The 69,423-nt window shown below is 37.1% G+C and overlaps 8 protein-coding genes and 2 long non-coding RNA genes across 12 annotated transcripts in view; 8 read left to right on the forward strand and 2 right to left on the reverse strand.

Annotated features, from left to right (window-relative positions):
• Nucleotides 1-7,499: 7,499 nt before the first annotated feature.
• Nucleotides 7,500-17,332, forward strand: LOC103449492 (probable UDP-N-acetylglucosamine--peptide N-acetylglucosaminyltransferase SPINDLY). Its single transcript, XM_008388816.4, has 18 exons — nucleotides 7,500-8,058; nucleotides 8,518-8,972; nucleotides 9,132-9,293; nucleotides 9,387-9,562; nucleotides 9,682-9,757; nucleotides 10,772-10,900; nucleotides 11,001-11,120; nucleotides 11,220-11,288; nucleotides 11,374-11,455; nucleotides 11,856-11,950; nucleotides 12,557-12,621; nucleotides 12,979-13,177; nucleotides 13,658-13,852; nucleotides 14,264-14,358; nucleotides 14,482-14,617; nucleotides 14,781-14,998; nucleotides 15,494-15,621; nucleotides 16,531-17,332. Exons 2-18 carry the CDS (start codon nucleotides 8,562-8,564, stop codon nucleotides 16,923-16,925), a joined length of 2,751 nt encoding a protein of 916 aa, XP_008387038.2. The 5' UTR covers nucleotides 7,500-8,058; nucleotides 8,518-8,561; the 3' UTR covers nucleotides 16,926-17,332.
• Nucleotides 17,333-17,805: 473 nt separating this feature from the next.
• On the reverse strand, nucleotides 17,806-20,890 carry LOC103449493 (peptidyl-prolyl cis-trans isomerase CYP18-2). Of its 2 annotated transcripts, none has more exons than XM_008388817.4 (6): nucleotides 20,489-20,890; nucleotides 20,263-20,358; nucleotides 20,113-20,174; nucleotides 19,892-20,025; nucleotides 19,148-19,232; nucleotides 17,806-18,197 (listed from the first exon to the last, which is right to left on the reverse strand). In XM_008388817.4, the coding sequence occupies exons 1-6, from the start codon at nucleotides 20,558-20,560 to the stop codon at nucleotides 18,152-18,154; spliced, it is 495 nt and encodes a 164-aa protein (XP_008387039.1). In that variant the 5' UTR covers nucleotides 20,561-20,890; the 3' UTR covers nucleotides 17,806-18,151. The 2 variants fall into 2 exon arrangements, with proteins under 2 accessions (XP_008387039.1, XP_028946187.2); XM_029090354.2 differs by lacking the exon at nucleotides 17,806-18,197 and adding an exon at nucleotides 18,904-19,081 and having other exon boundaries at nucleotides 20,489-20,658.
• A 5,170-nt stretch (nucleotides 20,891-26,060) lies between these two features.
• On the forward strand, nucleotides 26,061-28,095 carry LOC114819260 (uncharacterized). The gene is made up of 3 exons (XR_011574315.1): nucleotides 26,061-26,192; nucleotides 26,421-26,517; nucleotides 27,960-28,095. It is a non-coding gene; the product is annotated as an uncharacterized lncRNA (long non-coding RNA).
• Nucleotides 28,096-28,700: 605 nt separating this feature from the next.
• LOC103423217 (uncharacterized) lies at nucleotides 28,701-29,487 on the forward strand. Its single transcript, XR_003767214.2, has 4 exons — nucleotides 28,701-28,828; nucleotides 28,912-29,004; nucleotides 29,118-29,226; nucleotides 29,343-29,487. It is a non-coding gene; the product is annotated as an uncharacterized lncRNA (long non-coding RNA).
• A 1,066-nt stretch (nucleotides 29,488-30,553) lies between these two features.
• Nucleotides 30,554-31,842, forward strand: LOC103423202 (casparian strip membrane protein 1-like). The gene is made up of 3 exons (XM_008361276.4): nucleotides 30,554-30,889; nucleotides 31,209-31,332; nucleotides 31,442-31,842. Exons 1-3 carry the CDS (start codon nucleotides 30,621-30,623, stop codon nucleotides 31,658-31,660), a joined length of 612 nt encoding a protein of 203 aa, XP_008359498.2. The 5' UTR covers nucleotides 30,554-30,620; the 3' UTR covers nucleotides 31,661-31,842.
• Nucleotides 31,843-33,739: 1,897 nt separating this feature from the next.
• On the forward strand, nucleotides 33,740-35,152 carry LOC139190116 (uncharacterized). The gene is made up of 3 exons (XM_070809890.1): nucleotides 33,740-33,961; nucleotides 34,136-34,406; nucleotides 34,584-35,152. The coding sequence occupies exons 1-3, from the start codon at nucleotides 33,740-33,742 to the stop codon at nucleotides 35,150-35,152; spliced, it is 1,062 nt and encodes a 353-aa protein (XP_070665991.1).
• A 4,471-nt stretch (nucleotides 35,153-39,623) lies between these two features.
• Nucleotides 39,624-40,953, forward strand: LOC103449494 (casparian strip membrane protein 2-like). The gene is made up of 3 exons (XM_008388818.4): nucleotides 39,624-40,005; nucleotides 40,267-40,390; nucleotides 40,543-40,953. Exons 1-3 carry the CDS (start codon nucleotides 39,731-39,733, stop codon nucleotides 40,759-40,761), a joined length of 618 nt encoding a protein of 205 aa, XP_008387040.2. The 5' UTR covers nucleotides 39,624-39,730; the 3' UTR covers nucleotides 40,762-40,953.
• A 1,832-nt stretch (nucleotides 40,954-42,785) lies between these two features.
• Nucleotides 42,786-47,774, forward strand: LOC103449495 (mRNA-decapping enzyme-like protein). Its single transcript, XM_008388819.4, has 8 exons — nucleotides 42,786-43,129; nucleotides 43,263-43,303; nucleotides 43,389-43,438; nucleotides 44,232-44,376; nucleotides 44,843-44,899; nucleotides 45,291-45,411; nucleotides 46,443-46,925; nucleotides 47,297-47,774. Exons 1-8 carry the CDS (start codon nucleotides 42,971-42,973, stop codon nucleotides 47,351-47,353), a joined length of 1,113 nt encoding a protein of 370 aa, XP_008387041.3. The 5' UTR covers nucleotides 42,786-42,970; the 3' UTR covers nucleotides 47,354-47,774.
• Nucleotides 47,775-56,190: 8,416 nt separating this feature from the next.
• Nucleotides 56,191-57,694, reverse strand: LOC103449496 (probable F-box protein At2g36090). Its single transcript, XM_008388820.4, has one exon. It carries the CDS (start codon nucleotides 57,351-57,353, stop codon nucleotides 56,292-56,294), a length of 1,062 nt encoding a protein of 353 aa, XP_008387042.2. The 5' UTR covers nucleotides 57,354-57,694; the 3' UTR covers nucleotides 56,191-56,291.
• Nucleotides 57,695-65,500: 7,806 nt separating this feature from the next.
• The window catches only part of LOC103449498 (uncharacterized), a 9,483-nt gene continuing 5,560 nt past the window's right edge, over nucleotides 65,501-69,423 (forward strand). The window contains exons 1-5 of one of the 2 annotated variants that reach the window (XM_029090355.2): nucleotides 65,501-65,781; nucleotides 66,883-67,378; nucleotides 67,896-67,987; nucleotides 68,590-68,754; nucleotides 68,849-69,242. In XM_029090355.2, coding sequence (XP_028946188.1) covers nucleotides 65,741-65,781; nucleotides 66,883-67,378; nucleotides 67,896-67,987; nucleotides 68,590-68,754; nucleotides 68,849-69,242 — 1,188 coding nt within the window. In that variant the 5' untranslated portion in view covers nucleotides 65,501-65,740. The remainder of the gene's footprint in view (nucleotides 65,782-66,882; nucleotides 67,379-67,895; nucleotides 67,988-68,589; nucleotides 68,755-68,848; nucleotides 69,243-69,423) is intronic. The other variant, XM_029090356.2, reaches the window with a different exon arrangement.

Genomic DNA, 69,423 nt, shown 5'->3' on the forward strand with positions numbered 1-69,423 from the left:
AAAGTTTTTCTCTATTTTCTAGTCAATTTGAATATTTTTCATACATTCTTATTATTAGAATTTTTTATTTGCAAAGGTTCTTTGATAAAACCTATAAGAAAAATATAATGGCTAGAAATTTAGAAAATTCCATAAGTGAAAATTCTAATACTCAAGAAATGGGATCGCGGAGATCCATGAGGCAAAATGCGGTTGTAAGCAGAGTGGCACCACCACTACAACGTTCCATCATGGCCCAAGCCATGCCATCCAAGCTTGCATGGGCTCAAGCCCAAGCCTCGCATTCGCATGCACCGCGCATTGAGCAGCCTGCTTCCGCCACCCAGCATGTTCCTTTGACCCAGCTTGCTCCCATAGCCCAGCTAGCTCCTGCGGCCCTGCCTATTCCCGCGGCCCAACCTGCCCCCGTCGAGCAGCTTACTCCCGTGGCCCAACCTGCTCTCGTGATCCAGCTTACTCATGCGGCCCAGCCTATTCCTACGACCCAGCCTGCCCCCGTGGCCTCCTAAGCAGCCCAAGTCGGTCCAAGACTATCTCAACCATCCGGACCTACCATCAAGCTGGGGGCATTTTCACCACATTTCTTCGCGGATTTGACATTTCCCAACTCAAATCTTGCGCTCAGAGCCTACCACACTTCCACTGCTTAATGAGGTACATTCATTCCAAGCTCTTCCAATCTAAATGGCGAACAACACTTGTCTCGACAAGTTATAGAGTTGACGAGCGTCCTTGTACAACAGACAACCTTAATGAATCAACTCTTGCAACGCACCGAGATCCAGCGTGCCTCGGACGAGGTGTCTCGAAGCAGGACAAGGGCAGAAGAACCTCTCTACTAGTGTCCCGACAAGCAGCTCATCAACCAGCCACGATCCGAGCGTTCTGGCAGTTTACGCTCCCGCTTGGATCCTTAGGATAGCGTATACTCTTGTCTCAGAGTGCGAATGAGCGTGCATTCCCAATCAAGCCCATAGACGAGCATACGATCACGGTTGAAGTCACACTCCGATTATCAATATGGACAACCTTCTAGGCAAAATGTTCATTCACAACTAGGCTCATAAGAAGTATTTTTCACCTCACATTGGAATAGACAGCACGGTAGATGGAGAGAAGCAATCACTTAATCCGACTCAAGTTCAACCGACAGCCTGCGAGCAGCCTATTTGCCTGTTAGGAACATGCCACATGCATTGCAGCTGTGACATAGACGAGTCGATCATAGGGAAGAGTGGCCCAAACCTATAAGTCACGACCAGGGGTAGCCGAAAATTCCACTGCCCTAGCAGAGGTAAATTCAAGAAAAAGTTGAGAGGCTCATAACTGAACGATTATGCAATTTACAATGTAACCAGCTTGCTGATGATACGCTTTGACGATACATGACCAACATAAGCGTGTCACCATTCATGAATGAGATCGAGCAAACATATCCACTTCGCGGGTTCACTATGCCTCACTTCACTCCGTACAAGGGAGACGAAGATCCGGATCGACATCTCAAGCACTACTGCAGTACTATGGTCCTTTACAGGAACAACGACGCGCTTATGTACAAAATTTTTGCCACAACTCTACAAGGCGAAGCGCAAGATTGGTTTCACACTCTACCGCCATAATCGATCCGGAGTTTCAACGAACTTTCCTTTGTTTTCATTAAGGAGTATTCATCTAACCGCTTAATCAAAAGGACATTCGACCACCTATTCAGCATCGCAAAAGACCTTTGGGAGACAATTCGCGACTATGTTAAGAGGTTCAAAGCGGAGAAGGCCAAGATTGTTGGCTGCAACGAGGACATAGCAATGGCAGCATTCAGAAATAGGCTTCCCACCGAATATCCTTTATTCGGAAAACTGATCATGGGAGAATAACTGACCCTAGCTGCTTCGTATGCTTTGGCAGAAAAGCATGCATTATGGGACGAGGCCAAGCAGTCTAATACAAACGAGTCGGAAAAGAAGCACATGGAACGTGTCCCGACCAAAGAAGACTCAGCGCCTGAAGTGTTCACCAAGTTTGCAGTTCCAATTGGTCAAATTCTCCGCAAGCTCAAGAACGAACCTTGGTTCGAACTGCCGCCACCCATGAAAGGCGATCTTACCAGACTGGATCATACAAAGTATTGCGCATTCCATCAAGGACCAGGCCACATTACCAACGGCTGCCTGAAGTGAAAGCAGTGCCTTAATAAGTTGACAAATGAGGGCCGATGCGATAAGTATCTTCACAGGTTAACGAAACGGCCTACATAAGCAGGGGAAGTCTTTGTCACCCCATGAACCCTGTTTGGGCTTTTCCAAATAAGTTCGAAGTCTCAAGCAGCTCGACGAATAAGGCCTCGCAGGCCAAAGATTATCCAGTTTGTTATGCAGTTTCTACCTTCCAACACAATTGATTTATTTCTTTATTCTCAATGAATATTCAAGAAGTTACTCATAAGCTTGGCTCAACTGCTGTCCACAACAACTACTCAAAACCCTTTTTGGGTCTGCTATCCAATGCGAGAGGATAAACTAATTGTTCTCTAGTGCGAGAGGGTAAACCAATTCCCCGACACCTATATGGGTTTGCTCTCCAGTGCGAGAGGATAAACTAATTGCTCTCTAGCACGAGAGTGTAAACTAATTGCTCTCCAGGGCGAGAAGGTAAACTAATTGCTCTCCAGTGTAAGATGGTAAACTAATTCCTCGACACCCATCTAGGTAAGCTCTCCAGTGTGAGAAGGCCACATAGCTTAAAAGATCGAATGCTTGAAGATCAACTAGGCAGCAAATGGTCATGGGCAGCAGCCACTTTTGCACTTAACAGTTCACTCATCCGACACTTTATCTTCAGCAGCTTCAATCGTGACAGCTTTATCCTTGACTGCTCCATCTATGGCAGCTGAGAAATCAAACTCAAATAGTTTCCTCATTTTTGGCAAGCAGCCCAGACATGGCAGCCTAAACTGTTGCCCATGCCACACCACTTCCTCGTCCAATGCCGAGCTAATCCTTGGCTTCAATTAAGCCGAGCAGCACAAGCAATGGCCCCTGCCACATCACCTCCTTGGCCCATAACAAGCCGACTCCTGGCCCCTGCCAGCTGACATGCCGCACCCTGACGGCTGCCCTGTGGTAGCACCTCCCAAGAAGAAAACAAGGAGAATTAAGTTTTCCTTACATTGGTGCGGCGCGGAGAAGACGAAGAAAGCAATGAAAAATGGTCATTTGCACAAGCAAGTGTAGAAGATTGCTAGGGGAGGGGGAACAAATATCCTCTAAGCTTTCTCTCTTGTAGGGTAGAATAAATCGCTCTCGAAAGTTGATTTAACAACCCACTTAAGGTGGACTTAAATAGGCTTTGAGAGAAATTTATTTCCCTTTCCTAGAATGATCTAATTTCATATTAAAGAGGGAATTTACATCAAAATAGGAAGCAATCCTAAGTTTCCTACAGCAAGAAGATCTCTACACCTGCTGCCCTTTCATACGAGCAGCCCAGCAAGTGTGGGGGCATTTATGGAGCCAAAAAATAATCAAGATGCGACATGTGGATTTTTAGGTGAAGAGGACAAAATTACCCTGGAGACACACCGGGTTTCCTACACGCGAGTAGTGGAGAATCATCCATCAACCGAGTCAAAAGTGCCCAAAATAGGTAACAAGTTCAAATTTATCTCATCCATCCTTACTTCATATCCTCTACAAGGAAATCATTCCATAACCTTCAAAACTTTCCATATAAATTAAATTAATTAGGCTAATTAATGGATTAATCCATTAATCACCAAATTAATCATCATTACACCCCAATGCTCTATAAATAGGACTCCATTTTCTTTGAAATACTAAGTTCCATACTCTTGCAAAACTCCAAAAAACTCTCCAAATATTTTTCTCTCTAAATTCTAACTTTGGCATCGGAGGTTCTTCTGCCAAAGCCCCCCCAATTCATCGTGGGCGCGTGAGGCTCTTGGTCTTGACCGAAGGTGTTAATTGTTTTGTAGGTGCAATTTTGTCCAAGATCAAGGAGGAAGAAAATTTGCATTCACAACACTTGCATCACTGGCTGGGAGTTGCCCACTATTTTGAGAAATGATAAAAAACAATCCTAACACAACTCTTATTATTTAATCTCTCATCTTCCCGTTGAATGGCATCCTTTTCTTCTCTCTCTTCTTTTTGGGGTGTGTCTCTATTATATCATTTTCCTACTCCTCAAATCAAATGGTTCCATACAACATGCCCAATGATGTGAAAACACAATGGTGAGGAGAACCTGGTGGGTCCCGAGAAGGACATTCATGCATGTTTTCTTTTCCTCAGCACCCAACTTTCAACATTAAGATTGATTGAATTTGCTTGCTGATGACCACTGTTTGATATTGAGACACACATTGACATTGCACGACCCTACAACATATTGGCAATCATCCACCTTGATCTGATTTTCAATGTTTTATATTCCGAAGCGTTTGTAAAATATCGAATAACGATCTAACAATTCAATCATTTTGACGAAGTTTTAAATGTGAAATCAAACACATACACAACGAATTAGGCACATGCTTACATTAAATGACAAAATTTTGAAGAGTTGTACTAGTGATAGCCGCCAACACACGTTTAACATTTCTAAACCCGTAGTGGTCACAATCCATCGAGATGACAATATCGATATATTAGGCTTGAGTCTAGTCGAAAGGTATGTAATTTGTAGATAACATCATCACATGATTTCCATTTTACCAAAGGTCACTTCCTCCGCTATCAATTCTATCACCGCAAAGGATATTGATCAGGAGAAACATAGCGACTGAACAGTATAGTTTCATGTGAAACATTTAGAAGATTTGTTTCTTTCATTTTGTTTACCAATAATACCATTCAACGTTGGGAAATTTGGAAAAATAACCAAATTTTAGATCTCATATAGAATTATAACCACTATTTTAATTTTAGGGTTCTTTAGATATAAACTCATGCAACACTTATTTTCTTAACAAAAACCCATCTCGTTTTAAACATTCAAATAAAACCCAAATTTGAAATAAATTGCCATGTAAACAAATAAATACCTATTATTTTCAAAATATATACAATTGTGCCACAACACCCTAATTATGTTGATGAATTTAATTACCACCATAATTATAGCAAATAAGTGCTTTATTATTACAAAATTATCTACTTTATACTTGTCTTACCATCATCTGTTCCGTTTCTTTTATTTGTTTGACAATCATTGTAGGTAAATTATTTTGCATGTATACGTTAGGCACATTTTGTTGTTATTATATCTGTGTGAAATAAATTACCTATATTTTTAAGTAGAATAAGGGTAATTAATTAACTTTGAATCAATTGGCTAAAAACATTATTTTATTTTGTAGGTAAATAATTTTGCATGTATTATTACATATACTAGGCACATTTGTTGTTATTATGTGTTGTTTGCAATCAATCAACATTCATTTATTTTGTAGGTAAATTATTTTGCATGTATTATTACATAAGTTAGGCACATTTTGATATTATTATATATATGTGTATGCAAATAGCTTAAATAACTTTTGAATCAAATAGTATTTATTTATTTATTACGTAGGTAAATTATTTTGCATGTATTATTTTACCTGGAACTTATATTGTTATTTTATATATGTAATATATTGGTAATTTTGAATAAAATAACATTTTTATATTTGTAAAAAAATGCTAATTTACTTGTTACAATTATTTGAAAAGGAAAAAAATGCTCATTTTTACATAAATATGAACACAACTATATAAGGAAACAAAACTTTAATGTCATGTAATTTTTGTTATTAATATGCATTGAAATCATGACACTCAAAATTTTCTTTTCCAAATCTGCATAAACATTTCAAAACGTTTAATTGAATGAAATAATATAAAATAAATGTAGATAATAAGTAATAAACCCAAAGTCAATAATATTAGGGGTAATTTAGACATTCAAAAATACCAATTTTGCCAAGTGATACTTAATTATGGATATTGCTTAGTTGGAGCCTAGTCATTGGGTTTTTATCAGAAAATTTTACAATTGGGGGTTTTAGTTAATGATAATTATAACCAAAACTTGATGTAAAAGTATTAATATACCCTTAATACTAGGGTTTCTCATAACAACCACAACACAACCTTTAAACTACCTTAAAATGTTGAGGATTACTGCAGATTGAGGCCACTGAATTAACTTTCTCTTTAATTAGCAAGACAACCTATGAGAATGTTCTTCAGAAGGTACTAATTCCATAGCTAATTATTATTTTTGTAATTAGATACTTCGATTTAGTGTTTCACTGACTAAATTGCATACATTCCAATATATTTTTCCAGTGGATGAAGAAAAAATACGAAATTGCATATGCAAAGTGAATAGTGAAAACAAAAAAGTGATGAAGATTAATTTCTCATTTTAGGATAGTTTAAAGGTTTGTTTTGGTTGTTGTGAGAAACTCTAATAATAAGGGTATATTAGTACTTTTACATCAAGTTTTGGTTATAATTATCATAAAATTAATATGGTGGCTATAATTCTATATGGGATCTAAAATTTGGTTATTTTTCCAAATTTCCCTTCAACGTTTACTCGTACATGACATTATGAATCAAGTTACTAGTATGCACGCATACCACGCTTCTGTTAAAATGATTTAATGTCTCGTACACAAACATGATATGCATACGTTACTGTTTCATTTCATCTGATTTCGTTTATTTAAAGATAAATATATGTTTAACAATCTACGTCACTTACCGTTTCTTTCAAGCACACATAACGCTTGTCTTCTTTATTCACTTAGATTTCTTTCTTTCTTTCTTTCTTTATGATAATATTTGGTGGAGTAAGGGTGCGTTTGGTACGCAGACGGAACGGGACGGAACGGGACGGGATGGGACGGAACGAAGGTGTAATTTTTGAAAAAGACATGGGGTATATTTGTCTTAAAATGGTAAAACATTGTGTTCCACAGACGTGGAACAAACCCGTTCCAGGGGGGGAGGTGGAACGCAAAAACACCCAAAATCTGTCCCGTGGAACAACCCGTTCCACCCATTTTTGGCGCACCAAACGTGGGACGGAACGCCTCGTCCCGTTCCGTCCCGTCCCGTCCCACGTACCAAACGCTCCCTAAAGGGGAAAATACCAATTGGCAATTATACCCCTACACCCGGAGCACATTGCCCACAATGGACTAGAGTAGTCAAGCACTCAAGCTCACCCAATCTTACCTTAATAAGATTTTGAAGAATTTTTTGATTTTTTTTTTCAAACAAAACCATTATGATCCTGATTTGTGCATTACGTTACTAATCACGTTGCTAATACATGCGAGTGTCGATTGTTTGATACATTGTTTAAATGAATTTTACTTATTTTTAAAACAGATATATCTCGTAACGTAACTTTTTTTTGTTTTATTTATTCGCTCATGTTTCCTTTTTCTTTATAAATACTTTATCAGAATTAATGTGTCAAACACCAAATATCCCGTGTAGAGCCAGATCACATTGGCCACAATGGTAGAAAGGCAAAGATGTCATTCCGTCTAGGGGCTTTTTGGGGCTCGCCGACAATGACACTGCCCGTAATTCACACGCCGAGTCGCCTTGCGTTTTGCGCGGTACAAAGACTCACTTTTAGCGCAGTGGCATAAATGCAAATACCGATCACAAACAGGGTTAACGACAAAGACACTCACAAACGTCGTGATTAACGGGACACACTCTCTCTCCCCCCTCTCCCTCCGCCTCCTCCTGGGTTTTCTGAGACACAGTCAATTCGACCTCTGTGTCTGAAGAGAGCCCGAGAGGCCGGCGCAGGGTTTCTCTACTGTTTACCGTAAAACAGTAAAACCCCACTCTCTTTCTCTCTCTCGTCTCTCTCGTCTCTCTCTCTCTCTAGCTACAAGTGGCCATTTACCAAGGAGCTCTGAGTTGGCTCCGGCGGACGCCATAGCCGTGGCCTAATCTCAGCCGTTGATCCCTCGCCATTTCCCGCTCTATTTCGGCACAGCAGGGAGCACCTCCGGCTCCAACTGTACGCTTCAAATTTCCCAGTTTTCCATTTGTTTATTTTTCCCTCTCGTTTTACTTCTTCCTTAATGCCGTCTTTTCAGTTTAATATCGTGTTTATGTTCTAAAAGACCATGTCTTTTTATCGGTACGTGATCCCGGTGTATTGGGGTTTGGTTGCTTACTCAATGATCGGTTGGTTTCAGTGGAGTGGCTGACTGTGATCGCCCTAATTCAATTAGGGTTTGGAATTGTGGTTAATGGGGGTGTTTAGAATAGGTAATTAGGTTTTGCAGGGACTTGTTTTGATAGTAATGCTGCTACATGGCTACCTAACTTAGTTTGAGAGTCGATTTCTCGAGCCTTTGTCCAAGTCAGGATTGTACTGAATTTTCAATGTCTTGGGTTTTTGATTGGCTTATGTGAAATTTTGAATTTCAAGTTCGCTGTTAGAACCGAATGTTTATGTCGAATTTGTATGTAGGTTGGTTTTGTTCCAAAAAAAAGGGAGCTTTTATCGATACGCAAATGGCATGGACGGAGAAAGATGTTGGTAATGTGAGAAATGGAGAGCCGGCCGGAGAGAATGGATTCTTGGATGGTTCGCAGCCTTCTCCTAGTACCAGTGGTTCTATAGTTGTTGGAGTTCCGGCAGGGAAGGTGTTTGAAGTGAAAGATGCTCTTTCTTATGCCAACATTCTTCGTTCGAGGAACAAGTTTTCTGATGCTCTAAGTCTTTACGAGACTCTGTTGGAGAAAGATCCCGGAAACGTGGAGGCTCATATTGGAAAAGGAATATGCTTGCAGATGAAGAATATGGGAAGGCTTGCTTTTGACAGTTTCGCAGAAGCCATCAGGTTGGACCCACAGAATGCGTGCGCTCACACACATTGTGGAATTTTGTACAAAGACGAGGGTCGTCTAAGGGAAGCTGCCGAGGCATGATCCTGTTACTTAACTTTCTATTTTTATGGAAAAGAAAAGAAACAGTATTTCTCTTGATCTGTTTTCTACTACTTTTTTGTGCTTTGATGATTGATTATTTATGATTGAAGTTATGAAATTTTACCAGTTACTATTCAATTTTTCTTGGAACAGTCTTATCAAAAAGCTCTAAAAGCAGATCAATCCTACAAACCTGCTGCGGAATGCCTAGCCATTGTATTAACCGATCTTGGAACAAGCTTAAAGCTTGCCGGAAATACTCAAGAGGGACTGCAGAAGTATTATGAAGCTTTGAAGACAGATCCGCACTATGCTGTAATTTAATATTCTCCTTCCCCCTTTTAACCTTTATTTTTCTTGTTTACTGTTCTTACAAATTTGTATTCTTACCTCACTCTGGAAATGCAGCCTGCATATTATAACCTTGGTGTTGTCTACTCCGAAATGATGCAATTTGACATGGCCCTTACTTGCTATGAGAAGGCTGCATTGGAGAGGCCGATGTATGCTGAAGCATATTGCAACATGGGTGTCATTTACAAGAATCGTGGTGACTTGGAGTCTGCTATTGCTTGCTACGAGAGGTAGTCTACTGTTTGCGTTCCTCTTGTCATTCTAAGTTGGGGCTTGCATATATATAACTGTAAATCTGTTTGATGATCTATGCTGATGCGTTTCTTGGTTGGTTGCTATGCTTTACCAGGTGTCTTGCTGTTTCGCCAAACTTTGAGATTGCAAAGAATAATATGGCAATAGCATTGACAGATTTAGGAACAAAGGTGATATTTCGTTATTTTTTTTCATTTTGGATTCTTCCCTTATTGATATTTTGGTTTGTTGTAATCGACTACATTACTCTTACGTGTTTTCCTATAAAACTTACATTTTGGTTTTGCTACCTAATTTTTACTCTCTGTTCATCATTGTTTTGTCGGGTTTATTGACTAATGATTGGTTTGGTGAAGAAGTGGACGATTTTGTTTATTGTGCTTTGGTCCGAAGAGAATTTGTGTCCTAGAGGCAGTGTCGAATTCATTGCACTTTCCATGTCACTAGGTGCTCCCTGACATTTTTGTGCTAAGATTACACCAAAAGAAATGTGCACTGAAATGAATTTAATCAATCCTCAATGATAAATCCGTTCGGTAAGACAAATTAGGTTTGCCAATCCCAAGATATGCTCACACCATGGACATAGGTTGTAAACTTTTAACTATGCATATTGTTTTCTCGATGAGCACTAATTATCCGTATTTGACATAGATAAAAGAGATATTAAATGGTGAAAATCATTGAAGCATTTTGTACAGAGTGTATAGTCCTAACTTTTTAGTGTTTCTATTTAAAGAGAATACTGTTTAAAATGCAGAAATGCTTTATTTGTTGCTCATAAATTTCATTTATCCATATTTGTGGTTGCTTAAATTTCCACAACTGAAAAGGGTGGCTAGACTCTGGTGATCTCATTATATAATTCCTTAAACATTTTTAATTGACTATTTTTTTACTAAATTAACTTAATCAGTAACATCCATGAAGAAATATTAGTGGTCAAACCTGAGTTGGATTTACTTTGTGTGAGATAAACATGATGTGCTAAGTATTAGCTGCAATGAACCCAAATGTTTTTGTTCTCTAGAATCTTTCGTCATCTGTTCGGTCTATCTATTTTTGTTTTGTGAAGATGATAACACCACTAGCTTATTTTCTTGAAATTTTTATATTTCTATTTTCTCATTATGAATTTCCAATTTTCTACATCTGATTTTGGATTCAGCAACATGTCTATTTAGGTTAAATTGGAAGGAGACATTGATCAAGGCATATCCTATTACAAGAAGGCTTTGTATTATAACTGGCATTATGCTGATGCTATGTACAATCTTGGGGTTGCTTATGGTGAAATGCTTAAATTTGACATGGTAAATGTTTTTCTGTAAGGGGGAACTCTTATTTGGATGTGTTTTCTTTATGGTTTAGTCAGTTCTACATCGTTTGGGTAATCAATTTCTGTTTATGCAGGCAATTGTGTTCTATGAACTTGCTTTCCACTTCAATCCCCATTGTGCAGAAGCATGCAATAATTTGGGAGTAATATACAAAGATCGAGACAACCTTGATAAAGCAGTAGAGTGTTATCAGGCAATTTTTGATACTTGTACAAAAACATTCTTTCTTTTATCCCTTCTAAAATACTGAATGAATGACATTACCATCATCCCATTTGTTATCAATTTGCAGTTGGCTTTGTCAATCAAACCAAACTTCTCACAATCGTTGAACAATCTTGGTGTTGTCTACACTGTTCAGGTTGAATTTTAAACCCTTTAATGTGTCAGACTCTAGAATGTCTATACATCAAACAGTTGCTGACTGCCCTTTTTGCTATTGGCAGGGTAAAATGGATGCTGCTGCAAACATGATTGACAAAGCTATAATTGCAAATCCCACATATGCAGAAGCATACAACAACTTAGGTCGCTCTCTTTTTCTTTCTTACTGTTGTCTTTGGACCTTATGTTTTGAAGTGATTGATGGAATTCAAGTACATCTTAATATAAAATTCGAATAAATACTATATTTATTTATTTTGTTAAAGAGCACGAGATCTTTCAAAAGGTGCAGTCTATTAAAGTAAGAATTCTTATGATAATGCCAAATTCCTATTTTGAGAGAGCCCCATATTGAAATCAATGTTTCCTACTCGCCTAATTTAAGGAAATGGGGAAAGGTCCTGTGACTGCGAGTGATATTTCATAAACAGCATCTAGAACTTCTATACTTGTTCCCTTGTGGTGGATTATGTTTCATTTTGCTATAATTATTTTTTATTTGAATTTTTTTCTATATTAATTTTTCTTTATCATTTAAGTACAGGGGTACTCTACCGAGATGCTGGAAATATTACTCTCGCTATTGGTGCATATGAGGAATGCCTCAAAATAGATCCTGATTCCCGAAACGCAGGCCAGGTATTAATACTCTAGACTCTCATGGGATTTACTCACAAGAGTGCAAAGTTTTTTTTTTTTCATGCTGTTGTAGGTTATACCTGTAACATCTAGCATGTTGATTTTTTTTTTCTTTATAACGACTGTTGGTGCCTTAACTTGATAGCTTGGCTAATATATTTCCTGTAGCTAAGTTGGGTTTGTATTTGTTAGAGCTGCTAGTTGGTGAATTTGAAACCTTAGCTCTTGTTCATCACTTGATATTTGACATATCTTTTATGATTATTAATTTATTAGAACTTGCATGAGTACCACGTGTGGAAAGTTGTTCTTATCTTAAGATTTTCATTGAACATGTTACTTTTTCTTGCCAATTCCTTGAAGGTTATGGTATATTGATTTTCCCCTGAGCTCCTGCACCTTCATTTCTTCTTCCATGGTTTCTTCCAAGAACTTTCTTTTTAGATTGATCATCAATGAAATTCTAAGATATCTTGGTTGTAGTTTGAGGAAGCAGCTAAATGAGTGTTTATTTTTTAATTGTAGCTGCTTCCTGATGTCTCCTACTGAAGAAGGTCTTTGCAAGTATTGGTTTTAATCTCTACATGCCTGACCATTTTTTTGCAGAATCGATTGCTTGCAATGAACTACATAAATGAAGGACTTGATGATAAACTTTTTGTCGCTCACAGGTCTCAACTAATCCCTCTTTAACTTTACATGATTACTTTCCCTCCTCTCTTATTCAGTGAATGTAATAAGCTTCATATAAAAAGAAAAGAAATTGACTATAAATAAAAACATTGGTACATTTTGAAGCTATAGCCTAGTCTCATAGTTATATAGCTATTTAAAAAAAAAAAAAATTAACATTACCTTTATAATAAAGTTACTTTATAAATGTTTTGTCTAGTGTTAGGACAATTGTAGTCTTCTTATTGGTGTTTATATATTCTTTTTTATGTTCTTGCCAATTTCACAGCAGTGTTTAACCTTTAAATCGCGAGTTGTAGATTTGTTGATGCTCAGTTGAATTTATTTACATGCAGGGACTGGGGTAGGCGCTTTATGAGGTTATATCCACAGTACACTTCATGGGACAATCCAAAAGATCCAGAACGACCCCTTGTGATTGGATACGTGTCTCCTGATTATTTTACGCATTCTGTTTCATATTTCATAGAAGCTCCGCTTGCCCACCATGAATACACAAAGTACAAGGTGGTTGTGTATTCTGCAGTAGTGAAGGTATTGATCTTCTTCATTTTATTTTTACATTCATCCATGTTAGTTGTCCATTTTATGTTTAAAGTTGAGCTTCCTGTAGACCGTGTCTTAACTTTTTCATTTGCAGCTTTTGCCAGAATTATACTCTGTGCTTTCAGTTCTCGTTATAACACATTTTCTAAAACCATATGTTTAATGAGAACTTGTCATCATACCATATACTTATTTTTGTTTTCCTCATCTCCTGTCTTCATTTCTTCCCTGTCCGGCTGTCCCCTAACCAAATAGACCTACTATCCTAGGATTTGTCAAAAATTGCTTAGTTAATTCTCAGTTGGTCGTAAGTCACATGTTCTCTTGAAAGTATCATTTAATTTTTTTATATATTTAATTTCATGCTGTTATAAAGTTAATAACTTTTGGTTGTCTATAAGATCAAATACTGTATGAGATATTTTATCCCACACACAATTCGGAATTGACTTTTATATAATGTCACAGGCAGACGCCAAGACTATTAGGTTTCGGGAGAAAGTCTTGAAAAAGGGTGGGATTTGGAGAGATATATATGGGATTGATGAAAAGAAGGTTGCAAGCATTATTAGAGAAGATAAGGTTGATATCCTGGTGGAACTTACTGGCCATACAGCAAACAATAAATTGGGAACAATGGCATGCAGGCCCTCACCTGTTCAGGTATGTTGAAAGGTGTTCTATCCGTTCTCAGGCAGTTGGCTTTAAACGTGTTCTTGTTTTCTGTGTATCTTTCTTTGTTGACTTTTATCTTATAGACTTACAGTATAATATACAACGTATTTTATAATTGTTGCAAATCTAGATTTTTTTTTCCTTTTGGCCTCAGCAAATCTGAAAGTTGAGGAAGTTCAAGATAAATCTTTATCCTAGAACAGGCGGTTGTGGTTTTCCTTTTTATTGGGCAACTTTCAAAGCATTGTGAGATGCTTTATATATTGAAGCCTAATATATTCCTTTTCAGTCCGAAAATGACGCCTCCCGTTAAATTTGTTCCTTTCATTTTCATGTGCCTCACTCAGTTTACGGGATTGTTTTCTTTAAGTAGCTAACCTTCTATTGCTGGATTTACAGGTGACCTGGATTGGCTACCCAAACACAACTGGTTTGCCGGCAATTGATTATAGAATCACAGATTCTCTGGCCGATCCTCCTGATTCAAAGCAGAAGTAAGTCTAGTACCATTTACTCCTATGATAATTACTCTTTTTCTTCTGGATTCAAGGATGAGTATCTGATAGAGAGTAGGTAGTACTGGTACATTTTTAGTAACCGTCTGTTTTTTTGGTCAGGCATGTTGAGGAGTTGGTTCGATTACCCGATTGCTTTCTTTGTTACACACCTTCCCCTGAGGCAGGGCCTGTTATGCCCACTCCTGCTCTTTCCAATGGCTTTGTTACTTTTGGTAGCTTTAATAATCTGGCGAAGGTATTATTTAGGTTTCTTTTTTTCTCTTGGTAATCAAGCATATAGCTGCAGCCATAAGCAATCTTATCACGTATTATATTATAAAACTCTTGTTTCTTACCGGAAAAAGGATTACATTTGTATAATGTTTTTTTCTCACTACTCTTTTCTCCCCTCTTATTAGATCACTCCAAAAGTGCTACAAGTTTGGGCAAGAATTCTTTCTGCAATTCCGAATTCTCGCCTTGTGGTGAAGTGTAAGCCTTTTAGTTGTGATAGTGTGAGAGAGAGATTTCTTTCAACATTGGAGCAGCTGGGGTTGGAACCTCTACGTGTTGATCTTCTGCCTCTAATTTTACTCAACTACGATCATATGCAAGCCTATTCTCTCATGGACATTAGGTAAATTGGAGATATTTTTTCTTACATTTGGAAGGACAATAGTGTTACTAGTGTCAAAGTTTGTTTATATTTCTTGTCTATTTATCTCGCTTGGATGGTCAAGGGGAGCAATTTTCCCATGTGTGGGCTCATTTCCTCTGGATTCTTTAATTATTGTGCAGTCAAACAAAAATGAGCGTATGAAGTAATTTTTACTCAGGCAAACAGGAGACTTGATCTTGACTAGTAAAGATCAATTAATCTAGTTTTTAGAGTCACTCTGAAAATAAGTTAAAGAAGGAACAAAAAACAATTAAGTTGACCTGACAATAATGTGAATAGAGCAACTTGCGATGCTTTGTAGAAATTAGAGAACCATTCCAGAACTTCTGATGTGCATGCAATAAAGTTTTACTGGATTCTGACCTGCTGGCGGCACATTTTAGGAAGGGTTTCACTTGTTACTGTTGGATCTTGTTTGGAGGTTCTAACCGAATTTATCTTCTCTATATGTAGTTTGGATACTTTTCCATATGCTGGAACAACCACAACATGTGAATCCTTATACATGGGAGTCCCGTGTGTTACTATGGCTGGTTCAGTACATGCACACAACGTTGGTGTTAGTATTCTCAGCAAAGTTGGTAAGTGTTTCTTTTCCTCCTTTTTTAATCAATGTCTTTCTGGTGTACCAAGTACCATGCATGGTTGCTCTGAAGAGACCTATTTCTTTATTTGCCTTATTGTTGGTTGCATATTTTGGTTTATATCTCCCATATGGTTAAGAAGAGAGAATATGTGTCACAAGCTCTAGGACACCTGAGATCAATTCTCACTGTGACAGGCACAAACTTCGTAAACATTCTCCAAACTTGACTAGGTAAAGAGACGCACCAGTTTAAAAATAAATTCCTTCAATATTGAACTTTTGATGGATGTGCACATGGGCGGATCCACCTTGGGGCAAGGTGGGTCAGCTGACCCCCACAAGCTCAGAAATCCTCTATGGAAGAGCTGGGCGCTGCCCTTTGAACCTTGAAAGCTGCCCTCCAACTGCGCTTCGAATTGTCTTTATGGGCCTTGGGCAGGGTAGCTGCTATCGTCGTGCCTTTTGTATGCGTTGCTATGGGCATCTGTCAATAGGCTAACTTCGCATTTGTTGGCACTTGTTGGCGTATGTCGGCATGCTCGCTCAAAAGCTATTGACATTAGTCGACAAGCTCTTGGCATTTGTTGGCACTTGTCGGCATCTATCGGCATGCTCGCTCAAAAGCTATTGACATCAGTCAACATGCTCGGAAGTTGTTGGCATCTATTGACAGGCATGCAATATGAGGCAAATGACGTTAGGCCTACTAAAGCTCGATGAAATGCCAATTTGCATGCTATTCAGTTCAAAAAAATTTGCACGCTGTTCGCTATTCTTGCTGACTCCCAATAATATTTCCTGGATGTGCACGTCTTACTGTCATTCTGCATGTGTGTTCTTGTTAATGATTGATCATTGTTTTACCGCTGATAGAACCTAACCGATTAAAGTGAACTAAATACAGGGTTGGGAAATCTGATTGCTAAAAGTGAGGATGAATATGTCCAGTTGGCAGTGCAGCTGGCCTCTGACATCACAGCGCTTTCGAATTTGAGAATGGGTCTCCGGGACCTTATGGCCAGGTCACCTGTCTGTGATGGACCAAAGTTTACCTTTGGGCTGGAGTCTGCATACAGGAGCATGTGGCACAGTTACTGCAAAGGTGATGTGCCATCACAACGGCAAATGGAAATGCTACAAGAGGAAGTAATCGCTGAAGATCCAGCTGCTGGAGTCTCTGATCCAACAAGTATTACAACACCAAGAGAAGGCCCTCCTGGATCTATTAAGACTAATGGATTTGGTCCTCTTCCACAGCCTGTGCTTAACCCCTCTACTTGTGAAGAGAATGGAGTCTGATGGGTACATACCTGAGGCGTTGGTACGGAGTACAAAGCCATATTGCTGTTCTGGGTGATTTGATCTGCCTATAGTGGAATTGAGTCTGGTTGTAACGATGGAAGCACTATGTTTACCTGCCCAGGATCACATTTTTTTGGGAAACAACTGCTGGCAGCACTCGGAGTGGATATTATTATGCGCAAGAAATACGTCTTTCTATGCTTGACCCATGAAAGAAAGAGGTGATGCTATGAGCTTATATCTTAGTTAGCTGTCTGCAATTTTTCCCGACTATATAATTGTGGTTTGTAAATTGTAAGAGAGCCTTTTTTTCTAATTTTGTAGCTTTTGCGTGTATGATTTTTAAACAGCATAGTTGGTATGTCAGATTACCTACTCATTTCCTGGTTTGGTTAACAGTTAAATCCCGCCTTCTCTCTCATAGTTCTACGATTTAATCAACCTGTTTGCAGATGGATTTTGTGTGTAAAGTTTAGCGTGTCTCGACGCTATGATTCGCGGAATGTTTGTTCTTCGTGTAATAAGATTTACCCGCTCTTCCGATACTAGTATAATCTTCTGAAAGGCCTGCACTGCCTGTGTGTGTCACAAATGAAGGATGTTAACGCTTACATTTCTGCTTTCTCCTTCTCCATTCATCCTCTTGTTTATGTTCCTTGATTCTCATTTTATTATTCCGTTCGAAGGCTAGAAAAAAAGGACTGCAAGGCTGAAAAGGGAAGCGAGAAAATCACTTCTCCAAATCAATGCAATTGCCGTAAGGATTGGTAATTACATTTCGAGCATGGGTTGGAAGAAGGTGATTCATTTTCATCAGTGCGGGAATCGAAGACACGAAATTTTGGAACATCTTTCAACATTGAGAAGAGAAAAATGCTAGTTGGTAAAGACGATGTTTATTTGAGCGTTCCCGCCTCGTACAAGTCGGGGGAGAGAATTCTTAAAAGTGTAGAACTATTAATCAAATTGTGTTAGGTGCCAAATATAAAGGTTCAGTCTAGTGAACAATCACTCCCCCTTTTCACCATTAGTATCCCTGTATGACTGAAATACACCCACCAGCCAACATTGTTATCCGTCGATACAAAATATCCAACTTGTTGAAGCTTTATCCAATTAACTTGTTGAAGCTCTATCGCTTTATCGTTAACAGAAGCTTTGCAATTTGATCACTCTGGTGGATCAAGGCACGTCTTCATCAAGCTCTCGAACAAAGAAGATGTCTAATCTTTGACAGATGTTCGTAGTATCTTCACATCATGCACCGGCCTGTATTAAGAACAAAATCATGTCAGATCGAGTTTTGAACAAATCATGCAAACTAAAGTCTTCTAAAGAAGTGTATTACAAAGGCACAATGATTAGAAATAAAACTTACAGGCCGGTGATCATAGGCGATTAATTGCAAAAGTTACAAATCTAAGTATGACAAGGTGCTATAATCACTTACAAAACTAAACCTAAAATCTCTTAATATATTAGATCACATTCGGGAAGACAGTTAAGTTTCTAACTAATCACTTATTTACCACTTCTCCACAACATTTTTCTAAGTGAAAACGACAGACTCTTACAATTGGTACTGTTAAAAATTGACAATATTCAATAATTTATCATCATTTCCAAACTATTTGGAGAATTGAGACAATCAATTAAAACTGTTGGACATATCTTCCTATGATTGCCTATATCCAAAATCACAACCAGATTTACCACTTGCTCCTATGACTGAAAACATAGTATAACAAATTTGAGTCCACATTTATGTATCCGAAAAAGAAAATAGTCAACGGCTTAACTTGCTCAAACATAAGACATCATTGCTTGACATCTCTTTTTCTTCCTTCAGTTCTAAAAGAAGTTTAACTCATACCATAAGAGATTCCTCTCGCAGATTTTATGAGACATTGTAGCTTAGCTTACTATGTCACATGAGCCGGAAACATTTATAAAAAAAATATTGAAATTCACATCAGAAGATAATCTTAGGACGTCATCATGATAATTTGCTCCTCCAAGACCAAAATAGTTACCAAGTTACATTCTGAAGTTTCAAACTCAGAATCTTAATTTTTTCGGTTTGGTGCAGTGAACCACAACAGACTGAGAAACTTAAGAGGATCCGGCAGTGTGACCAACCATTTGCAGGAAAACTGCAAACAGTAGAAGGCCATTTATCTGTGTCAAATATCAAGAAATACAACTGAGAGAAGGCATACCTATCAGTATTATCAGTTTGGACACTGCCAAGTCTTTTGATGAACTCCATTCCTGTGCAGATCCTTCCAAATATTGTGTGCTTTCCTGAATAAAAGCAGAAACGTCAGGCAAATTACTATCAGTGGAAGGCAAATTTTCACTGCATGAAATTGTACTGATGAAAGAGAACCTTCCCTGCTCTCACACTGGTCATTAAGTTTTGTTAAAGATAACTCAACGGGAACAAACAAATAAATCCAAGTAAACAGCATTTAGGCTAAAAGGATGGAATACTGTCATAAAGAGGTCAATTTATAGCTCCAACAGAATCCTAACAGTGATGGTATAGATTATCAAGGTCATCTATAGCTTAAAGGTTCCTGTACACAAAAACAGCCCAATACACATAACTATCTCCAGATTGCGTGTGCATGTCAGATCGTAAAATGCTCATAGAAAAATCACAAAGAAATAATATTATGGCAAGAACTGTTTTCAGTCTCCAGACATTTCCATAGGTCACAGAGCAATGAACTGAAATCTTGTTTCTTATCCCACTTACATGTGCACCTAATGACATTGTATGCAAAGATATGTACCCATGAGAACGCCAAAAACGTTTACTGCTAAGGATCAGTTTTATGCAGATTAAGTAAAATGAAAGGCCAAATACTGCATAGATAGTACATATTAAGAAAAAAGGATTCCAACTAGTTTGATAAATCATAAAACAGTCTAAACATTATGAGTAAAAATTATATTACCGTCCAGTGACGGGCACGGTGCCAATGTGATAAAGAACTGGCTTCCATTTGTATTTGGACCAGCATTCGCCATCGATAAGATGCCAGCTCCAGTATGCTTCAACTCTTGTTTTATCTCATCCTCAAACTTTCCCCTGAAACCCATCATACAAAACAGGTTCTTCACTATGTTTCTCAAATATAATTAAAATTGGGAGGTTTTTAAGGGGAAATTTTTTTACCCATAAATGGATTCTCCACCCCTTCCTGTCCCAGTGGGATCACCACCTTGCACTATGAAATCCTACACCAATTCCAATTCAACCATCACTAAAATCTATAAATATATATAAACAATATTTATATAAAATACAAAGCAGAAAATATGAAACCTTGATGATTCTGTGGAATTTGACATTGTCGTAATACCCCCTGCGAGCGAGCTCGATGAAGTTCCTGCAAGTCCTCGGCGCGTGCTTGTAGTAAAGCTACGATTTTCAACGATTAGAAAACAAAATTAATGTCAAAGATGCAAACTTTATGGATTGAATTATCTGTTTGGTTACTGAGAAAGTGAAAGAAAGTTGAAGGGAAAGTTTGGGAAGAAAGAGAATTTACCTCGACGGTGAAGTTGCCAATGGTGGTTTCTAGAGTGACCTCCGGCGGCCCTCCTTCTTTGCTTGCCCACATCTTTCGTACTCGAAGATTCTCAGGGACTCAGAGCGGAAGGCTTCAACTAGTAAAACGGTTTAAAGACCTAAACCCCATTGGGAAATCAAGCGGATTAGATCCTCTGCCAGATATTTCCTATGCAAAACTTTTGACCGTCACCGTTCAAAAACATCAATGGTTCAGATTCTGCCACATTTCTACATTAAATTGCCCATTTTGCCCTTTTACATACACGGCGTCGTACTTTTCGAATTTGTGGTTTAAGCCTTGGGTTTCTGTTCTTGTTTAATTTTAATCAAAGTTTCAATCTTTTCATGAAAATTTGAAAAAGCTGTTGATATTGGTACTGGGTTTCTGTTTGATAAGTTTGATTGTCCTTTTCGTTGTAGGACTCTATTACTTAGGATTGTTTTGTTTTCAATAAGTTCCTATTATGTAGGAAGACTTGTTCTACGTAGACTATTTCCTCGTGCACGTTACCACTTTCCGTTAGTGTGGATCGTTGGCTGTTTTTTAGGGTTTCGTTAACTATGTAAGGCTATATAATAGCCAACGTTTCTATTCAATAAACAAGTTATTCTCCCAGTTTGCTTGAGTCAGTTGCAGTATTGCTCTTGGTATTTTTGTTCTGGTTCCCAACAAACTGGTATCTGAGCCCCTTACTGGGGCCTGAGAACCGGAAAGCTGCAGCTTTTGAGTGACTTCAAACACAAGAGAGAAAGAGAGGAAAAATGACTTCTGAAGGAAGCTTCGTACAACCTTCCATTCCACGTTTTGATGGTCATTATGACCATTGGAGCATGCTCATGGAAATTTTCCTTCGCAGCAAGGAGTATTGGAGTTTGATTGAAACTGGTTATGAAGAACCAGCAAAGGGGGCGCAACCTATATCAGAAGCACGACAGAAAGAGGTTGATGCAGTGAAACTCAAGGATCTTAAACCAAAAAACTATCTTTTCCAGGCAATCGATAGGAGCATCCTAAAGACGATGTTGGAAAAGGACACCTCCAAGAAGATCTAGGATTCCATGAAGACGAAATATGAAGGGAATGCACGAGTGAAGCGCTCAACTCTTCAAGCCCTACAGAGAGACTTTGAGACACTTGAGATGAAGGTTAGTGAAACAATCACTAACTATTTTGCTAGAGTGATGACAGTAGCAAACAAGATGAGAGTGTATGGGGAGCCTATGACTGACGTCACGATCTGTGAAAAAATCCTGCGATCTCTCACGGACAAATTTAATTATATAGTTTGTTCGATTGAGGAATCTAGGGACTTGGATGCAATTACCGTTGATGAGCTTCAAAGCTCGCTCACTGTACATGAGCAAAAATTTCACAGAAGCAGCGGTGTGGAGCAAGCTCTGAAGGCAACAACTGATGCCAAAACTGAGGGAGGTTTCAGCAATCATAGAGGACGAGGGTGTGGAAGAAGTAACTATAGAGGACGAGGACGTGGAAGAGGAGGCCAAGAGGTGTTCAACAAAGATACGGTGGAATGCTACAAGTGTCATAATCTTGGGCACTTCCAGTATGAATGTCCTAAATGGGATAAGGAGGCTAATTATGCAGAAGTGAATGAAGAAGATATGTTGTTGATGTCATATGTGGAGGTACATGAACGGACTGATGCTTGGTTTCTTGACTCTGGATGTTCCAACCATATGTGTGGCAATCGGGATATCTTCACAAACCTAGATGAAAGCTTTGTTCATTCAGTTAAATTGGGGAACAACAGTAGGATGAATGTGGTTGGCAAGGGCATGCTGTTTTTAAATGGAATCAATCATGTTGTCAATGAGGTGTACTATGTTACAGAGCTCAAAAACAATCTCTTGAGCATAAGACAACTTCAAGAAAAGGGCTTGGCTATATTAATTAAAGAAGGAGCATGCAAAATATATCATCCGACTAAGGGTCTGATTATTCAGACTAAGATGAGTAAGAACAGGATGTTTATACTGCTAGCTCAGACTCCAGTCTCTACAAGTGCTCCACCAGAAAGGTGTCTTCACACAAGCTCGCAGGATCTTTTTTATCTTTGGCATCAAAGATATGGTCACCTAAGCTACAAGGGATTGAGAACGTTGCAACAGAAGAGGATGGTTTGTGGACTTCCTCGGCTTCAAACCTCAAATATCACATGCACAGACTGCATTCAAGGTAAACAACATCGTAATGACATGCCAACAAGAAGTACGTGGAGAGCAAGTCAGCCTTTGGAGCTCATTCATGCAGACATATGTGGGCCCATCTCTCCCATATCAAATAGTGGAAGGAGGTATACTTTATGCTTTATTAATGATTTTAGTCGTAAAACATGGGTGTACTTGTTGACAACAAAGAGTGAGGCACTGCATTGCTTCTAGTTTTTCAAAAGAATGGTGGAAAAGGAGAAAGGGCTAAGTGTCAAGTGTCTACGGACAGATAGAGGGGGTGAATTCACCTCAATTGAATTCACTAATTTTTGCAAAGAAAATGGAATCAAGAGGCAGTTAACCACTGCCTACACGCCGCAACAAAACGGGGTGGCTGAAAGGAAAAATCGAACTGTCATGAATATGGTTCGTTCTATGTTGTCTGATAAGAAGCTCCCAAAAATGTTCTGGCCAGAGGCGGTGAACTGGACTATCTATGTTCTGAATAGATGTCCCATATTATCAGTGAAGGATATCACTCCACAAGAGGCTTGGAGTGGAGTAAAACCCTCAGTCGAGCACTTCCGTGTCTTTGGAAGCCTAGCACATGTCCATGTTCCAGATGTCAAGCAAGGTAAATTAGATGATAAAAGTTTTCCTTGTATTTTATTGGGAGTTAGTGAGGAGTCCAAAGGATATAGATTGTTTGATCCTATAGCCAAGAAAATTGTTGTGAGCATGGATGTTATTTTTTAGGAAGAAAAACAGTGGGATTGGGATGTTAGTTATGAGGGACATATCATGTTAGATTTAGAATGGGGAGAAAATGAAGAAAACATTGAGGGAGAAGAAAGGGTGAGTGAAAATGAAGATGAAAATGGCAGTGGGGCTAGAGAAGAAAGAAATGTGGGTGAGAGCAGTGAAGACACACAGGGTTGTGAAGAGAGAAGTTCTAATGAACTTGGCGAGGATGAAGGGAGGGTTTATGAAGGAAGAGTTAGACGTCCTCCTTCTCACTTAAGTGATTATGTCATTGGAGAAGGGCTAAGTGACGACGAGGTACACATGGTTCAAATCGTGCCAACCGAAGATCCTCTCTATTTTGAAGAAGCAGTGAAAGAAAAGAAATGGAAGCAAGCTATGGACAGTGAGATCAGCGCCATAGAGAAGAATAAAACATGGTCTTTAAGCGAGTTGCCGACTGGAGCAAATAAGATTGGCATCAAATGGGTCTACAAGACCAAGTACAACGAACATGGAAAGATTGACAAGCACAAAGCACGTCTAGTAGCCAAAGGCTACTCACAGAAGCATGGCATAGACTACACAGAGGTCTTCGCACCAGTGGCAAGAATGGACACGGTGAGGATGATTATCGCCTTAGCAGCACAAAAGGGTTGGAGGATTTTCCAGCTAGATGTCAAGTCAGCATTTCTTCATGGAGAGCTGAGTGAAGAGGTCTATATTGAGCAACCAAAGGGTTACGAGAAGGAAGGAAGGGAGCACTTGGTCTACAAACTACACAAAGCATTGTATGGATTAAAACAAGCTCCACGAGCTTGGTTTAGTCGGATCGAGGCGCACTTTATCAAGGAAGGTTTTCAGAAGTGTGACAGTGAGCAAACTTTGTTCACAAAGAAGAATGAAGCAAGAAAGATCATCATTGTAAGTATTTACGTTGATGATTTAATTTTTACTGGTAATGACAAAGACATGATGTGTGAATTCAAAAAGTCCATGTTGAGAGAATTTGATATGACTGATTTGGGAAGCATGAGATTTTTTCTTGGCATTGAAGTACTTCAAAGAACAGATGGTATTTTCATATATAAAAAAAAATATGCCCTGGAGGTCCTAAAGAGATTTGGAATGTTGGAAAGTAATGAAGTAAGCAACTCGATTGTCCCAGGTTTTAAGATCAGTAAGGATGAGAATGGAATTACTGTGGATGAGACATACTTCAAGCAATTGGTGGGAAGCTTAATGTATCTCACTGCCATAAGACCAGACATGATGTTTGTCATCAGTCTCTTAAGTAGATTTATGGCAAGACCAACTGAGCTTTATCTACAAGCTGCAAAGAGAGCTCTTCGATATTTAAAGGGGACGTTGAATTATGGTATTCAGTACAAGAAAGGTGGAGATGATGGACTGTTTGCTTTCACAGATAGTGATTATGCAGGAGATGTGGAGGATAGGAAGAGCACCAGTGGTTATGTGTTCTTGCTAAGTTCGGGTGCTGTGACATGGAGTTCAAAGAAGCAGCCTATTGTTACACTGTCTACTACAGAAGCAGAATTTGTAGCAGCTGCAGTGTGTGCATGTCAAGCAATATGGATGGAGAGGGTGCTGAAGGAGCTTGAGTACAACAATGAGGCGTGTACTCTAATTAGATGTGATAACAGTTCAACCATTAAGCTGTCAAAGAATTTGGTGATGCATGGTCGCAGTAAACATATTGACGTGAGATATCACTTTTTGAGGAATCTCACCAAGGAGGGTTCGATTGCTTTAATTCACTATGGGAGCGAGGATCAGGTGGTAGACATAATGACCAAGCCGTTAAAGGTTGATGTTTTCCAAAGACTTCGAAATATGCTGGGGGTTTGTGAGATTGTTAGTATAAACTAACTCTTTGATGAGAGTAAGTTTAAGGGAGGGATTGATAAGTTTGATTGTCCTTTTCATTGTAGGACTCTATTACTTAGGATTGTTTTGTTTTCAATAAGTTCCTATTATGTAGGAAGACTTGTTCTACGTAGACTGTTTCCTCATGCACGTTACCACTTTCCATTAGTGTGGAACGTGGGCTGTTTTTTAGGGTTTCGTTAACTATGTAAGGCTATATAATAGCCAACGTTTCTATTCAATAAACAAGTTATTCTCCCAGTTTGCTTGAGTCAGTTGCAGTATTGCTCTTGGTATTTTTGTTCTGGTTCCCAACACTGTTCTTGTTTAATTTAAATCTGGTTTTGAGCATATTAATTGAGGATTTTTTGGTTGGTTTTTAATTTAATGGTTGATTAATGATGATTATGCAGCGTGTTAGTCGGCCAAAAAGAGGAATTAACGAGTGGCTTCACCGGCTTCCACTTCCTCTCCATAAAAAGTTGATGCCTTTGCTTCTTTCTGCTGGAAAAATAGGTACTTGATTATTCTCCTTCATGCTGCACCTGCAATGTTAATTCTGCTAATCAATTCTTCCTGTAAATTTCGCAAGAGTTGTTATTAACTTTTATAAGGAATAATTTGTGTCTTGAGGAGTGCAGGATTACATTTTTCGGGTACTGATAGCAGTTCCCAATTTCATTTCTACTGTAATTTCTGTCATGCATGGTGGGGTACTAGTGGATTTCATGTAAGCCCCACATGCATTGATCAGTTGAAGGAAAAATGGTTGAACTGTTGGCTGTTTCTTCTGAAAATGGTGCTAACTCAGGCCTCTCATCTGATATTCCGGAAGCTGATGCAAAGTAGATTGCTGAAACGGCTCGTCGAACATTCGACAAGTATGTGTGTGGCTACTTCTTTTCCGGGTTTTCGTAATTGAATCTAGAAATTTGAACTTTTTGTCAAGTTCTATTAGTTGGATAGGTGGTACGTTGCTTGTGCTTCATCATCCTCACAAGCTCATACAACATGTATGATATTATTTCAAATGTAGGGTAATTTTTAGTTTTGTTCAGTAATTTCTTTATTAGTAAAAGATTTATATGCCTGCTTTATTGTCTGTCCAGAGATGGCCCGTTGCTGGTGGTTGCATCTGGTGGGAATACCATTCCTGTTTCAAGCGCCATAAAACAGTTAGCTCCAGAAAATATGTTTCTTGTACAGGTTAAGGTTCAATCTCCCTTAAGAAAGAGATGCATATGATAATATGACTGGTAAAAAACAAAGTGAGGCACTGCACCAGTTCAACATTTGGTTTTATTTTCCTTCACGGACTAGTGAACCCTTCGCGATGTTCTGGTATCATTATTGCCTAATCACCCTTCTCTTTGTTCCTTCCAAAAGGAAAAATCCTCTTTTACTTTGGATGTCTATGTTTGCAACATGTTATACTTCTGATCAGAACATGAAGATTAGCCTCTTATTTATTTGGATTTAAATTATTCTGGAAATACATGTACTTTGGAGAAATGCAATTAACTTTTTTCTTCAATAAAATGGTACATTAGGGTATTGCATAAATTTTACTAGCCACGCGGTAACCTATCTTCTACTTAATAACATATCTTTTCTTTTTTTATTTTATGTTTTGGGGTATGTCATAGTTTCTTCAAATGTTCACTCTTATGGCAGGTTTACGAATCCGTAATCAGAATGAAAATAAGGAGTCCGGTTCCGATTATGGATCACTCTTCTGTTTACTGAAATTGAGAGGAATCAATAGTGTGTGGGACTTACACGAAAAATGGAATTCAATTCCTGAAAACGGAGGAATTGGACTCCCTCCATGGATGAGGTAATTGAATTCCCGGAGGGTGAGGGAATCAGGAATGCATTTTGCATTCCTAGTATGCCCTCTTATCAATCTGCCATCAAGAGATCGCATACGAGATCTCGTCTTCGTCGTTCTGGATTGTCGTCGTTCAGGAGGCGATGGACCAGAGGCTTTGACACCGCCAACACACACCGTCGTTCAGGAGGCGATGGCTCATCGTTGTGCGACGTCGCTTTGACGATTGCGACCTTGGCGATGTCGATGCTCGTGTGGTCTTGACGGCTGGGAGCCGTTCTGGGTTTTTTCTTCTACGGGATAAGAAGATGGATGTGGCTTTGCCGCTTTGTTTACGGCTTTTAATTAGATTATAATTTAATTTATACACAATTAATTAATAATGGACATTTTAACTCTTTACTTTGACTAAATAAATAAAAGTAACTAATTAAAATGCATTTAAACATAAATATAGAATAAAATATTTGATTTGGGACAAGGGTATTTTAGTAATCATACTGGTTTATATTCCGATTCTGATGAATTAGTAAACAGCTTTATAGAATTCTATTTCGATTCCAGACAGTTTTAGTAAACAACTTCAACAAGAATCTGATTCTGATTCCACTTTATTTCAATTCCTCCTCAATCCAATTCCTCTCAATTTGATTACGGATTAGTAAATGCGCCATTAATGTTAATGACAATTTTTTTCTTCTATTTAAATTTTTGTTTAGCTCACTTTGTAACATGGTTCTAATGAAATGACGCATGCAATACTACAGTCCAAGGTTGCATCTGATTCTATTTGTCTCTCTTTGATGACTTGTTCCAGATTCAACATCCAAGGTCGCATGTGGATAGGTTTGATTTGGTGATAGCTCCTCGCCATGATTATTACCCATTGACCCCCCATGCACAGAAGCAAATCCTTGATTTCTTCGGAGGTGGATCACTCCACGTGAACCACCGGGCAAAAGTGTTGTGAGTATCTGCCATCTGGGTGGATTAATACTTGTGCTGGTGTACAAATGTGTTTATAGAATAATTTTGTTGACAGGTTCTCTATTATGAGTTTCAGCTTCTCACTGTTGGAGCTCTTCATCAGGCTGATTTTGCTGCACTTATGAGTGCTGCTTCTGTCTGGCATGCTGAATTGGCACCACTTCCCAAACCTTTGCTTGTGGTTAATACCGGAGGCCCTTAAACTAAGTTTTTCCAGCTAAAAAACTGTTATGATTTAATATTGTCGTTTTTATGATGAAATGCTTTCGATGGATTTCTGTCATTTTCATTATTGTTGATGCAGGAATCGATAATCATAAATCCTGACATTGTAGACTTATAAGATGCTGGTTTTGCTATGTCATTATCCTTTACTGTGTTCTATTACATGCCAGAGTTAATTTGTTTGTTGGAATTACATATTGGTCCCCTCTTCTTTTGCATTGTTCAAAGTTGTTTCTCCCTTCATGTTTTGCATTGAGGAGATAATCAAATAGTCCTGCATCCATACTCTTTTCATAGGAAACTGTTCATATGATGCAGATCTTGCTAAACATTTAGTAGCTATGCTGCAGAATGTTCTTTGGAGCTGTGGAAGTGTGAGAATATCTTTCTCTGGGAGAACTACCGAACAGGTGTCCAGAGTTTTGAGGAAAGAATTCAGTACTAATCCCAAAGTCTACATTTGGGATGGTGAAGGTAGTTAGTTATCATATTCTTTGGATATTATGCACCTATAAATGCTCGAAAGTGAAACGTTATGTTATATGTAATACTGCTAGGTCGCAATCCACATATGGGCCATCTAGCCTGCACCGATGCTTTTGTCATTACCGCTGATTCAGTCAGTATGTTGAGGGAGGCTTGTATTACCGGTATGTTATGAGTATGATGAATGACGAGGGCCAACTTAATTATTCATAGCTGTGTAATAAATAATTCCTGTAGTCAATTCATGTGTTCTAAGAGTTTGTCATGTTCGCTTCAGCAAACCTGTTTATGTGATTGGTGGGGAACACTGTACATGGAAATTCGCAGACTTCCAGAACTCTCTGCAGGAACGAGGAGCTGTTCGACCATTCACCGGTAAAGAAGATGTAAGTCACCAAACATCAGTTCCTTACTTTTTTCATTTAGTAAATGAGAAAAGAAGGGATCTAAGCAGCTGTCTAATATGAGGTTTTCGAACTTCCTCTTCTTTTTTTTTGAGTAGATGTCCCAGCGTTGGAGATATACACCACTCAATGACACTGCCGATGCTGCGAGGCGGGTGAACAAGACACTTGCTGAGCGTGGATGGAGTATACAACTAAACTAACCTAAATGAGCTTTGCCAAGCCACTTAATACTACGGTCCAATGATATTCTTCTTCATTTGTAAGTGAGAGGTCTTAGATACGATTATCGCCAAAGAAGAATTCAAGATTTAGCTCACTCCCCCCACTCCTTAGTGTAGATAACATTGAATGTATTAACATAAAAAAGAGCTTTGCCAAATGTCAAACCCATTGAAATGGAGTAATTTAGTTTTTAGTTACAACATATAGCAGCGTGTGATTGACTTGGTCTACTGCCAGATTTCCATGTTTATAGAAGTTTTTCGTCTGCACTCTATCCAATTTTGCGTAATTTATCTTTACCAACTAAAGAATTGTACACATTTCTTATTATATTTGGCTGTTTCATTCCCTAGTGACACCCGAGTTGTTAAGGGAAGGCACTTCCCTTCGTATCGCTTCATCTCCTTCAATGTAGAATGAAAAAATTGAAAGAAGAAAGATCATGGACACTTGCATTACCAAGATATTAAAGTTTGATACAGTTATTTCAACACTATTCATGTCAATGTGACAATTTTTTAGTAACTTACTCTACATGCCAATCCACATATCGCTTTTACAGAAATTTCTCTCCATTATCCTAGCCATTAAAGTCAACCTTAAAGTGATGCAAATAATAATGTGGTCTTACACTGAACAATTGCAGAAACCGTACGTTACATTGTTGGGTTAGGGAGGGCTAGCTGTGGTTTAGTTGAGTGAATAAAGAGAATAAAACTTGCTTAGTTAGCTGATTGCCCTTTTGACTATAATTATACTAATCTTAAATAAAATCCAACTTCCTTCTTCTGCATAATATTCATCAAAGGATAAAAGTGCATAAAGTCTCCTATCCACTCCTCCTGAACAACGTATTATTTATATAATATTATATTCCTTGAAGTGGTTACACCTTGATCCATTTGGCAGGTAAAATCTCTTCCCCTGCTCTTCTATCAAAAAAAAAAAAAAAAAAAAATTGTAATTGAAAATTGAAATTGACTAATTTTAATTAATAAACTAATTAAACTCTTATTATTTGGTGCACTATATAAAGCTTATCATGTGTGAACCATTTTCATCACAAGCTTTTGAGTCTCTTCTCCTCAACAATTCCCATTTCCAAAGCTTCAGTGTTCTGTTTTATCATCTCTATCTCTCTCTCTGTGAAAATGAAGAGTGGCGGCGACTCGACCACCATTGATGTTGAGGCAAGAAGTCCTTCCAAAGGAAAAGGGCCTGTTCTGGCAGTTCATCATGTGAAGGAAGAAAAGGGAGGAATGAAGAGAGGGATGGCCATAATCGACTTGGTATTGAGGATTGGTGCTATAGTGGCTGCTCTTGCTGCTGCTGCCACCATGGGAACCAGTGATCAAAACCTTCCTTTCTTCACCCAGTTCTTCCAATTTGAAGCTAGCTATGATGACATGCCTAGCTTTCAGTATGTTCCCATTTTCCTTCCGCTTCTTTTTCCATTTGGTGATAATTTCACAAAAGAAAATGTTTTATGATATTATGATATTCTGGTATGTTACATTGTCAAATCATTAATCTAGATTATTGAACAAATGAACTATTATGTCTTGTTTTTGGTTAATAGTCTAACATGTTACGTTGTCAGACTGTCAATCTGAATCGTTAATAAGATGATGGTAACAGAATGATAATTTAACAACGTAACATTTTGGATGTTTGAAAAGGACAACATTACCCTTGCGTACTGTACGGTACATTGATCTAATATCCATGCATGCATGCAGGTTTTTCCTAATAGCAATGTCAATTGTAGCTGGCTACTTGGTGCTCTCACTTCCCTTCTCCATCGTCTCCATCGTTCGCCCCCATGCAAGTGGACCAAGGCTCTTGCTCCTCATCCTTGACCTTGTAATTACATTCCTAACCTCTCTATGATTCATGATTAGCTCGTAATAGTCATACATTGTTAATCTGATTATAATTAACTTGATTGAAATTGTGATATATATCATGACAGGTGGCACTGACTCTAGCCACTTCTGCTGCTGGGGCTGCAACATCCATAGTCTACCTAGCCCACAATGGCAATGCAAGCTCCAACTGGCTAGCCATCTGCAACCAGTTTGGTGATTTCTGCCGGAACGTGAGTGGGGCTGTGGTGGCTTCCTTCGTTACTGTCGTCACCTTCATGTTCTTGATTCTGCTCTCTGCTTTGGCTCTCCGAAAGCATCACTGACAAGAAGAAGAAGATGGAAGGGATTAATTAAAGATATCTTCCAATTTGTTATTGTTAACGCTGTTTGTGATTTTGTTTTGGTGTTTTCTGCAAAACTACTCCTTTAATTGTTGCGCGAATTTGGTTATAGTTCATGTAACCCATGGAAAATTTCGTAATGAAATTTATTGCTATTATAATTTCTTACTCTAGTTTACCTTAACCTTCCTCTCCTCGGAACACATGTATGCAGAATGACTTTTTTTGAAAAGTGTCGATAACAATTTTCAAAGTTTTTTCATTTTTTTGGATGACAATCTTTACACAACATGAAATAAAACTCGAACTTAACATGAACGAGTGGATTAGGTAAGTTGATTAGATACGGTACTTAGACTCATACCCATAAGTAACATGACCTATAAATACTAATACATGAATTATTCGATTTTGACATGACCCATTTAACCACCTTTTTTGTTATGACTGTTAATTTGATTTAGAAATATAATGACAACTTGTCATAAGTTCTTAATTAACTAAAACATACTACGGGAAACATAAGCTTATAGCTCAAGTGACAAAGGCCCGTTTCCAAATGTTTTATTAAAAACAACTTAGGCTTAGAAGCATTTTTATTCCTCTATAAGAAACATATAAAAAATTAAATCACTTTTAAGTTTTTGTCACCAAACATGATCGGAAACGCTTTTAATTATTTTAAAAGTAGTTTTAAAATGGGCCAAAGAGCACTCATGCATTTGAAGAACATTTATCTTTTTACTTAGGCTTAATTGTACCAATGGTCTCTAAACTTTATCGTAATTTTTAGTTTAGTCCATGAACTTCTATATTAGTTGTTTCAATCCTCCAAATTAACCATCTATTGCGCCATTAGTTATTTTCACTAACACAGTCTATTTTTCCATAAATCTAGAGTTCAATTAGGAATTTCAACTTAGGAGTTTAAAAAAATAAATAAAACAATATAAAAGTAACAGTCCCATTTCTGAGGAATATTTGAGAGATCATGGGTAGGGCCCGCCCCATATCTTCCCTTATAGATTTTTTTCTACAAAATCATTCAAATCCGAAATCATTTTACCGTTGGATTAAATGATAGTCATATTAGGGTTTCTTTAAACAACTGTATTCATTTATTTTTTTTCACTAAAACTAAATGTATTAATGGTTCTGAATTGTCTATTTTTTCAATGATGATATATGAATAATGTATAAAAATACAGACGATTTGAATTGTTGAAAAAAATTACAGAACAAGGACCGCAAAATGTCGCTCAAATAAATATTATTTGAGGATCCCTCAACAGAAGAGGACTCTAGAACATTAACAAACAAAATGAAAATTAAAACAACATGAAAAATGGACCATAAGAGCAACTTCAGTGTAGGAGCCCTCCTCCCAGGCTATTCACTAGTTAATCCATCCAATGAATAGTAACTGCCCTTAATAAACAGTAATTTCCGTGACAATTGCCTTTTGCATCTCCACCCCTGCACTGAATAGCCTTGGAAATTGGTAATAAAATATTATTATTATTATTTTTATTTATAAAATAATACATAATAATTTTATTTGTAATTTCAGATAAGATTTTTAATCGTTCTCGTTGCGTCACGTGTCATTTTCTAAAAAGCCAATAGCAATAAAATATTTGTATTTTTTTATTTATAAAATAATTCAAAATAATTTTATTTGTAATTTCGGATAAGATTTTTAATCGTTCTCGTTGCGCCATGTGTCATTATCCGCAAAGACAATTATTGGTGATGGATTTCCGATAAGATTTTTAATCGTTGTCGTTGCGCCACGTGTCATTATCTGAAAAGACAATTATTGGTGATGGATTTCCGATAATATTTTTAACCAATCACGTCGTGCCACGTGTTATAATCTGATTACAATCTTTGAGGCTAGATTTCCACCAGATTTTTAACGAATGACAGCATGCCACGTGGCATTATCTACAACCTAATCCTTTCTGAATCCTCCATATAATCCACCATCCATCCTCAGAAATCTCACACCAATTTCTCAAGAGCTCTATCATTATTCATAGTTTTTGCTTCCTTCTTACAATGTCTTCTTCTTCTACAAAGATGATGTGGGAAATTGATCAAGAAGAGGAAGAATTATTTAACCAATCAGATGGAATGTTCAATGCCGATGATTGGGCCCAAAATGAGATGGAAGAGGATGACGAGCATAGACGGAGAGATGACGAATCAAGAATGGCAGGAGCTTCACACTCCTGTCGAGTCATCCAAGCTGCGGCTCATATCTGCAGGCCCAACCGTGCTGTAAACATTGATAGAAACAAGCGACGACGAGGTGAGGAGCTCTTGGACGATTATTTTGTCCGTAAAAGTGCATTCCCTGATACGTACTTCCGACGTCGTTTTAGAATGGAACGACATTTGTTCAACAAAATCATGGGCGTTGTTTGCAACCATGATTCTTACTTTGTGCAAAAGCTGGATGCTTTTGGTGCTATGGGTCTTTTGCCTGAGCAAAAAATTACTGATGCCTTGAGGATACTTGCATATAGAGTATCTGCAGACCAAGTGGATGAGATAATGAGGATGGGAAAAATAACCATTCTTGAGTCCCTGATGAGGTTTTGCTCGGCAATTGAATCTATCTACACCACAGAGTACCTCCGGAGACCTACTCATATGGACTTGGAAAGGCTTCTGAAGAAGGGCGAGATGCGAGGTTTTCCAGGGATGATTGGAAGCATTGATTGTATACACTGGACTTGGAAAAACTGTCCAAGTGTATGGCAAGGCGCTTATGGGGATAGAAAATGATAAAAAAGTATCATTTTGGAGGCGGTGGCATCTTTTGATACATGGATTTGGCACGCCTTTTTCGGGGTTTCGGGAGCTCAAAATGATCTCAATGTCCTTACCCAATCCCCAGTGTTCAACGAAGTCCTACAAGGAAAGGCACAAAAAGTCACATACTGGGTCAATGGACATAAGTACGACGGGCCATACTACCTAGCAGACGGCATTTACCCAAGGTGGGAATCGTTTGTCAAAATAGTGCCACGTCCAAGAAGTGCAAAGGAAAAATACTTTGCAAGCTGTCAAGAAGGATGCAGGAAAGATGTGGAGCGTTGTTTTGGTATACTCCAAGCTCGCTGGGCTATTGTTAGGGGTGCTGCCAGAATGTTTGATATAGAGTCGCTTCGATCCATCATGATGATGTGCATCATTCTTCACAACATGATTGTGGAAGATGAGTACGATTATGATGCCGTTGATAAATATGAGTCAGACACGATGAACAATTCTAGAACACAAATATATTGTGCTCATGATGCCACCGAAGAACCCGCGCAACACGAGCCATTACAAAGGGATAGATGTTGCAATGATAGGGTCATTCAACGATATACTGCTCTTCAAAGGCCATATATGCACAATGCCTGCCAAATTGACTTGATAGAGCACCAGTGGGAATTAAAGGGTGCTGAAGATACTTAAGTTCATTAGTGTGTTGTTTTTATTTGATGTGTTTATTTTATTTTATGTGGTGTGTTTTTTTAGTTCATTTAGTGAGTTGAAATGTAATTTTGGTATGTTGATGTAATTTTATTTGGTGTGTTTTTTTGGTGTCTTGATGTAATTTATTTGGTGTCTTGATGTAATTTTATTTGGTGTTTGTTTTTATTTGGTGTGTTTTTTTGGTGTGTTGATGTTATTTTATTTGCAGTGTTTAAATGTGTTTTGAATAAAGTACTAAATTAAATAAATTGGAAACAACATAAAGTACTAAATTCAATAAATAACCAAATTAAATAAATACACTCTTAGTTTAAATAAAGTACTAAATTCAATAAATTGGAAACAACATAAAGTACTCTATTCAATGAATAAGAAATTACAACCCGAATAAGAAATTACAACCCGAATTGATTGGAAAATTATGGGTTCGTGAATGGATAATCATCACCTAACCAATTTGTCGTGCTAGGAAGATCTTCTTTTGTCGTGCTAGGATGATCTTCTGTTGTCGTGCTAGGACCATCTCCTCTTAATCTCACTTCTCTTGCACGCCTCATTCGCATCACGTCCGCTTTCTCCGACTTCCAAAAATATTTAGAGTTTGGAAACTTCCCTTCTAAAGGCTCCTTCATAATGTTACGATCTTGTTCAGCCATTCTTTTTTCTCTTCTATGTTCCCTTTCTGCTGAAATAGTTCTCTTTCTCTCTCATCAGCTTCAAATTTTTTCTCAAAAGCTGTAGCTTTTGCATCCTCTCTAGCCTTATCAACCTCAAATTTTGCCATTTCCCGGGCCAAAGTCAATTCACCTTGGTGGGCAAGGTCTTCCATATACTTTGCATAATCTTTCTTGGAACCATTACCTTTTCTTTTTTAAGCCTTCTTACCTTGAGGCCTAATTGGAAAACGGGTCAACCCCGATGCTTGTTCAACGGGGGGCGTTTCAGACACTTCTTCTGCATCATCTTCATCATGATCATGCGAGGCATGATCGGGTGTAGAGTGTACTGTTCATGAAAACTTATGGACCGACAGACACAATTCTGAATTTAAGACAATCTTTGACAATATTCCAACATTCAAACCGGGTGAATGTTTTGTTTTTGCTTTTGGTTTTGGCACCATACTAAGCTTGTGCTTGAAGTTCCTACACAATGCGGAGGATAAATAATTATAATGATAATAGGTAACAAATAAATAATACAAACAAATAATTATAATGAAAGTAGCTAACAAATAAATAATACAAACAAATAATTATAATTATAATGAAAGTAGCTAACAAATAAATAATACAAACAAATAATTATAATGAAAGTAGCTAACAATTAAATAATACAAACAAATAAATAATATATTGTTACCTGATTCGCTAAATTTTCCCCACTTCAAAGATTACCACTAGCTTGTGCCAAGGCGTCTCTCCACGTACTAAACGCTTGGCTAAGTAATTTCCAACGACCGGACATCGATTTTTTAGTTCTTAGCCCACCCATTTTCTCAAGACAATTGGTATGAATAAGACTCCACATTTCTCACAACTGCATCTCGTTACCCGTAAGCGAATCACGAGTAACTTGAACCCAGCTAGTACACAACGCAACATCTTTAAGAAGCGTTCAATTCGTACCTGCTTGAGTAGTCATTTTGTTGGAAAAAAAAATTGGATTCAAACTTTGAGAGAAAGATAGGAATGTGGTTGAAAGTAATTGAGAAAATATGAAATTGTGGTGTAAGGTAGAAGATAATGAGAAGGTATTTATAGAAAAGTAAAATCAAATTTTTTTATAATTTTTCATAATTGTTTTTTCGGATTTTAAAGAATTTTTTACATTTTAAAAAAAAAATTATTCACCTAATTAATCTCTGCCATTGGATTTATAAAAAAAAATTGAATTTCAACACTCCAAATTGTGCCATGTGGCACAACGGTAACATTTTAGAATTTTTAACTTTTTTTTTTTAATTTACAAAGCCTAATAACGTGGACCGTTGATCTTAGATCAAACGGATGAAATTAAATGACAATTTTTAAATGTTTTTTACCGTTGGAAATCCAACGGTCCATAAAATAAGGCCGTTGCAATCGAATGAACATGGGGAAGCCACGTGGCTTCCCCAACGGTAACTTTTCAAAACAGGCGTTGTGGGCCCCATCGTTGTTTTTTTGTCGGAAGACACGCGCCTGACGCAGCCCGAGAGCCTGTAGGCTGGCAATCCACGCCGGGCCTGCTCCTCGGGCCTCGCCTGTCACTCGAGCTTCCCAACGCTGGAGCCTATCCCCCTAGCAATTTGCTCCTATTTGAAAGCCTGGCCCCCGAGCAACCTCCCCCACTAGAGTTGCTCTAAGAAAACAAAATAAAATGGTTGGACTTTTGCAACATTAAAATACTATGCAACGAACTTTGAAGTTGGTATGAGATCGAATTGAGGTTAGACTTTAGCAACTAACAAACCACAATTCTAATCTTTAGTGTTTAGGGTTTAGCAACTAACAAACTCCTAGATTAACAACATAATATGTTTATTTCATGGTTTATACAAAAAAAATTTCGTTGTGTTTTGTCCAACAATATGAATTTTTTTTTTCTTTGCATAAAATATAAGTTTGTGAAAGATGTTCCGTACACATTTTTTGTAGGGGTTGAGATGAAATTCTAATTTTCATACAGGGAGACCTGACATTCGTGTCGTATTTTTTATGTTCGTGTTGTTTTTGTGACATACCCGATATCTTAACGGGTTGTATCGTATAATACCCGTTAAAGTAAACGGGTAATATGATCCAACCCGAAATCGACCCATTAACATTATCAGGTAATATGACTCAACCCGTTACTTGTTAAAGAAAATAAATTTTAAATCAATAAATAATGAAAATGAAAAACATAATTTGGCAAAAAAAAAAATAATAGAAAAGATAATACTAAATTAATATATGCATACCAAATTGTCACATAAATATTATTCCAAAACATAAAAAAAAACATTTATTTGTCAAGTATTACGTACTCCAAAATAAGAGTCTAATGAAAAAATATTAGTATATTACTACAAAACACCAAATGTTAAGGATATACAAAATGAAGAGAGTTGTGTTTCAAGGTTGAGGAACCTTGCACGTTTATATATGCTTTCATATTAAACTTGTACATTAATGATTATTAATTTTATTTATTTTGAACTCCCTTAAAAACACTATTCATGAGCCTTTGCATATTTTTTCACATTTTTTGCACTTGTAAAATAATTATTATAATTTTTTTAATGTGCTTTGTATTTTTAAATTACTTGATATTTTTATTTTTAATGTGTTTTATAGTTTTTTTTAATTACACTCTTTGCTTATAGCATACTATAAAAATAAATAAACAAAACTTTAATTTTTTAAATATGTACAAAATAATAATACAATAATACATATAGTCAGTTTTTTTAGTAGTTTAAAAAATTAAAATAATCAAAATAATTTTTTTCATATCGTGTCGTAACGGGTTTCCGCGTGTTATCTTTGTGTATACCTGTTAATGACGCGTTATTAATGGGTTCTTATTGTGTGACCTGATAACGGTCCGATTAGTTATCATGTTGATCCAAAACCCGATATTTTCGTGTTGTTTATATGTCGTGTTAACGGATCGCGTAAGAAATTATCAGCTTAAATATATACTTAATTTCGGCCTTTTACGTTTTATCATACATTTTTCATCATACATTTTTCAGGCTTTGTATATTGGTCCACCCACAGGTGAGATCTTGGTTCCGACCCTGAGTATAAGACATAATTAAATTAACTAATAAAGCAATTAATATAGGAGTTCAGGACTAAAATTACACTCGAAGTAGAATTCAAAGACCATTGGTGGTGCAAGGGGATACACCACGTGTTTTTATGTAAGTGATAGGAAACTTTATTATTTAAGTTATTAATTTTTTAACACACATATCCTATCATTGTATAATGACACGTGGTATACCACCCTGTGTTTCAATCACATCGAAAAATCTAGCCATTGGTGCAATTAAACCTTTGACCTGAATTATAATAATCTTTGATAAAATCCAACTTCTCTCTTCTGCATTATATCTTGAAAAGCTAAAGTGCCCTATGATATAATAAAAACGACCAAGTAAACCACTCCATTACACCCATTTGATCTTTCATGGAATGCCACAAAGTTTCCTATAATCCGTCCTCCTTAATTAAAACCATATTATTTAGAACTTTATGTGTACGTAGTTTGCATATAATATTGAAGTGGTTACTACTTGATCCATTTGCCAGATAAAACCTCGTCATTTGCTCTATAGAAAAAGTCTAACATTAGCAACTCTTCTTGCTTCCCATTAACCGATTAATTTACAATTAAAATTTGTTCCATGACAAGTTTAAATAAACTATCTTCTTATTTGCTGCACTATATAAAGGTTCTCATATTTAACCATTTTCATCACAAGCTTTTGAATCTCTTCTCTTCAGCAATTTCTACTCACCTAGCTACAAAGCTTTAGTTTTCCTCCTCATTCCTCTTTAATTCTCTCTCTCTCTCTGTACGAAAATGAAGAGCAGCGGCGACTCGACCACCATTGATGTTGTTGCTCACGAGGGAAGTGGTACATCCAAAGGGAAAGGGCCCATTCTGATGGTTCCTGTAAAGGAAGGAAAAGGTGGAATGAAGAGAGGGATGGCCATAATTGACTTGGTTTTGAGGAGTGGTGCTATAGTGTCTGCTCTTGCTGCTGCTGCGACCATGGGAACCAGTGATCAAAACCTTCCCTTCTTCACCCAGTTCTTCCAGTTTGAAGCTAGCTATGATGACATGCCTAGTTTTCAGTATGTTTCAATCCTCCTTTCAATATTTGGTATGTTACATTGTTAGAATGTCTCTAGATCATCGAATAACTGAACTATTGTATATAGTGTAAGACTGGCAATTTGACATATTATGTTGTCAAACTGTCAATTTGAATAATTGATCAGAAGAGATGAAGCCAGATTAACAATTTAATTACGTAAAAATTCCAAATGTCTGAGAAAGACGACACTACCCTTGTATATTGTACGAAACGTTGATACAAATATCCATGCATGCAGGTTTTTCCTGATAGCAATGTCACTTGTAGCGGGATACTTGGTGCTCTCAATTCCCTTTGCCATAGTCTCCATTGTTCGCCCCCATGCAAGTGGACCAAGGCTCTTGCTCCTCATCCTTGACGTTGTAATTATAATTCTACCCTCTCTAACTTCATTAATTTAAAGCTTATATGGTAACCATTTCGTTTTATTATTATTATTTTTTTTTTTTTTTGAAAACTCACAAAAGTGGCTTTCCTAATCCGCGCATAATACTTGTATATATGATCACGACAGGTGGCACTGACTCTAGCCACTTCTGCTGCTGGGGCTGCAACATCCATAGTCTACCTAGCCCACAATGGCAATGCAAGCTCCAACTGGCTAGCCATCTGCAACCAGTTTGGTGATTTCTGCCGGAACGTGAGTGGGGCTGTGGTGGCTTCCTTCGTTACTGTCGTCACCTTCATGTTCTTGATTCTGCTCTCTGCTTTGGCTCTCCGAAAGCATCACTGACAAGAAGAAGAAGATGGAAGAGAATAATTAAAGCTCTTCAAACAATTAATTGCAAACGTTGTTGTGATTCTGTTTTGGTGTTTTTTTTCTACAAACTGTACTTGTTATTTGTTTTGTGAATTTGGTTTTAGTTCATGTAATTTACTTTGTCCAATGGAGAAATATCGTAATTGAAGTTATTGTTATTCTCTATGTACATTATTCAGTCATCTCTTACTCTAATTTTGGGATTACTAGGATTCTGAAATAGTCGCCTTTTGAGTTTGACGTAGGGGTGGTTTGGGAGTGGGGTGCTAAAAAAAAAAGCATTCATGAAAAAAAGCTGTGAGGGTTTTAGGTGTTTGGTAAACTGAAAAAAAAAAGCTTATTTTGGAAGCTGCTGTGAGAATAAGCTGAAATCAAAGGAAAAAGTTGAAGCTGCTATTTGCAGCTTTGGAAAACTGGCTTTTTTTCAAAGCACATGGAGCTACAATGCTCCTTTAATGAAAATACCCACTATCAAACTGTTTTTTTTTTCCAAAAGCACTTTTACAAAAAAGTTTACCAAACACTCTGCTGATTTATTTCACAACCACTTATTCTCACAGCAGCTTTTTTTCAAAGCACAACAATACCAAACCAGCCCGTAGTCTCTCTCTCTCTCTCTCTCTCTTAGTTTTTCTTACCATTGATCACGGATGTGTGCATAGTGACATCTTTGAACTGTCAATAATAATTCCCGAGTTTCTTCACCTTTTTAGATGACAAGATTTAAGACAGCACCAAAATAAAACTCAACCAAAACTTGATTTAATTAATAGATTAGGTAAGTTGATAACCATATGTACTTGACTCATACGTACCCATAAGTAACATGAACTACTAAGTACTTAGATTATGTATTACTGTAATATGGAGAATTTAATAAATGGTTATTACTTACTTCAGACTTGTATGCATGCATGCAGTGATGCTGATGACTATGCTTATGTCTATGGCCGTCGACAGTCAGCCGAAGAAGATACAGCCTTCTTGAATATGTTAGAGGTTTCTTTACTTACTTTAGACTTCTTGAATATGTTGTCGAGAGTTAAAAACTCACATACCCCTCTCCTCCCCGTGCGGCCGTGCCCCCTCTCTTCCCTCTCCCCCCTCAGCTCCACCTCCCTTCTCTCTCCATGGACAACAGTTGACGAGGTTTGTAGATAGAAGTCCACAGGTTCGATCGAGTAGACTACGTTGCCAATAAATGGATGGTTGTTTCCTCTGTGCATCGAAAGGCATTTTTAGTTTGTTAATTTCTTCGATAATTAAGAAATTATGCAACTTCTTCCCCCCTTTACCCTATAACATCTCAAGTTGAAAGCAATAATCTTAACCTCAATTACTCACAACTCACAAGAAGAAACCAGTAAACATCGGATTGATGCATTGCTTAATACCGGAAGACAATCACGTGGTACTTGTAAGCAATGAATGGTAAATAGAGAATCAAAAGTTTCATAAATGTAAACAACCAGTGAACATAAAATAAAATCACAAGAAATTTATCAAGAAAAAAGTTGCAGATTTCCATTGCTCTCGTTTATTTCATTCTTTCTTGTAACTTTGATTTATACAAGGCAGCCTATTTCTTTGGTATCAAGGGAGTAAGCCTTTATCTTCCCCAATCAAAATAAAGATCCAAATGTATAATAGTTTATAACTCAAATAATTAAGAGTGTTTAATAGTTTATAGCTCAAGTAATTAAGAGTGTTTATCTTTTCATCTGAGATCTCGTATTGGAATCTTCCATCTCCAATAATATCATTTATACCAAGAATAAATCTTGCAAAAATCGACTGAACATCTAAAACGAACAAAAACTAACACAACACAAACACGACAAATTCTTCGTCACTCTACAACACTAGATTAATTATTATTTTTTCAGCTAATTTTTTATTGTTTTTGAGAAACTAGATTATGATCCGCATGAACTTGACAAAATGGGCCTAGAGCCCATAAAACAACCAAAGGAGGAGGCGAGGCCATAATTGTAAATTCACAGAATTAAGCAAGCAAAGCAAAACCTGTGCAACAAACAGTGCTCTTCTTCCATCACACGCTCACCTCTTCTCTCTCTCTCTCCCCTCTCCCTCCGCTCTCCTAGCTGCTGTAACTTTCCCGGGAAAATTCAAAGGAAAATCACCGGAGCTAGGGTTTAAGTTTCTCCAGAGCCAATCAGAAATGTCTCAGACGGGGAAATTGATGCCGAATCTCGATCAGCAGAGCACCAAAATGCTCAATCTCACGGTGCTGCAGAGAATCGACCCCTTCATCGAAGAGATTCTGATTACGGCTGCCCACGTTACCTTCTACGAATTCAACATCGAGAGCAATCAATGGGTTCGTTTCCCAAACCGTATTTTCCACTTCCCTGTTTGGTTGCCCAGAAAATTATATGAAGATTCAAGAGTTTTTATAATTAATCCAAATTAATGTTGACTTTTTTAATTAATTACGTTCTGGGTTTTTGCAGAGTCGCAAGGATGTTGAAGGGTCTCTCTTTGTTGTTAAAAGGTAAATTTTTTTACTTTTTACTTTTTGTTGGGTTAGTTATACTGACAGTTGGGTTGCCTAATCGTATTACTGTTGTATTGTTAAGAAATACTCAACCGCGGTTCCAGTTCATCGTTATGAATCGGCGCAATACAGGTACGAATTCTTTATTGTCAATGTAATTTTATGCTGAAAGACATGGTCTTTTAATGCTGATTAGGGCAATTGGTTTCCATTTGGTATGATGGTATAGATTGCTGCTCGTTTTACCACTAAATTAAATTCTTGTTTTTTGACTTAATGGTTTGCTACTGTTTGTATCAATCTACATTACCATCTATCTGCAGTGTTTAAATAATTGTTTGGACAGCTTGTAAGCAAAGATAAACATAAATGATTTACTGGTCTTCCACAAAAATAAATAAGACATCTAAACTTATCATTCAAGCATGCCACTGATATGCAAATTATTCTCAAGATTTGCTTATATCTATTGATGAGAAGCTTGGAATATTCGATCCTTTCAGAGTGACATAATATTCATGTTCGTGCAAAGTTGAGAAATAGATAAATCTAAAGTCTAAACTCTAAAGTGTCATAAAGTTGATCAAAATGGAACTTGTTTCCCTAATTACTCATAAAATTTGCGTGACCCACATGATTTGAGAACACAACGTAAAATTTGTTTCCTTTCTCAGGAAAAGAGGATCTTGGAATTGTAAAAGTGTGTTATTTTGTCGTACTTTTGTATAAGGTCATTCTTTTTTGCATAGAATTCTTATTAGGAAGTCATGTACACAGTCTTCCTAGAATATCTGATTTGATCATCTATAAAAATGAACTCCTCTAATTATGTGGTAATATATGTTGTACATATGTTTACATACAACAATGCATATGTCCCTCTAGGTTTTTCTTATATTTTTAATTTTATGCTTTTATAATACAGATAACCTAGTGGAGAATCTCTTGGGAGATTTTGAGTATGAAGTTCAAGTTCCATATTTATTGTATAGAAATGCTGCCCAAGAAGTTAATGGCATTTGGTTTTATAATGCTCGTGAATGTGAGGAAGTTGCGAATCTCTTTACTAGGTACAATATTTTTCTTATAATTCTTATGCTTCCCATTTGTGCACAAATTGTTTATTAGTTTCTAATAAAGAGTTATAGACATTTAATTGCATAGCACATATTTGCAGGATGGTAATATCACATTACAGATTTTTTTATGATTATATGGTTGCACAATAGATTTTCACTTAGAAGAGTTTGACTTTAGAAAATTTTATGAGTTATGCAAATGCAATACATATATGTGTAACACAAAAGGACAGTATATGATGTTAAATGTTGAAGTTATCAATAGCAGTGTGACCCAGATGCATGCATAAGATACATATGGATATGCATGCAAACAGAGAACATAGCATGGGATCTAAAGCAGTAAAATGGTGATTTGGAATTACTGGATACCTTAGTTTCGTGTCTACATTAAGCTATGTGGATGTAGATATGTGACATTTACGCATTTGTATTCTAATGCCTTTCCTTTTTACAGGATCCTGAATGCATACTCAAAGGCTCCTCCCAAGTCCAAAATATCTTCAACCAAAAGGTTTTTACCCCCTTTCTCCTTTGTTGCTCCAATTGTGTTATATTATATTACTTTCTGTATTCAGATTTAGAATTTGTTCTTCAATCTTAGCCACATAAAATTAACTTCATCATGGATTGTTGCAATGTTAGATAACTTATATAATATATTTCTGCAAAAAATAAATAATTGGTGGCAAGGGCCTCTTAAGTTTGATACTATCGTTGGTATGATTCGTCTTCTCAAGTTCAAGTAATTTCTAATATTTCTGTATTTCATCTTCTCTTTTATCAATATATAATACCATTTTTTTCTGCATATCATGAGTCACATCATTATCTTGGGTTTTTTTATTGAGTAAATTGTGTCTTCATTGTTGCATCTGGTTTACTTTCTGCTTATTAAATTGTAGTGAGTTTGAAGAACTTGAAGCAGTCCCATCCATGTTGGTCATGGAAGGGCCGTTGGAGCCATCATTGAATGCCCCTGCTGTCACTGATGCACCTGAAGATTCTTCCTTTATAAACTACCTGGTATGATTTCATGCATGGTGGTTTTCCGATCTGCTTACTTTGTTCTGTAGGAAATGTTCCCTATGGATGAGGGATTTGAAAGTACCTAGTGATGTAGGATAAATTAGTTAGGTATAAACTACAGAATATTAGATAGGGGTGTGATATCCACACACTCCTTTTTACTTCTCACACACCCCTCTAATTTTCGGCCGTCAGATCAGATGAAATGAAGAAGATCAACGGACATAAATTAACAAGGGGTGTGTGGATAGCACACCCCTATTAGATAAAGGGATTTGAATCTAGAAATGAATCCTTTCAAGTTGTCATTTGCAAATCCCTCTCAATTTATTGCATCCAGTCATTTTAAATCCCTCCCTCTAATCTTTTGTGGTGCAAATTCTTTAAGTCATAGGCATACCTGAAGAACTCACTGTTTGGGTTGTTTGAATGAATTGCACCCGGTTCCTAAGCGTTTTCCTCTCTCTAATGTATTTGGAGGTGCTGAAGTTGAGTGGACTTTATTTCAATCCTATTCCTCAGAGATGTTAGTTGAGGAAATTTTGGGATAACAAAGGCAGTTGTTTTTGTCTGTCGGATTCCTGAATAACGAAAATCTGATTCAGAAGCTATACTGATTACAGAAAGAGTTTGGGTGTGAGCTTAAGTACTCGAACGACATTGAAATCGAGGGATGTTTCATAGTGAATGCCCATGTGAAATGAATAAAAGCTTATTTCTTTTAAAATTAAGAAACTGTCTTTACTGAAGTAGAATTTACGGTTCGTGATGATGCTCTAATTATTACAAATCATATTGTTTCGGCTAAATTGGTGTAAAGAAACTATTTTATTTTATTTTATTTTTTTGGGATATGAGCATTCTGAAAAACTTGAATGATGTATTTGCTTAGACCCCAAGAGAATGATGTATCTGGATGTTAGCATGTCATTCTTTTCTGGTGTGTTGTCTTTACTCCTTATCTCCTTACTCATTGTAGCTTGTCTCCACTGATGGCTAATCATATTGTCCTCTCATCTTTACTGCAGGCAGCAATGAATATTGGAAATAATGCTTCAGATGCCACAAATTCAAGACTGCCCTATCAGTCTACTGGAACTGTTCCTGCTCCTTCTTATGCACCCAGTGCTGTTTCACCTCCTGCACCAACTCCACAAATACCACCACCTTCCCATTCAGTCCCATCTACGCCAACCCCCCTACATGGCTCCTCTGACCAAACCACCAGCAACAATCGGGTCGCTAATCTTATAAAGCCCTCTTCTTTCTTCCCTCTCCCTGCTTCCTCGCCTCCTTTGGTCATACCACCTACCTCTTCATCTGTGCCATCTGCTGCTGCACTTCATCCACCCCTGAACCTGCAACGCCCTTATGGCACCCCAATGCTTCAACCCTTTCCACCACCAACGCCCCCACCATCTTTAACACCCAATTCTGCTCCTCCTGCTCCCAGTGACGGGCCTCTTGTTAGCAGAGAAAAAGTGCGAGAAGCACTTGTAATGCTTGTTCAGGTATTTTCATGTTTTGACTCTTTTTCATGCTTGGATTTACCTCCTGTATTTCATTAAATAATTACCCAACATACAGTGAGCAGAGTTAACCTATTTTTGGGTCCAAAGCACGGCTACTTCTTAAAAATCTTTTTTTTTTAAATTTTTTATGAATTTGTGTACATATGTTGGCGGCATTAGTCTTGCTTATTTATGTATTGATATGTAGAAAGAAAAGAAGTCGGTGTATCAACTATAGATGCATCCTACTATGTTTTCCGTGGACTGTACCTGTCTCTTGGTTGTTGACAGTAGAGCATTTGCCCTCTGATGTTTTAAGCATCCTCAATCTAAAGTTCTCATGACTGACTCGGTGTATTGTTGTTCTCTAGGACGATCAATTCATCGACATGATATACCAAGCATTGCTGAAAGTGCACCATACATGATAACTTAGTGGAACCAGTGTGGTCATCCTCTGCTAATTCAATCGAGTACAAAATCGTGTAGAATAAGTTGTGTATATAGTTATTCTACTTTGTTCCTCAGGAATAATGGCAGCACAGCAGCATAAGGTGCAACATCCGTTTAAAACTTCTCTCCGCTCCGAGCTGGTCAACGTTCATGAGGAATTTACTTACTCGGGAGGGTTGCAAGGGTGGCACTCACTTGGCCCGTTTGTTAATCCGTATGTATCTCCCCCTGGACTTTGATGTTTGTAACACTTGAGTTTTTTTTCTTCAATTGATTACATTTCCAATGTTTAATTTGGATGAGTAATTTTGGTTCGTTAGGTGGTTTGGTTGTACTAGTAGTATTCAAACTTGTGTAAGGCACCTCTGATATACTCCAACACAAACTTTTTTGGTTTGTTTTGTTTTCATGCGCCCTACCCTAAACCAGGAGAGAGACCTTCCATGCGACGTTCTCTCGCATATACTGATATACGCGAAGTTCTTTGGTATGGCAATGTTCAATGTTCTTGGTACATTGAAAAATCTCTCATAAACCTCATCTAATAAAGTGGAGACCGAGTGAACTAGACATTGAAGTGTCATTTTCTTTGAGACAACCGATTTAAATGTTGGGTGTATTGATCAAATTGGCCCCCATTGGCCCCTATTTGAGGTCTATGGCTCAACTTTTACTCCACGATGAGTTTGATAAGAAAATAGTATTGACTCATTATGCGGCTTAGCTCAACCCTGAACACTAGTCTCGTTGGACCGAGGGAAGATAAGACCCTTGATTTCATATTGTTTTTCACTTGGGTCCAGCCTTCCTATTATACACCTTGTTTGGCATGTGATTTGTGCAGATCTCTCCAGGAGTGGTGACGATGCCCGTTTATCATTCGTTGTGATGAATCTGATGATGGAGCTGATTAGTGGTTTCATTCTTTCTCGGACTAGATTTGTGTAGTTTTTTTTTTTTTTGGTTGGTTGATCAATGAAATATCTCTATCGTTTTTGGAAAAAAAAAAAAAACATGCAACAACTGAGGGTGTTGGAAATGTTCTAAAACAATATTATTGTAATTACTCCAATGTTTAAAATATCGGTATCGGTGGAAATTTTGACATGCAAATTAGTGAAAATATGGACGGATATATCGAACATCGATATTGGTTGCTTTCAATGAAAATAATAGAAATTTAGAATTAAACTTCAGAGGTTATCAAACATTTATTTACATGAAATATAAAAGTTTCTCTGATATTTAAAATGTATAAGAAATATCGATGATATATGACAATTTTAACCTAAATTTAAAAGTTTCTCCGATATAAGTGAAGTTTAGACTTTACCCCCTATCTTTCTCTAATTTTTTGGATATTTTCAAGAAAATATCAACCGTATCAAAGAAATTTTAAACATTGCACTATTCTAACTAATCAATAGAAAAATAATTTGAAGTGTCGTTGAAAATATAAGACAAATGAAAAGAACTATTGGAAAGTGGCTCCATACGGAAAGGAATCCGGACATAAATTTTAAAATTGCGCTATTCTAACTAATTAATAGATAAATTTGAAGTGTCGTTGAATATATAAGACAAATGAAAAGAACTATTGCAAAGTGGCTCCATACATAAAGGTATCATCTTCAGATCTCTTTCATCTAATTCTTCTCATCAAACAATTCGGACTCTTGAAATTTGATCTAACAGTTAAAGTTATTATAATTTTTAAAGTGGGCCCCTATTTTTAGCCGTTAGATCAAATTTCAAGGGCCTGTATTGTTTGATGAGGATGATTAGGTGGAAGGGATCCGAAAAGGATCCCTTTCCGCTCCATACCCTCTCAAGAAAACAAAACACATCACCCTTCCTTTTTTTTTATCCGGATTTCGGGGCTCTGTGAAACATGTTCGTTCATCGTACATCGTGCGGTTATAAATCATTTTAATTTTTTTTATTTAAAATTGAACACAAACAACACCTAATGAAAACTAACTACACAATATACAATGAACATACACGATTCACGAATTTTCGGAATCATATAAAGAGGATCAGGAGAGGATTTTGTTGGCTATTTGTAAATGGCTTCCGTCGCGAGTTAACCGATGGATGCATATTTTCATATATTATTATCATAGATTTCCTTTGGATTTTGTCTATATGAATGGGTTAAATGCACTAATTTATTTTGTTTTAGTTTATAGGCATTCAATACGGGAGTTACGCGAAAAAGAAGTGAAAAATGAAGATTTCAGGTGTCTACAGTAATTTCAGTGGAACAAGAGGCTAACTAGTTGCGCGAAGACATGTGCATTACAACAAGAAGATGAAACCGAGCAGTTTTGGAATCAAATAGAGATGGGAATGCTATTCAATGGAATTTAGGAGTGAACTTAATCTCTAGTTTTTATTATTTCCGTTTATTTTTCATTTTCTTTAATAAGGACTTCAAGTCCATTAGTGATAGGATTTTAGTGGGGTTTTAATTGGATTTCAATTAGCCTTTAATACCCTTGCCGTGGCTTTTATATTAAGGAGATTCATTCTCCTTGTGAAAAGTCAGCCACAAAAACAAAACCAAAAATCATCTATTCTACATAGGGGGCTGCGGCAAGGAAGGCCAAGAGGAAGAGCTACTTTTAAGTTTTTCTTTGCTAGGGCTACAATGTAGCCTGATCATGAATACTTAATTGCTTTTTCATCTTTATTCAATATCTTTTGTTATTCGTAATGCACTTAATTTTTATTTAGATGCTTGATCACCATTTAGGTTTAAATTAGGTTGGTTTGATGCAAGTTAGACTAGATGACATACTTAACTTGGGTTTAGCTTCTTGCAATTGATACCATAACCACCTATTTGTAGATGCCATACAATTAGGGTTTGTGTTATTTTCCAACAATTTCCATAGAGCTTAATGAGTTCTTACTTGTTTAAATTCATCTAGATGTCATAGATGGTTAACATGTAAGGAAACTTTTGATGCAACCAGATGTCATGGTTGTTGAATAATTTAGAGTAAATCGATCAACAATATTGGAGAACTACTTGGGCATAACATATTAAGGGAATTAAGTAGAATTGATTACGGTGAATTCGGATGCCCTAGGTTTTATTTTCTTATATTTATAATTTTATTATTTCATGTATTTTATTTTAAAGTCATATTTCATTTTTAGTTTAATTCAAATCTTCTATCTTTTCTGTTAAAGCTTCCCAATTACAATTTGTTCCAATTTAGTTAGTATGACTTTTAGAATCACTTCGATCTCTGTGGGACGATATCCATGCTTATATGCTATACAATCATTCGATTCATATACTTGCAAGCACTAAAATTTGAGACTTAATAAGGTTAATTTTTGTTATCTAATTTACGCAACAAGTTTCTGGTGCCGTTGCAGGGGATTGAATTTGATTCTATTCCTTACTTAATTGGATTGTTACATTTTTTTTTAGTTGGTTTAGCTTTAGTGTTTTTTTTTTAGTTTTTTTTTTCAATAAAAAAAATTATTCTCCTAAGTCTCTTGTTAGCTTACCCATTGTTTTATTGTTTTTGCAGAAAAATGGAGCCACTTTACCTTGTTGCCAATACAAAATTCAAGTTTGGGGGTAGATTGCCTTCTACATCTTCGCTTGCATGTCTCCTTTAAACCCGGGAAGTTTCTTTGTCCAAGAGCTTTGTTGTAACATCCCACATCGCCTAAGAAAGTGGATCATCTAAGCCTTATATGTATATTTCTATCTCTATCTAGCACGAGGCCTTTTGGGAGCTCACAGGCTTCGGGTTCCATCGGAACTCCGAAGTTAAGCGAGTTCACGCGAGAGCAATCCCAGGATGGGTGATCCACTGGGAAGTTCTCATGTGAATTCCTAGAAACAAAACCGTGAGGGCGTGGTCGGGGCCCAAAGAAGACAATATCGTGCTACGGCGGAGTCGAGCCCGGGATGTGGTGGGGGCCCGGGCCTGGATGTGACAATTTGGTATCAGAGCCAATCCCTGGCCGGATGTGTGTCGACGAAGACGTCAGACCCCTAAGGGGGGTGGATTGTAACATCCCACATTGCCCAGGGGAGTGGATCCTCTAAGCCTTATATGTATATTCTCATATCTACTTAGCACGAGGCCTTTTGGGATCTCACTAGCTTCGGGTTCCATCGCAACTCCGAAGTTAAGCGAGTTCGCACGAGAGCAATCCCAGGATAGATGATCCACTGGGAAGTTCTCGTGTGAGTTCCTATAAACAAAACCGTGATGGCGTGGTCGAGGCCCAAAGCGGACAATATCGTGTTACGGTGGAGTCAAGTTCGGGATGTGGTGGGGGCAGGGGCCGGGATGTGCCATTTGTTGATTAATTTTTCTATATGTACCTTTGTTGTCTATTTTCTTTACTATTCTCTTCATTTTTTTAGTCTTCTTCATTTTAGTTGTAGAAAAATAAAATAAAGGGTAAATTACATAGTAACTCCTCATGTTTGAGGTTTATTACAACCTCATACAATATCTTTAAAACATTTCACTTTCATACCTCAAGTACTATTTTATTTCAATATAATACATCCGTTACATTTTTCATCCATTGATCCGTTAAAAGCTGACGTGACTGCCACATTTGTGCTACGTCGTTGCCAAATTAATGCCACGTGGCAAAAAAAATAATTTTTATTACCCAATTGAAAAAAAAAAACCTTGAAAACCCAAAACCCCATCCTTGCAACCCCCCAACCCGAGCCTCCCCTTTTCCCTGCAACCCAATCCCATAAATTCTACCTCCTAAAAATCATTCCTTTCACCATCTTCATCCCCACCCCCAATCCCAACACCACCGAACTGCTCACCTCCCACTTCATCTGTCATTTCTCCTTCACCCTCCTCACAGCCTCCTCCATCCACCCGCCACCGACACCCCCGCCCCCGCAAGTTCCAATCTTTAAGGTCCCAAGCCGCCGTTCCAGCATCCAGTTCATCCAATCAAGCCGTTCGAACCGCTGAGGAGAAAGGCACCGGCAATGGTGGCCCAGCGGAGTTGGGTGGATTTTGGATCTGGGGAGTTTGGGGTGAGAGAGAGAGAGAGAGAGTGAGGAGAGTGGGAGGAGGGTCGAACCGCTGAAGAGGAAGGCGTTGGCGGTGGTGACCCGGCGAAGTTGTGTGGGTTTTGGATCTGGGGGGTTTGGGGTTTGAGAGAGAGAGTGAGGAGAGTGGGAGGAGGGTCGAGGGAATGGGTTTATGGGTTTCAATTTTTTTTTAAATGGGTTTTTGGATTTGGATTTGCTGAGTTTTGTATCAAGCCATGGCACGTGGAATTGTAGGGATTTGCAATGCTTTGTCCATGGCGAGGAAGGGATAAAGGGTGCAGGGATGGAGGAAGTGGCGTGGAGAGGGAGAGATGAAGGGTGTAGGGAGGGAGGGAGGCACGAGATGAAATTATGGGTTTTCAATTATTATTTTTTTTTTTTTTGTTCAATAGGGTAATAAAAAATTATTATTTTTACCACGTGGCACACATTTGGTAGCCACGTGGCACACATTTGGTAGCCACGTGGCACAAATGTGGCAACCACGTCAGCACTTAACGGATCAATGGATGGAAAATCTAACGGATATATTATTTTGAAATAAAATAGTACGTGACATATAAAAGTGAAATGTTTTAAAGATGTTGTATGAGATTGTAATAGACCTCAAACTTGAGGGGTTACTATGTAATTTACCCATAAAATAAATAAATACATAAAATAATATATAAATTTCTGAAAAATCCAAAAACATTTTCTTTTTCTTTGAGTCTTGTTTTTATTGGCTACTTTCCAATTCAATTATGAGATTTGGTCTTTATTTTCTCATAACTTTCAAGAAATTTAAGCTTGACATTGGTTTTTTACATTATTTTTGTTTTAACCGTATATGATCATGACTTGGAAAAACAAATGCACATAGCCTTGTTGATGTGAAACTAGAGCATGATATAAAGCTTCATATGTAAATTTAGTGATGTAATCCTTTTGAGCCTATTTTATGATTGAACCATTATGCATCAATCTCATCATTCTTGTGTGTATGATCTCATTTTACATGTATCTCTAGAACTTACTTTATACCTCTCATTACATCCACCAATTCACGTACGTAACAAACTTGGAAGTGATTTAGGCATTTTTTTTTTCTTTCGTTTGAGCCTTTCTAGCCTACCCTTTTTATTATTTTCCCTAGTTAGCCCCGTTGAGCCTTTATATAAGTCTTTTTGTTCTTAAACCTAAATATTCCCTACCTAGCCTCATGTAAAATTTTCGTACCCTTTTCTAAGGATTTTGTAGAGCAATTTTATAAAGAAAGAGAGTTCAACATTGTTCATTGTTATTGGTTAATGAAGCAAAAATAGTGAAGTGAAAAGTAAAAGAAGAAAAGTTGAAAAAGAAAGTAGTTCCGTAAAAATAAAAATAAAATGTTTGAGAAAAAAAAAAGCTATATGTTGCAAGAAGGAAAGAAGAAGAAAAAAATTGTAAAGTTGTGCTTAAGTTCTAATTGCTTTCAAGTTATTTGAATTTCTCTCTAAAAGGAAAATTTGGAGTGCTCTACAAGTTTCTTAGATCTTTGTTTTTCCATAACCTTTCTTTCATTAGCCTATCATCCTTGTACCCCATTACCCGATAAAAGTCATTTTGATCCAAGAAGTTACTTGATATTGATACTGAGTTAGGTGGACAAGCAAGCATATGGCGGCATGCTTTGTGAGATCATTTGAATGAAACAAGTTAATCCACATATATGAGTGAATGAGTGTATGCCTTGTAAGAAGTTTACTTGTTTGCATATGATGATTTTAAGAAGCTTGAAATTGCATTGGCATGTCTAGTACACACACACTACACTCCAAGTTGATTCGATTGAAATTTGGTTAACTCTTAGATAATGTCTTGAACTACTGTTGCTTATTTCTTGAAAATTATCTCATGTTTAGTGTTTTATCTAAGATTAAAATTTGAGAATTTAACTAAAAATTTGTTGTGTTTTATTTTCTTTTGTTTTGCTCGAGAACAAACAAAATCTAAGTTCAACACCGCCTCACTGCCCACCAGCTTTGTTGGCGATTCATTCTCTGTCGAGTCACAAAAAGGGCAAATCAAGGCCTTCTACAGTCCAACCATTCCCTCAATTCTTAATTGCAGGCTGAATTAGGTGACGTACAAGTAATGACTTTTTTTGGCCTTCTTATGTTTGATTAAGATGCCTTTCTTCATAACTCAGCTACTTGCATTCATCCCCTGCAATCTACATTTAATAACAAAAATATCGGTTTTTTGGGGAAATATTGGTGTTGATAGATATTTAAATTGATTAAAGCAGCCACTTAGTACTACGGTCTAGTAATATTCATCTTCACTTGTTAGTAAGATGTGTTAGGTTCGATTCTTGCCAAACGCGAGTTTGAATCATATTATTGCTAGCCCATTTATGAGGCTAAGTCACTCATCTTCTTTAATGTAGATAATATCGTTTGTTAAAAAAAAAAAAAGATTAAAGCATTCATAAATTAACCATACATGTTTGGTAGAGTTGCAAATCCATGTCAAACTTATAAATGGGACGTTTTGTGTCACTCGCACGAATGCATGCATGTTCTTGAAATGTTAATCGTAATGTGAACCGTCTCATTTAGTTGTACTTGGGCTGCAGGGAAGTGAATTAGTTTGTCAATATTGGTGGTTTTAAAAACAGATATTTTCCTGGAAATATCGGTGTAATGACGGATTTTTCCTTCGCATTTTATTTTCTTCTAATTTCTTATGGGTGATACTATCTACATAGTCATTTTCACTTTTCATACATATATTTTAATTTTCGAATGTCGGATCAAATGAATTGAATATGATCAAATAATAAAAATTAACAAGGAGTATGTGAGATGTAAAAAGAAATGTCCTTTGTTATTTGTAAGAAAATTGAGCTATTGTTATAATTTGGACTTTTTTTTTGGAAGAGTATAATTTGGATTAATTTGGACAAAATGTGCATGGCAATCGGCATGGCATCTACATAGCCATAGAGTCGTCAGCTATCATGTAGCCATATAGGGGAATGGGATAAGATTTGAATCTTAATTTTTCTCATCTAACCCACCCTAGCATGGTCTAAAATATTTATAATATCTCGATATTTTCATCGAAATTTCCTTATTTTTGGACTACCGATATTTTCGATATCATCGATATTTTAGACCTTGCTAAGTCACTCATGTATCTTACTATGCAATGTATAAAGTGTAAAATATTATACTAATTCATTATATATAAATGATTATGGTGTATTTAAACTTTTTTCATTAATTACTACATATTTTATACACTCACAATGTTTGCCAGTTCGCTATACAATCAACTTAAATCAGTTATATCTATTATACAATGCATTTCTTTCCAATGTTTTGTGATAAATTAATAGATAATTGACTAAATAAACATCATGCAAAGTTTCAATAAAAATTTCTAAGTTTTTCTTACAATTTTCATGGTTTTTATTTAATTTTTATCGATATCGATTATATTCCGATATTTCCATCGAAATTTCCGCGTTTTTAAACTACCGATATTTCTGATATCATCGATATTTTATACTTTACCTACGAGACAATTGGTTGAATAACTCTTTTTTTCTGAACTGACCCTAATATGTTTATACTTGAAGAAAGACGGTTACCAAAAAGATATTTTCGTTTCGTGCAAGTTTCTCGTTTAAGTTAGAACAGTTACATTATTTCTTGCGATGAAAAAAAAAAAAACATAATTCAGTACGTGTTTCTTTTGAGATTAATTTACGTTTCGATATAACAAAACCGTTTTTCGGTTTCTCTATTTTTTTTCTTTTGAAGTATTTTTTTGTCCTAACTTATTGGAAGAAAATAGCTGAAAAGAGGAAAAAACAATGATCATCTGCACAAAATATATGACCAAAAAATGAAAAATCCAAATACCCCAAAAGCCACACACAAAGTATCTAATGTCCCTTCAGTCCTCAGCTTCCTCTCCTTCCTTTCCTTCTTCCCCTGCAAATACTCTTCGTACCTCTTCTTTCCTTCCCCCACCCTCCTCCTCCCCTTTCTTCCCCTTCTGCCCTCCAACGCCCTATCCAGAATTACCAAACCCTCCCTCCCATTCAGATGCATTCCATCCATGTCCTCCACCTGCAAGCTCACCTCCCTCACCTGCATCTCCCCTCCCTCCGATCCCCCGCACGTGACCAATATCCCGCACAGCACGTGCTCCGACGCCGTCCCCTTCTGCCCGGCCAGAATCGACGCGAACTGTACGTGCAACTCACCGCTCAGCCAGTGCCGCTTCACCGACAGCGGCGCGTGACTGGAGAGGTTCAACGCCCGACGTCCGGTAGGGTCGATAAGGATCCAGCTCAGCGTGAGATCGTCCCCGAGTTCGCGACACGTGTCGGCTTCCAGCCCCTCCTGGTACTTGATATGGGTGGGGACCACGTCCTTGGGGTCCAGCAGGTCAATCCGGAACGGCGAGCACCGGAACCACCCGGTCACGGTCTCCGTCTCGATGACCTTGCTCAGGATCAGCTTCCCGCGGTGGTAGATATCGACCGCAGAGATTAATTCGTACGGATGGTCCTGATGGTGTTTTGGCGCGAGACCAGAGGAGGTTGCGGCTGTGGTGGTGGGGTTCAGATTGCCGAGGAGCGGGAAGGAGTCGGAGAAGAAGGAGATGGGCCCGTCGGGGAACGTGGAGATGACCTGGCGGACACGTGGCGTTGTGATGGAGGGCCATGTGGAGTAGCAGATGTTTGCCCAGAGGAGCTGGTGGGAGGCCAGCGCGTGGAGTTCGGAGGAGGTGCAGGCGGCGGAGGCTAGCGTGGGGGCGTCGAGGCGGGTGAGGATGTGGGTTTGGATTATGTCCGGATGGACGGCGGAGATTGAGGCGGAGCTGGCTTCGTTGGCGGCGGCGAACGGCGGTAGGTGGGAGGAGCAGGCCATTTGGGGACCGACTGCTTTTTCCAATTAGTTTGGGGGTACACTCAGGACTGAAGAAAAGAGGTTTGTATTTTGGGGTTTATATAGGAACCGAACGCAACGAAGACACGAGTTTTCAAGTGAGGAGCTCGTTGGTTATTGCCCTTCATTTTCGGAGTTAATAACGAGAATGCCATTTCCCTTTTCTCTCTGGGTTGCCTGATGTTTGGCTTGACTGCTCAGTCGGAATTGATCGACTTATTGACTCCTACTCCACTTAGCCCTGACTTGTAAAATGCAAAAGCTGTATTTCATCCAAATTAATCGCTTCTACGCCCCTTGCTCGGTCGGAATTATAGTCCCTGATCCATTCTGTTTTTTTCTTTCTTCTTCTTGATACTGTAACACATCGATCTAATATCCTTAAAATTTAACCGTGTTCCCAATTTAAACTTTTTCTATTCCAGGCGAGACTTAATTTTTCTCTCCATCCCTCTTATTGAGGTGCAATCTTCATTTCTCCTTATTATTCTGTCAATTTTCTTTGGGTTTAACTTATATTTAAAAAAAAAAAAATTCTCGCTTACTTTTTACCTCATATTCAGATTTCTGAGTTTGTGCAATGTTTTTAGTTCTTCGTGTTGAATTTAGTTTTCAATTTTTAATGCATATTACTCCATTATCTCATGTTCTGAGCTCAAAGTACTTACGCATTTGAGGGGCCTTTCCACACAAAAAATCTTAACTTTGTTACTTATATAATAACATATGATGTACCACTAATGTTCAGAGCACAATAAAAAATTTCTCCCCAACTAGATTCCTTCCAAGTTCCAACTAACATGAAAAAAGTATACTTGAAATCCTATGGAGCATCTAATGGTAGGGTGAATATTTCATGGTTGGAAGTTGGAACCTTACTGAATACAAAAAAATATGAATTGAGCTTACTAACAAGTTCCAAGTGGAATCTTAGATGGAAAATCCTCACGCAAACTGAAAAGGTTTAGGGTAGCTTTCAAAAGGTCGAGGGTCCAAGCCAATGAGATAGAGATGATGACACATACTTAGCTTATTTTAATCAGATAAATCATCCCTTACGTCACCGAGAACCCCACTAATCTTTTTTTTTATACTCTAATTTTTTTTATGAATGTCATAAATCATAATCTTTTCTTTTTCTAAAAAAAAAAAGAACCAACTAATGGCTCCACCACAACAATCCATCTTTTTAGGCCCGTGAAGATTCACAAAGACATTTCAGCCTCTCCTGATTACTATCGTATGATTCTCAGCACCAAAAATTAAGTTCATGATGTGCCGTGTGTAATATAGGTCTAGAATTTGTTCCTAACAATTGGGCCACCTTGTGGTGGTTATGCCATAAATCATAATCAATACCTCTTTAAGATGTTTCATTCTACACTTCAAAATGAAATTTTTAAAGCCTTAATAGCAGTTCCCTAATTTAATCCTTCTTTTAAGTGGATAGATAGGTTGGGGAGCATGTAAGATTGATTTTTAATTCCTGAGGTTGATTGATTTGTATATTCAATTATATTGAATAATACAATATAATAATTTGATAATTGTAGGCAGGCGGGCTCACCCTATCATAAATACACCCTCTTTTTTTTTTTTTTAGCTACGAATAGTTTATGGGCCGTTATGGATATCACCCTATCATTTTCTTCATCATTTTAAAATTCTCTCCAAAAATTTAATTAATTAACGATTGTATTTTTTTTTGTCCAAATTAATTAACGATTATTGTCACTTAATAATACGATCTAGTAATAACTTGTAAGTGAGAGGTCTTAAGTTCGATTATCACCAAAGACCAATTTAAACCACATTATTAAGGTTCGTCTATTGTGAGGCTTATGCCGTTCCTCTACTCCTTAGTGTAGTATTGTTAAAAAAAATAGCAATTGTTTATTCATTTATATATGTAAATCAAATAAAGCGAGTTTTATAACAATTGAAATTCTCATAAAGAATTCTACATTTGTACCATACATATGTGGATTACTAAACAATATTTTAACTAACTTTTTTTCTCAAATTATTTTTAAAAGATGATTAAGAAATGAATAAATGGTTTTGCTTGCGACATTTGCACGTTTAAATATGTGAACCACACTCGGGGAAACAAAGGGATGCACCCATAGGGTGAACACAAATATTGTACTTAATTTATTTGTTTGTAATAAAAGAAAAGGATGGTATTGACATTTGGAAAATTTAGAAAAATAACCAAATTTAGACCTCATATAGAATTATAGCCATTATATTAATTTTATGATAATTATAACCAAAACTTGATGTAAAAGTATTAATATACCCTTAATATTAGGGTTTCTCATAACAACCAAAACAAACCTTTAAACTATCCTAAAATGAGAAATTAATCTTCATCACTTTTTTGTTTTCACTATTCACTTTGCATGTGCAATTTTGTATTCTTTCTTCATCCACTGGAAAAATATATCGGAATGTATGCAATTTAGTCAGTGAAACACTAAATCGAAGTATCTAATTAAAAAAATAATAATTAGCCATGGAATTAATACATTCTGAAGAACATTCTCATAGGTTGTCCTGCTAATTAAAGAGAAAGCTAATTCAGTGGCCTCAATCTGCAATAATCCTCAACATTTTAAGGTAGTTTAAAGGTTGTGTTGTGGTTGTTATGAGAAACCCTAGTATTAAGGGTATATTAATACTTTTACATCAAGTTTTGGTTATAATTATCATAAAATTAAAATAGTGGTTATAATTCTATATGAGATCTAAAATTTGGTTATTTTTCCAAATTTCCCATTTCAAAATGATCAATTCACACTTTTTTGTGTTCGCTTTCTTCTTTGTATTTTTACTAAATAAGAGTGAATAACATTTTTTTTAGATTGTCAGTAACACGTCTTTATTTTTATAAGTAATCGTTCCATTTTGATGGTAACTTTTTATATTTATACTTAATTGACAATAGGTAAGAAGCACGCTTTCAGGGAGTTGTCGAACTGAGGCAGCATAACGTTCAAACTTGATCATTCATTCTGCATTAAAGTATAGGAACAAGTCATTTTCAACGGCAGTGTAGGGTTAGAGATTGTTTGATAAAGTGGACTTTAAGACCAATTTTTTTGTTTAATTTTCAAATTTTATCGGTCGTCATGCATTAGTTGGTTAATACATCGAGTGCCTGCTAAAGCCAGACTATTCAGTAGTCAACAACTCTTGATATAAATGAAGAGACATATTGGCTGTGGAAATATGTTTCCGATCAGGAATGACACGTGTGAACATTTGCAACCAATTTGATCAAATTATATCAGGACAAATCAAGTACAAAACGTGACAAATTAGTCCTAATTCGATCAAACTGTATCGTGTAGGTTTATTTCCTAAATTAAATCAATTAGTCCAAATTAAATCAAATAAAAAATCTAATTCTACAAATTATGGGATCGAATTTTGGTCTACCAAACTAAGCTCAATTTTTTGCCTATAAATACTAGGCACTTATTCATAGGGGGGAGGAGAAACAAAGTAAGCTCAATAGAAACCATAAAGCTCCCTAGCCAAAACAAACACCAAACACACAAACACTATTGTATTCTTCATTAAGCTCGTGGAGAATCAACAAGCGTAACAAATATGGGTCGATTCATCCACCACCAAAGCTGAAGATCACCCCCCACGCGACACTACTTGTCGTCCCAATTTGTTCAAGATCAAACCTCGATAACGCTTTACCAAATTATATCCTGGTTCAAGATCAAGTGCTCGTCACTCTTAGATCAAACTCAATATTGGAGATCGAAATAAGAGGAATATTCGTATAAAAGAATAAACCAAAGATATTGTAACCTCAATCCATCAATATAAATATTATTCTTATAAATGTATTTTTATGTTATTCATCGCATAAAATTTTGTGTTTACATTGACGCTTCATTTTCATTTTTTCAAAAGAACGTTGCTTCTATAAATCAAGTGGTATTATTATTTAAGAAATGCTAAGGAGACTTCTAAAAGTGGGACACTTCAGGAACTCTCTGTCACCTCATATTTTTCACACAAAATATAAGATGATGGAGATTTAACGAAAAATACCACTTTGAGAGTCTCCTTAGCATTTCTCTTATTATTTTAGGCAAATCAACTTGGGATTGAGGTGCCTCCAATGAAATTGACATGAATTAATTGGGATTGAACTTGTATGGCCCATATGATTAATTAATTAAGCGGGCAGTTAAGTGTCTGATAATAATAAGCGCAGCTGTGGTTGGTGGTAAATATATGATACATCCATGTGCAGGTTGAATGTCAATAAACTTGTGCAGATTTATATATCCATCCATGTGGTTTATCAAATTAATAGAGATTTACATATCCTTGTTATATGTTGGTGGTACCATCTCTATTCCCACCACATTTGCCGTTTTTATTATGAATCACTTGACTGTGATTCCTCTCCGTCATGAACAAAATAATTATGTTAAATTTGAATGGGCACTTGGTTGTGATTCCTCTCCATCATGAAATTCAGACTTGCTCATTTTAAATCCTACGGTCACCATTAGCCCATTTGGCCCATGTCACACAAACTAGGTCCGGATCTTTCTCTCTCCTTGAATTGTTTGGATTTCTCGGTCCATCGACTTTGGACTACGAGATCTGGATAGGATCTGAATTTGTTAAATTTAATTACTAATCAACTCGCGACATAAGATTAAGGAGACAACAAATGTCAATTGACACCGGCTATAATAGTTTAAGAACTGTGCTTAAATATTACCTTATTTTATTAGTTCATTTTTATATGCTAAGCTCTTACATGTAACGAGCTTTATTCTTTTAAGTTAATGATATACAGTCAAACGTAACTCATGTCACACTAAGGTTAAACACTAATATATGTGCAATAAGGAACAACTCTTTATATGTAAAAAACCAAGTATTTTTCGAGATTAGTTGAGATGTGAGTTTTGATTGAGAGAACTCAACTTATTTTATGTGGGGGTTTTCTACTTGTATTTGTCAGTTCGTTGGGTTTTGATGTTGGCATTGCTTTGCTCAGACAAGTAGTAGAGGATAAAATTCAAGGGTAGGTGTATGGGACTAGGAGAGAATGGCTTTTGGACGCTGTGAGTTTGGCCATTTAGAAGGAAAAGCCCCTAGAGCAAACAAGAAGTAAACAATTCCAACGTTAAGGCATTTGAGCATCAGCCGGCTGGGACTGAAGCCTAAAGCGTACGCAAGTCCGAAGAGCTACGGTGCATGGTCACGGATACGGAAATGCGACTTAACACGATAAAGATATATGTCAAATTAATAAGAAAAAGTGTTGTATGATCACAAAAGCACATAACACAACACTGAAATACGACACTACACGAGATACTAGAGAACACTACTGTGTCCAAGCAGTCGATGATCCTTGACTAATCGAGGCCAATGCTTCAAACTACTTTAGGGTGCATGGAATTTGACATTTTTCTTTGAAAATTTTAATTTTTACTTTTTATACAAGTGATAGTTGGGAAAGATAAAACCGAACTCAGAACCTCGAGTTATTTTTAAAGGTGAGAATGCAGTTATGACGATTAACTTACAAAGTTTCTTTTATTTTATTTTATATTTTATAGAGGACCAGCTGTTGGCTTTTCCATGATAATCTACCATTTTGAGAGTCGAAAAGACTCACAGAAGCATTTTAATCTCTTATGCGATTAAGTTACAAAGTCTAATTAATCGTGACGAGAAAGGCAACGTCTTCCAAAGATTGGGTTTACTTCAGTGAAAGATGCTCCTCTGACCAAGAACCTTATAGAAAACAAGTGAACATAGCAAGATTAATTAATTACTAAATCAGATTTCATGTCTCCCGAATGACTCAAAATTAAAATAAAATAAATTAAAATATATAATATCAGCACTTGGAAGAAAAAAACGACGTTCCAATATACATTCACAATTGGATTGGATTGTGTAGGTTCACTTATTAATTATGCATTTATATGCGCCGATATGAAGACCATTGCTATGCAAATGAATCACAGTTATATTGAATTATATAAGTGATTGACATTTGAGTTTTAGCTATATCTTAATGGATAGAGTGGAGTGTTGTGTTTATCTTTATGCGGTCTAAATAAAATAACAACAGCTTCCCAATTTTTCGCCGTTGTTTTCAAGTTTGGAACAAGGAAACAAAGTAGCCCATGTCGTGACTGCTGAGAGAGAGAGAGAGAGAGAGAGAGAGAGAGAGAGAGAGAGAGAGAGTTTCTTAAAACATATCCAAATAAGATGTCAAAATTTAAACATAAACTTAAATGGGTGGTGCTATCCATTATCCATACATCTATTTTTACTTCTCACACATCTCTCTCAATTTTCAACCATCAGATTAAATGAAATGTATAAGATCAATGGTAAAAAATTAACAATGGTGTACTACAGGTAAAAGGGGAGTGAATAGCACTACCCAATTTCAATTTGAAGCCTATGCGCCACTTTGACATCTTTTAAAATTTTGCTCTCTAGCCAATAAGTCAAATTAAATTATTATATTAATGTTTTTTAAAATAAAAAAATTCAATAAAATGCATTTAATAATCAACTAAAAACATTTGAAGCTGTTTTCAAATTTGGCAGCAAGGGTGAAGGCTGCCAATTTATGTCATACCACATCAAATTTGACTTTTCAATTGAAAAAATATTATTGCTGCTTTTTTTTTTTTTTACTGTTAGTGCTTAAATAGGCATTTTGACGTTTTCTTTGGAAATGCTCTTATAAGATAGTTTTGAGCCGCGTTTTGGCTTCTTTGATATCGTTGTTGCAAATGTTAATGTATTTCGAGCTTAATAAAAATATTTTCCTTTTGTTTCCCTAGACAAACAAAATTTCACATGCAAGATAATGTAAGTTAAGAAACTCGAAGAATAATAAAAACCAAAATAAAGACATGTTTTTTTTTTTTTTTAATTTTTTAATTTTTAATTTTGAATAAAAGATATGTTTATCCTGGCAAGGAAGGTGAAAGCCTCAGCATAATGTAAGCAAGACTTCCATGTTAGGATTAAGATAATATAGATGGACAAGCATGGAAGCTGTGTATATTAGTCAAATATCTCATATTCGATTTTGGTTAATTATTGGATATAATGCAACAACTAAGTGCTTTAATTAAAAAACACAACTATAATGTCACATCAGTTAGGATTTAAAAAAGGAAAACTATGAAAATGGCTTAAAAACTTTGAGTTTTAACGATAAAGACAAAATAAAGGGTAAAATGAATAGTACTAGGATTGACTTTTTAGTGAAAAAATGTGGTTTTTCATTAAAGTGAACAGTACTGCTGGCTTTTCGTTAAAACTCCCATTTAAAAACTCAAGATGTGAGTTGGCACCTATAACATTTCTTATAAAATTGGATGGGTGAGTAACGCGTAAGACATGTCCTTGGGTGGGGAACAACAGCTGAAGATAGCTGCTAATACCCCATAGGTTGAGGAGCAAAATGAGGAATCCACCCGAGGAGGGGTTCGCATCTGATTAGCTAGTTGGTGAGGTTACCAATGCAATGATCAGTAGCTGGTCCGAGAGAATGATAAGCCATACTGGGCCTAATACACAGCCCATACTCTTACGAGAGGTAACAGTGGGGGATTTTCTGCAATAGTCGAAATCTTGACGGAGCAATGCCGCGTAGAGTTAGAAGGCCTACTAGTCGTGAACTTTTCTTTGTGGAGAAGAAGCAATGACGGTATTTGGGGAATAAATATCGGCTAACTCAGTGCCAACAACCATGATAATATAGAGGATGCAAGCGTTATTCGAAATGATTGGGCGTAAAGTGTCTGTAAGTCTGCCGTCAAATCCCAAGGCTCATCCTTGGACAGGCAGTGGAAACTACCAAGGTGGAGTACGATAAAGGCAAAGGGTATTTCCGGTGGAGCAGTAAAATGCGTAGAGATTGGAAAGAATACCAAACGGTTTGAGTTTACAAATCATAAACGACAATGGTTGAAAAAACAACAACGCGAAAGCCCATATTTATTCATCTAGAAAAGAAGGCCCAGTAAAGGCCCATTGGGCCTAAGGATGGTTGCACTAGGGTGCTTTCAACAAAAAAAGGATTTGGAGAGATCCTGAGAGCCAGCCAACAATCTGTTATGTGATCGCACCTGTCTCCACGTATGCGGATAATTCCCGTTTGCCACGTCACCTTTTCTTCTTCTGTGTACGCAAACAACCCAGACAGCCCCCGCCCAACTGAGAAGAGAATCCTAAAGCATTCTTCCCCCAATAATTTTCTCTGACTTTCTCGCCATTATCCCGGTGTTTTTCTCGGCAACCAAACAAGTTTTCCCTCCAATTTTTCATCTCTCAGCTGTTACATGGCCACTAAATTGTACCACAACGGTTTTCTATCTCCAAGGTGTTCCACTTCTCTTTCACATTTCCTTTGCGCGGCATTTTTTTTTTCTTCTGATTTTAATTTTGGCAAATTTAATTTCTAGGATTTTAGGGTTTCTGAGGTTTCGATATCGATTACGAACTGGAATTGTGATGTTTAGTTGTGTGAATTGCGGTATATCAATGATTGGGTAGTGATACGCTGAAAGTAGAGAAGAAGATAAGAATTTGACATGTCGTTGAGTGTTGGTTTATTTTGATTTAATCTAATTTAATGTGAGTTGTTCAATGCTTCTGAGCAGCAGGAAGATAAGCATTTGTCATGTCGTTGAATGTTGGTTTATTTTGATTTAATCTAATTTAATGTGAGTTGTTCAATGCTTCTGAGCAGTAGGAAGTTAAGCATTTGGCATGTCGTTGAATGTTGGTTTATTTTGATTTAATCTAATTTAATGAGTTGTTCAATGCTTCTGAGCAGTAGGAAGATAAGAATTTGATGTGTCGTTGAATGTTGGTTTGTTTTGATTTAATCCAATTTAATGTTAGTTGCTCAATTCTTCTGAGCAGTAGATGATGTAACAAGTCAAGAATTTTGATTTGGTTTTGTTGGGTCTTTGCAAAAAGTGAGAATGTATTCCTTCTAGCAGATGAGTTTTGAATTGGAACCGTTCTGCATCATGTGTAAATTGTGTTGTAGTATGTTATACTGATAAACAACAACAACAACAAAGCCTTATTGCAGTAAGTGGGGTCGGCTCTATGAATCCTAGAACACCTCTGCACTCGATTTTGCGCCAAGTCTTTCGTTAGTGCCAAGTACTCCATGTCTTTTCTTAGAGTCTCTTTCCAAGTCTAGGTCCTCCTCTACCCCTTATTCCCTGAGCCTCTGTCTCATAATCGCATATTCTAACTGGAGCATCCATAGGTCTTTGGTTCACATGTTATCCTTATACTTTTCAAAAATTGGAGTTGATTATGTGGTTTTCGGATTTTTGTGTGTTTATGTACTGGCTTGATAACCTTGAAGTGCGTATTGTTTTGCTATTAATTGTTAGCACTAGCACCTTGGCGTGTCGTTATGTTTTATTTGTTTGTTTCTTATTGTTGTGATTGGTACTTGCAGCTCTTCAAATCCATGGAATTCGCTTAAACCAGCTAGAATACATGATTCCTGCAACAAAGTGGTTGATTTGGATCACCTATTAAGTAACTGGGCTTATCCAAAGAGAAGATGCCTTATAAGATTTTCTGTGTTAGAGCACAGTAATTGTTATAGTCTTAATCTCCGAGCAGAGGGCAATTGGAAACACTGTCTACATTCTCTAAAATCTAGAAGAACGGATAGCCTGGTTCCACTTGCATCTGCTGATGATGGTGTTACGGTCAATGGGAGTCCCCAAGCTAGCACCAGTAGGGATGTTGAGGAGATAAAAGTCAAGCTTAATCAATCATTTCAAGGTGAAGATTCTAGTGATGGACTTGTCCAATATTTACATGAAGCAGCCAGGGTTTTTGAGTTAGCCATGAAGGAACAGGGTTCATTGTCAACGTCTTCTTGGTTTTCAACTGCATGGCTTAGCATAGACAGAAACGCCTGGCTCAAAACACTGTCTTATCAGGTTGTCATGAACTTTAGAATGTCTTTGTTAAGGCCACAACATGCATGGACCATCTTATGATTCGCTGCATGCTACTACTATTCTTGGAAAAGGAAAACAGTTGTTAATTTTTTGTAATTGAGATTATGCATGAGTAAACTCAATGGTCCTTCCTACTTGGTTTATGCCAGTCTCATAGTGTTATTGAACTTGTTCTTCACTTCCAGATTGTGTCTCGCATAGTATGACTTTCACACTTATCTTGTTGAATCAGTAATTTAGTAGGAGAAGTTTAATCATTTGTAAATAAGTAAGACTGGTATTCCATGTTTCTGCAAGGTATACCAGTCTTATTAGCTTATCCATTATCTTAGTCTATATCATGAAATCTACTTGCCTTATATTATATATGGAACTGGTTTAACCTTCTTCAAGGTCATTTTTGTGGGACTAATTTGACGGGTATTACTGGTGAACCTTTTTAGCTAATTATTTTGCATCGATTCATAGTTCTCAATATCTGGAGTTGATTTCTCAGGCTTCAGTGTATTCCTTATTGCAAGCAGCGAGCGAGATTGCAGCTCGAGGGGATGGTAGAGACAGAGACATAAATGTTTTTGTCCAAAGGAGGTATTACATTACTTGTATTTCAGAAATTATGAGTTAATGTGTGGAAGTTGAGTTGACTGACTAGAAGCTTGTCCTATCAGTTTTCTAGCTAGTCCATTCAAACTGTAATTACCTTTATTGCCAGTGCTGCTAATAAGGATGCATTTTTTAAACTTGGGCCTAAGTATGAGTCTCTTCTCTTCCTCTGTATTGATCTAAGGACGTTTGACAGTTTCTCACTTCAATAAAAATGGCATACTTTGATCTCTTTTACAGACAATTGTAATTAGGTGAGTTTTAAATATCAGCTTCAACCACCTTACTTTCTTATGGCGTTTACTGCTTGTGTACACGAAACAAATTTATGTTTTTAAACTGAAAATTAAGTGGACTAATTTTTTAACGTGAAAGTGGAAAATTCGTGCTCTGATTTGTTTGTCAGTATTGGAAAACTAGACTGAGGACTTTGAAATTTCAGTTATGTGTTTTCATTCATACAAAAGTCAAATGTAACTGATGTTTTCTTTCTTTCAACTTTTGGTCGCTTATAGATTTATTAACCCTAATATTTCCTTTTATTTGGTTTAATATTTTCAATATGTTTAATTAGTTCGTTGATGCAGTATATTAAGAGAATCTGCTTCCCTTGAGAGCTTAATCCGGGATCAACTATCAGCCAAGCAACCTGAAGCTTATGAGTGGTTTTTCTCTGAGCAAGTGCCGTTGGTGGTAACATCCTTCGTTAATTATTTTGAAGGCGACCCACGCTATACTGCTGCAACCAATGTGTATGTTATCATCTATTGTTTAGTGTGTATTTTAATTTTTCTAGATGGATTTGAAGATTATGTAGATTTAATGCTGCATTCAATCTGCTTCCAGGTCTAGCAAGGGAACACACTTGGGGTCTAGCAATGCTAGTCACATATCTCTCCTCATGCTTGCACTGACATGCAATGCCGCAATTACAAAACTTGGGCAAGCAAAAGTTTCTTGCCCTCATTTCTTTTCGACAATCCCAGATATAACTGGTAGATTCATGGACATGCTGGTTGATTTTGTTCCTATACACCAGGCTTATCTTTCTATAAAGGATATAGGTCTGCACAGGGAGTTCCTTGTTCATTTTGGTCCTCGAGCTGCAGCATGTAGAGTAAAAATTGATCAAGGTTCAGAAGAAGTTGTTTTCTGGGTGAATCTTGTACAGAGGCAGCTGCAGCGAGCTATAGATAGAGAACGAATATGGTCAAGACTAACAACATCTGAAAGTATTGAGGTAACCTCAGGGACAATGTTTAGGCCTGTGACCCTTCCCATAGGCTGCTTATTGATTGGAAGTTCACAATAGAAACTCTTTTGAAGCTAACAGACTTGCAGGTTAAGAGGGTGTAATGCATAAGTGTAAGTCATGAATGTCAGGCTTATCATCCTTATAATATTATATCAACTGTAATGGA

The sequence above is a fragment of the Malus domestica genome, chromosome 12 (assembly GCF_042453785.1).
Source record: "Malus domestica chromosome 12, GDT2T_hap1".
Lineage (NCBI taxonomy): Eukaryota > Viridiplantae > Streptophyta > Magnoliopsida > Rosales > Rosaceae > Malus > Malus domestica.

Bases quoted from the DNA above. Each gene is read 5' to 3' on its own strand.
- LOC103449492 (XM_008388816.4), top strand. From the start codon at position 8,562: ATGGCATGGACGGAGAAAGATGTTGGTAATGTGAGAAATGGAGAGCCG. The intron at 9,294-9,386 runs GTAATTTAATAT...CTGGAAATGCAG, and splicing joins AGACAGATCCGCACTATGCT to CCTGCATATTATAACCTTGG. The intron at 15,622-16,530 runs GTAAGTGTTTCT...AACTAAATACAG, and splicing joins TAGTATTCTCAGCAAAGTTG to GGTTGGGAAATCTGATTGCT.
- LOC103449493 (XM_029090354.2), bottom strand. From the start codon at position 20,560: ATGTGGGCAAGCAAAGAAGGAGGGCCGCCGGAGGTCACTCTAGAAACC. The intron at 20,175-20,262 runs GTTTCATATTTT...GAATTGGTGTAG, and splicing joins AATTCCACAGAATCATCAAG to GATTTCATAGTGCAAGGTGG. The intron at 20,026-20,112 runs GTAAAAAAATTT...GATGGGTTTCAG, and splicing joins GGTGGAGAATCCATTTATGG to GGGAAAGTTTGAGGATGAGA.
- LOC103423202 (XM_008361276.4), top strand. From the start codon at position 30,621: ATGAAGAGTGGCGGCGACTCGACCACCATTGATGTTGAGGCAAGAAGT. The intron at 30,890-31,208 runs GTATGTTCCCAT...GCATGCATGCAG, and splicing joins GATGACATGCCTAGCTTTCA to GTTTTTCCTAATAGCAATGT. The intron at 31,333-31,441 runs GTAATTACATTC...ATATCATGACAG, and splicing joins TGCTCCTCATCCTTGACCTT to GTGGCACTGACTCTAGCCAC.
- LOC139190116 (XM_070809890.1), top strand. From the start codon at position 33,740: ATGTCTTCTTCTTCTACAAAGATGATGTGGGAAATTGATCAAGAAGAG. The intron at 33,962-34,135 runs GTAAACATTGAT...TTTGTGCAAAAG, and splicing joins TCTGCAGGCCCAACCGTGCT to CTGGATGCTTTTGGTGCTAT. The intron at 34,407-34,583 runs GTATACACTGGA...CCCAATCCCCAG, and splicing joins GATGATTGGAAGCATTGATT to TGTTCAACGAAGTCCTACAA.
- LOC103449494 (XM_008388818.4), top strand. From the start codon at position 39,731: ATGAAGAGCAGCGGCGACTCGACCACCATTGATGTTGTTGCTCACGAG. The intron at 40,006-40,266 runs GTATGTTTCAAT...CCATGCATGCAG, and splicing joins GATGACATGCCTAGTTTTCA to GTTTTTCCTGATAGCAATGT. The intron at 40,391-40,542 runs GTAATTATAATT...TGATCACGACAG, and splicing joins TGCTCCTCATCCTTGACGTT to GTGGCACTGACTCTAGCCAC.
- LOC103449495 (XM_008388819.4), top strand. From the start codon at position 42,971: ATGTCTCAGACGGGGAAATTGATGCCGAATCTCGATCAGCAGAGCACC. The intron at 43,304-43,388 runs GTAAATTTTTTT...TGTATTGTTAAG, and splicing joins TCTCTCTTTGTTGTTAAAAG to AAATACTCAACCGCGGTTCC. The intron at 44,900-45,290 runs GTTTTTACCCCC...ATTAAATTGTAG, and splicing joins AAAATATCTTCAACCAAAAG to TGAGTTTGAAGAACTTGAAG.
- LOC103449496 (XM_008388820.4), bottom strand. From the start codon at position 57,353: ATGGCCTGCTCCTCCCACCTACCGCCGTTCGCCGCCGCCAACGAAGCC.